This window comes from Phyllostomus discolor, chromosome 4 (assembly GCF_004126475.2).
Source record: "Phyllostomus discolor isolate MPI-MPIP mPhyDis1 chromosome 4, mPhyDis1.pri.v3, whole genome shotgun sequence".
NCBI lineage: Eukaryota > Metazoa > Chordata > Mammalia > Chiroptera > Phyllostomidae > Phyllostomus > Phyllostomus discolor.
The window spans coordinates 102,792,336-102,864,424 of NC_040906.2; the positions used below are offsets into that span (position 1 = coordinate 102,792,336).

Sequence of the window (72,089 nt, forward strand, 5' to 3'; positions counted from 1 at the left end):
CTGTCAAAAATGGATATATCTTCCAAACAAAATATCAACAAAGACATTGTGGCACTGAGCAATGTCCTAGATCAAATGGATTTAACAGATATATATAGAGCCTTTCATCCCAAAGAAGCAAAATACACATTCTTTTCAAATGCACATGGAACATTTTCAAAGATAGACCACATGATAGGATACAAAACAAGCCTCAACAAATTCAAGAAAATTGAAATTATATCAAGCATTTTCTCTGATCACAAGGGACTGAAACTAGAAGCCAACCTCAAGGAAAAAATTACAAAACACTGAAATTCATGGAGATGAATACCATTGTATTAAACAATGAGTGGATTATTAATGAGATCAAGGAAGAAATCAAAAAGTTTCTGGAAACAAGAGAAAATGAACACAAAACAGTCCAAATGTTATGGGATGCAGTAATGGCAGTCCTGAGAGGAAAGTTCACAGTGACACTGGCCTACCTAAAAAAAGATAGAAATATTTCAAATAAACAAACTAAATCTATACCTTCTTGAACTGGAGGAACAACAGCAAAGATAGCCCAGAAAACTAGAATGAAGGAAATAACCAAGATCAGAGCAGAATTAAATGACATAGAAACTAAAAGCACATTTCTAAGGATCAATAAATCCAGGAGCATGTTCTTTGAAAAGGTAAATAAAATTCACAAGCCTTTAAGCAGACTCATTAAGAAAAAAAGAGAATCCCCTGCTGGTGTAGCTCAGTGAATTGAGTGCAGGCCTGCAAACCAAAGAGTCGGTGGTTTGATTTCCAGTCATTACACATGGGTGGGTTGTGGGCCAGGTCCCCAGTAAGGAGCATTGAAGAGGCAAGCATACATTGATCCTGCTGTATGTGTCATTCTTCCTCCCTTCCCCTCTTGCTAAAAATAAAATAAATAAAATCTTAAAGTGAGAGAACACCAAATAAACCCAATCACAAATAAAAGAGGAAAGATTACAACTGATACTGTTACAGAACAAACAAGGGGGGCCTGAGATGATATACTATTACTGAAAGAAGCCCCCAGGTCCGTTATGTCCGCCGCCAGAGGAAAGACATCTCTCAATGCCAGAGATTTGTGAAAAGGAAAGGAAATGTTTATTTAATGCTATACAAACTTAAAGTAGGGACCTAATGTCTTCATCAAAAATCCTAAAGTCCCTTAAAGCACCCACAAACACAGTCCTTCCTTCCTTCCCCCTTTGCCCAGAGTATTGAAAATTTTGATTCCTCCTTTCCAACTTGGATTTCACTTTATTTACTTTTGGTGTCTGATTGCTGTGCCCATATCTCCTAAAGCTGCAGGGGTCCCTACTCTGGCAAAGGCACGTGGTCCTCTCTCCCTGGACCACGGGAGTCTCCACTCCGTCAAGGCCACGTGGTTCTCTCCCTCAGGGCCGCAAGATCTTCACTCTGCTAAAGCTGTGTGGTTCTCTCTTGCAGGGCTGAACAAGGTTCTCCTCCTCCAGGACCGCGGATAACTCTCCCCCCTCAGTGGCTGCCGAGTCTCAGTTTAAATCCCAGCGCCAATCTTCCTCTGAAGCCCCATTTCCGGCTCCTCTCACAATTGGCTACAGCTGCCAGATTCTGGGCAGGTGTGGCCCTGTGGTGTGGAGCCAATTATCTCCAGGCTCTTCTGGATCTTATTACAGATTCCTATTTGAGGCTCCCCTCTTGGCTGCACCCTGTTACAATACCACAGAAATACAAGGAATTATAAGAAATTGCTATGAACAATTATATGCCAAGAAACCTGAAAATGTAAGTGAAATGGACAAATTTCTAGAAAAATATGATCTTCCAAAACTCAGTGAGGAAGAAGCAGAAAGCCTGGACAGATCTATAGCAGCTGGGAAAATTGAAGCAGTAGTCAGAAATCTCCCAACACACAAAAGCCCTGGATTAGGCAGTTTCACAGGAGAATTCTACAAAGCACTTAAGGAAGAGCTAACCCCTATCCTTCACAGATTATTTCAAAAAATCCAAGAAGATGGAAGATTCCTAAACTCTTTTTATGAGGCCAACATCATCCTAATCCAAAATCCTGATAAAGACATAACAAAGAAAGAAAGTTTCAGTTCAATATCATTCATGAACATAGATGCCAAAATCTTCAACAAAATATTGGCAAACCACAACCAGCAATACATTAAAAAGATCATACATCATGACCAAGTGGGATTCATCCCAGGGATACAAGGATGACACAATATTTGCAAATCAATAAAGGTAATACATTGCATAAACAAAAGGAAAGACAAAAAACACACGATCATACCAATAAATGTGTAAAACATATTTAATAAGATACAGCACCAATTTATGATAAAAACACATAACAAACTGGGAATACGGGGAGCATTCCTCAACATAAAAAAGACCATATATGAGAGATGTACAGCCAACATCATACTCAATGGGCAAAAACTAAAAGCTTCCCCACTAAGATCAGGAATAAGACAAGGATGTCTGCTTTCACCACTCCTGTTCAACATAGTATTGGAAGTCCTAGCCACAGCAATCAGACACCAAAAGTAAATAAAATGAAATCCAAGTTGGAAAGGAGGAATCAAAATTTTCATTGTTTGCAGAAGACATGATACTGTACATAGAAAATACTATAGACTCCACCAAAAAATTTCTTGACCTAATAAGTGAATTTTGCAAAACAGAGGGATACAAAGTCAATATTCAGAAATCAAACGCAATTTTCTACACCAAAAGTCAAATCTCAGAGAGAAATCATGGAAAAATACCATTTGATATAGCAGCAATAAAAATAAAGTACTTAGTAATAAACCTAACCAAGGAGGTAAAAGACCTGCACTCAGAAAATGACACAACATTGAAGAAATTAAGGAAGACACAAATAAATTGAAGCATGTACCATGCTCTTGGATTGGAAGAATTAACATCATCAAAATGTCCATACTATCAAAAGCAATTTATAGATTCAATGGAATCCATATTAAAATACCAATGACATATTTCACAGATATAGAACAAACATTTAGGACGTTTATATGAAACCACAAACAACCCCAAATAGCTCAGCAATTTTGTGAAAGAAGAACAAAGTAGGAGGGATCACATACCTGATATCAAACAGTATTACAAGGGCACTGTAATCAAAACAGCCTGGTACTGGCATAAAAACAGGTGCATAGACCAATGGAACAGAACAGAGAGCCTCGAAATAAATCCAAGTCTCTATGGTCAATTAATATTTGACAAAGGGGGCAGAAGCACCAAATGGAGTAAAAATAGCCTCTTCAACAAATGGTGTTGGGACAGCTGGATAGCTACATGCAAAAAATGAAACTCGATCACCAACTTAAACCATAAGCAAAAATAAAGTCAAAGTGAATAAAAGACTTAAATATAAGTCATGACACTACAAAAGTCCTAGGGGAAAACAAAGGCAGGAAAATTTCAGATATTACACGAAGCATTGTTTTCACTGATGTGTCTCCTAGAGCAAGGGACATATAAGAAAGAACAAACAAATGGGGCCTCATCAAATTAAAAAGCTTGTGCATGGCTAAATAAAACAGCATTAAAATGAAAAAAAATCAACCCTATGGGAAAACAATTTTGCCAATGATACTTCAGATGAGGGTTTGTTCTCCAGAATACATAGAGAACTCACATGACTCCACTCCAGGAAGACAAAAAAAAAAAAAAACAATTAAAAAATGAGCAAAAGATTTGAACAGGCACTTCTCCAAGGTGGACATACAGAGGGCCTGGAGACATATGAAAAGATGCTCTGCATCACTAGCCATCAGAGAAATGCAAATTAAAACCACAATGAGATACCACTTCACACTGGTCAGAATGGCCATCATAACCAAATCAACAAACAAGTGTTGGAGAGGATGTTTAGAAAAGAGAAACCTAGTGCACTGTTGGTGGGAATGCAGACTGGTGCAGCCACTGTGGAAAACAGTAAGGAATGTCCTAAGAAAACTAAAAATGAAACTGCCTTTTGATTGGGCAATTCCACTACTGGAATTATATCCTAAGAACTGTGAAACACCAATTCAAAAGAACCTATGTACACCAGTGTTCATAGCAGTACAATTTACAACTGCTAAATGATGGCAACAACTAAGTGTCCATCAATAAATGAGTGGATGAAAAAGCCATTTTTCACAATGGCTTTTACACACATTTTTCACAAGGTACATTTACACAATTGAATACTATGCAGCACAAAGTAAGAATGAGCTCCTACCCTTTGTGACAACATGAATGGAACTGGAGAGCATTATGCTGAGTGAAATAAGCCAGGAAGTGGAAAACAAATACCATATGATCTCTCTTATAAGTGGAACCTAACCAACAAGACAAATAAGCAAGCAAAATATAATCAGAGACATTGAAATTAAAAACAAACTGACAGTAACCAGAGGGGAGTTGGGAGGAGATAATTGGGGAAAAAGTGAAAAATGTTTTCAGGAACATGTATAAAGAATACATGGACAACACCAAAGGGTGGTAGGATCAAGGATGGGAAGTGGGGTTGGTTGGGGTGTGGGGAGAGTAGGGGAGGAAAATGGAGACAACTGTAGTTGAACAATAATAAAAAACATTTTAAAAAGAATTTTAAAAGAATCTGGCCTTAAATAATCTTAAAAGCAAAAAAGCCAGAGATCTAAGATGGCATCGGAGTAGGAAGGAGCAGATTTGGCTTTCCTCTGCTCAGGGGAGAAAATCCTGACCGATCTATGGAGTAGAAAGGCAAGCAACCAACATATTTCAGCATTTTTGAAAACAGAGGACCAAGGATTGTGGCAGAGCCGAAAGAACAGAATGGATCCTAAGGGAAGTGCTGCAACAAGGTAGGGTCCCAGGACAAGCGTGTGGTCCCAGGGCTGCAGCCCCAGGCCCAGGGGCCGTGGCTGGGTTTACCATAGGGTTATTGGGAGAGAGCCAGGTCAACTGCTCCCTCCCCAGCCGAGCAAGGTCTGAGCGGCTCTCGGAGGAATCCAGGTGCTGGCAAACACACCGGGGTGGTGAGCAGCTTTGGAGGCGGTGGACACCAGAGCCGAGTCGCGCAGGGGACCCGGACTCCCACGGTCACCGTTCTGGCTGGAGCTTTGGCAGTGAGAGAAGCCAGGCCACTGTGGGGAGCAGCGGGCTCGAACGGGAGGAATTTCTCAAGAGGAAGGAGTGAATAGACACAGACACTGTTTGGGGAATTCTCCTAAAGTGATCAGTGGCTCTAGCCTGTCTGCTCCCCAGCTGTGAGAGTGCAGGCAAGGGCGTGCCCGCGGCGGACGGGCCGCGCCCGACACGGGAGCACCAGCACCTGCAAGGAGAGCATCCCCGCACACCAGCCCACAGCAGTAACCCTGGGGAAAGACCTGATTCCCACACCCAGGGCCCAAAGCTGAGGAGCCAGTGCGAACTCCACGGGCCAAGGAAGAAAAGCCAAACAAATCATCCTTCAGCCTGCCTCAACCAGCAAGAGCCGAAAAACCGGTCTGGCCACTTTGAAATCAAGAGACTTTTTAATTTGATTCTATTTTTTTAACAATTTTTAATTTTTTAAATTTTATTTTTTAATTCTCTTTTGATTTCTTTTTCCTCTCTTACCTGATTTCTTGTTTTATTCCTTCCTCCTTCCTGTCCTCCAATTTTATCTCTTCTTCTTTCCTTCGTCTGCCTTTTCTATTTTTTACTTTTTAAAATTTTTTTCCTAAATACCTACAAGTGAGACAAAATCCTGGATCGGTGAAAAGACCAAAGTTGAACCCAAAGAAGGGACATCACAACAGCTGGGACAGTGAGATAAATGTCACTCTGCTACTACAGAGAACCTGCAAGTTATTGCATATTTGTATTATTATTATTTTTCCAGTGTTCCTACATCTTTTTTTTTAACAGTATTTTTATATCCCTCTTATTTTTGTGTAGCCTGCTTTGCTAGGCTGGTTTTATTGTATGACCTGACAGCTTTCCCCTGATATCTCTTTCTATACTGTATTACTAATCTACTGTCCATTAACTCACCTGTGTCCCATCAGCATACTACTCGATGTTCTGTACTCCCTATTCTTGTTACCTAGATCTCATAGACTCTGCCATATGAATGTTGCCATAATATTATTGTAAATAACTGCTGTTCCGTGCAATTGTAATTACTCCACAACACCCCACCCCCCCCAGATCTTAGCCCATTTCAAAGTTTCCTGAACTCTATTACTGTAGTGGTTAACTCTATTCTCTCACATACTACACCTATTTACTATCCTTTACTCTCACCTTACCCCAGAATCTGACCGCCCACAACCTCTCTACTTTATAGATCCAACTCACAATCCTTCCTCCCCCAACAAGAGTCTTATCTTCTTTCCATCCTTTCTAAAAATCAGCTAGCTGGGTGGAAGACCACGGTTAACACTATACATAGTGAAAGGATCTCCTATATCTTCCCTACTTGCTACCACTGTAAATAGCATAGAATTCTCTGTTGCTGTCTTAAACCATTTTGCCTTCCCCTCCAACTGATGACAAAAAAGAATAGGTGGAGGAGGTGAACACCAGGATACCCACTGGAAGAGGAAACCCAACAACAAAGGAACCACTAACAGATAACAGCAGAAGAAGGTGAAGGAGGGAGTAGTAACCACACAAACCTCAATCCAGGACTTATGTGGAAATACAACTAAACAGTAGAGACAGTACCCAATACAAACAACTGAACAAGATTTCTTTAAACCTTGTACACACAGAAGAACCAGTTTCAACACAACCTGCCCTCACCAGTACAACAAAATACAGAAGGTGGTGGACAGAGTGACCCACATTTAACCAGCTGGCGGGAAGGAACCACCAAAGAAAGACTCAACAACAATCAAAACCCAAAGGCAAACACAAAGCCAACTTAAACGACAGCCCAAGACCAGCGAGCTTGGGGGGTCAAGGAAACAGCACCACTGAAACTCACTGCTACTCTACTAAAGAAGTTCACATCATAAACCCAGGGAGCCAGAACAGATCAATATAAGAAGCTGAGGTGAACAAGAAGAGTCTCACAAACAATGGGAAGACAAAGAAATAACCCCCAAATGAAAGGAAAGGAGGAAGCCTCAAAAAGAATGCTAAATGAAACAGAGGCAATTCAACTATCAGATATTGAATTCAAAGCAGTGATTGTCAGGACTCAATGAGCTCACAATGAGCTACAAGAAACTACAGGGAAGCTACAATGAACTCAATGAAAACTACATCAGCATAACAAAGGAAATAGAAACTCTCAACAAGGGCCAAGAGGAAATGAAGAATACAATTTCTGAACTGAAGAACACAGTAGAAGGAATGAAAAGCAGGATCGATGAAGCAGAAGATCGGATCAGCGAGCTAGAGGACAAAATAGAAGAAAACACCCAGAAAGAGCAAGAAAAGGAAAAGAGGCTCAGAAAAAATGAAGAGGGATTAAGAGAAATGCAAGACAATATGAAACGTAATAATATCCGTATAATAGGGATACCAGAAGGAGAAGAAGAAGAACAAGGGATAGAAAACCTAGTTGAACAAGTGATGATGGAAAACTTCCCTAATTTGATGAGACAAAAAGTCACACAAATACAGGAAACACGGAGAGTCCCAATCAAGAGGAACCCAAAGAGGCCCACCTCAAGACACATCATAATTAAAATGGCAAAATGTCAAGACAAAGAGAGAATCTTAAAGGCAGCAAGGGAGAAAAAGGAAGTAACATACAAGGGGGCCCCAATAAGGCTAACAGCTGACTTCTCAATGGAAACACTCCAAGCCATAAGAGAATGGCAAGAAATAATCCAAGTAATGAGAACCAGAGGCCTGCAACCACGACTACTTTACCCAGCAAGGCTCTCAATTAAGATAGAAGGCTAAATAAGAAGCTTCTCAGACAAAAGAAGTCTAAAAGAATACACCTCCACTAAACCAGCTCTGCAAGAGATGCTGAAGGGACTGCTTTAAGGAAAGAAAGGAAAAGAGAGAGTGAGAGAGGATCACACGTACATAAAAGGCAATGAATAAGTACCTATCAATAATAACCTTAAACGTAAATGGATTAAACGCTCCAATCAAAAGACATAGAATAGCTGATTGGATAAGAAAACATGACCCACACATATGCTGTCTACAAGAGACCCACCTCAGGATAAAAGATCTGCACAGGTTGAAAGTGAAGGGCTGGAAACAAATTTTCCAAGCAAATGGACAGGAAAAAATATATCTGACAAAATAGACTTCCAAAGAAGATCCATAAAGAGAGACCCAGAAGGTCATTTCATAATACTCAAGGGAAGAATTCACCAAGAAGACATAAATATTGTAAATATATATGCACCCAACATAGGAGCACCCAAATACATAAAGAAAATCTTAGAGGACTTCAAGAAAGATATGGACAGCAACACAATTATTGGGGGGGATTTTAACACCCCTCTATCAAAAATGGACAGATCTTCCAAACAAAATATCAGCAAAGATATTCTGGCATTGAACAATACCCTAGACGAACTGGGCTTTACTGATATTTACAGAACTCTCCATCCCAAAGAAGCTAAATACACATTTTTTTCAAATGTACATGGAACATTTTCAAAGATTGACCACATGATAGGACACAAAACAAGCCTCAACAATTTCAAAAAAATTGAAATCATACCAAGCAATTTCTCGGATCACAAGGGACTGAAACTAGAAACCAACCCCAAGGAAAAAAACCCAAAACACTCAAATTCATGGAGATTAAACAGCATGCTATTAAACAATGAATGGGTCAAGAATGATATTAGGGAAGAAATCAAACGGTTTTTGGAAACAAATGAAAACAAACTCACAACAACCCAAAACTTATGGGACACAGTCAAGGCAGTCCTGAGAGGGAAGATCATAGCGATACAGGCCCACCTAAAAAAGTTAGAAACATTTCAAATAAACAACCTAACCCTACAAGAACTCGAGGAACAACAACAAAGACAGCCCAGAGCAAGCAGAAGGAAGGAAATAACCAAGATCAGAGCAGAATTAAATGACATAGAGACTAAAAGCACAATTCTAAAGATCAATGAATCCAAGAGTTGGTTCTTTGAAAAGATAAACAAAATCGGCAAGCCTTTAAGCAGACTTATCAAGAAAAGAAGAGAGAAAACCCAAACAAACACAATCAGAAAAGAAAGAGGCGAGATTACAACAGATACCAAAGAAATACAAAGGATTGTAACAAATTACTACAAAGAGCTGTATGCCAAGAAATTTGAAAACCTAGATGAAATGGACAAATTTCTAGAAAAATATAACCTTCCAAAACTCAATAAAATGGAAGCAGAAAGTCTGAACAAACCAATAACAGCAAAAGAAATTGAAGCAGTCATCAAAAAACTCCCAACACACAAAAGCCCTGGACCAGATGGTTTCACGGGAGAATTCTGCAAAGCATTTAAGGAAGAACTAACACCTACCCTTCACAGACTATTTCAAAAAATCCAAAAAGATGGAAGACTCCCAAACTCTTTTTATGAGGCCAACATCATCTTAATTCCAAAACCAGATAAAGACACAACAAAGAAAGAAAACTACAGGCCAATATCGCTGATGAACATTGACGCTAAAATCCTCAACAAGATACTGGCAAACCCCATCCAACAGTATATTAAGAAGATCATACACCATGACCAAGTGGGATTCATTCCAGGTATGCAAGGATGGTACAATATTCGCAAATCAGTAAATGTAATACATCACATAAACAAAAGCAAAGACAAAAACCACATGATCATATCAATAGATGCAGAAAAAGCATTTGATAAGGTACAGCACCCATTTATGATAAAAACACTCAGTAAAGTGGGAATAGAAGGAGCATTCCTCAACATAATAAAAACCATATATGAGAAACCTACAGCCAACATTATACTCAATGGGCAAAAATTAAAATCTTTCCCATTAAGAACAGGAACAAGACAAGGATGTCCACTTTCACCACTTCTATTCAATATAGTCCTGGAAGTCCTAGCCACAGCAATCAGACAAGAAAAAGAAATAAAAGGAATCCAAATCGGAAAGGAGGAAACAAAACTGTCACTGTTTGCAGATGACATGATAGTGTACATAGAAAATCCTATAGACTCCACCAATAAACTGCTTGACCTAATAAATGAATTTGGTAAAACAGCGGGATACAAAGTCAATATCCAGAAATCAAAGGCATTTCTGTACACCAACAATGAAACAGCAGAAGCAGAAATCAAGAAAAAAATCCCATTTGAAATAACAAAAAGAAAAATAAAATACCTAGGAATAAACCTAACCAAAGAGGTAAAAGACCTGTATTCAGAAAACTACATAACACTGAGGAGAGAAATCAAGGAAGACACAAACAAATGGAAACATATACCGTGTTCATGGATTGGAAGAATTAATATCATTAAAATGTCCATACTACCAAAAGCAATTTACACATTCAATGCAATACTTATTAAAGTACCAATGGCATATTTCACAGACATAGAACAAACACTTCAACAATTTATATGGAACCATAAACGACCCCGAATAGCTGCTGCAATTTTGAGAAAGAAGAGTAAAGTAGGAGGAATCACAATACCTGACACTAAACTATACTACAAGGCCACTGTAATCATAACAGCCTGGTACTGGCATAAAAACAGGCACATGGACCAATGGAACAGAACAGAGAGCCCAGAAATAAACCCAAGCCTCTACGGTCAATTAATATTTGACAAAGAAAGCAGCAACATAAAATGGAATAAAAATAGCCTCTTCAACAAATGGTGTTGGGAGAACTGGACAGCTACGTGCAAAAAAATGAAACTCGAGCACCAACTTACACCTTATACAAAAATAAATTCAAGGTGGATAAAAGACTTAAATATAAAGCGTGACACCATTAAAGTCCTAGAAGAGAACGTAGGTAGGAAAATCTCAGATATTTCACGCAGAAACTTTTTTACTGACTTGTCTCCTAGAGCAAGGGACATAAAGGAAAGAATAAACAAATGGGACCTCATCAAAATTAAAAGCTTTTGCACAGCTAAGGAAAACAGTATCAAAATAAAAAGAGAACCAACTGTATGGGAAAACATATTTGCCAATGATACCTCAGACAAGGGTTTAATCTCCAAAATATATAAAGAACTTACATGACTCCACTCTAAGAAGACAAGTAACCCAATTAAAAAATGGGCAAAGGACTTGGACAGACACTTCCCCAAGGAGGACATACAGAAAATCCAAAGACACATGAAGCGATGCTCAATATCGCTAGCCATCAGAGAGATGCAGATTAAAACCACAATGAGATACCACTTCACACCAGTCAGAATGGCCATCATAAACAAAGCAACAAACAACAAGTGTTGGAGAGGCTGTGGAGAAAGGCAGTCCCTAGTGCACTGTTTGTGGGACTGTAGACTGGTACAACCACTATGGAAAGCAGTTTGGAACTTCCTCAGAAAACTAAAAATGGATCTGCCTTTTGACCCAGCAATTCCATTGCTGGGACTCTATCCTAAGCACACTAAAACACCAATACAAAAGAACCTTTGCACCCCGATGTTCATAGCAGCACAATTTACAATAGCTAGGTGCTGGAAGCAACCTAGATGCCCATCAGTAAATGAATGGATCAAAAAAGTATGGTACATTTACACACTGGAATTCTATGCAGCAGAAAGAAAGAAGGAGCTCATACCCTTTGCAACAGCATGGATGGAGCTGGAAAGCATTATGCTAAGTGAAACAAGCCAGGCAGTGAAAGACAAATACCACATGATATCACCTTTAACAGGAATCTAAACAACAAAACAAAACAAAACAAAAAAAAGTAGCAAAATATAACCAAAGACACTGAAATAGGGGATAGTCTGACAGTGGCCAGAGGGGAGAGAAGAGGGAATTTCAGGGGAGAATGGGTAGGGATTACAGGAACAAATTTGGAGGACACATGGACAAAAACTAGGGGTGGGGGGTAATGGGGGGAAGGGGGGAGGGTTGGGTGGGTGGGCTGGAACGGGAGTAGGGGGGAGAAAACTGTACTTGAACAATGATTAAAATTAAAAAAAAAAAAGAAGGCAAGAAAAGAATCTTAAAAGCAGCAAGGGAGAGATAGGAAGTAACATACGAGGGAGCTGTAGTAAGACCAGCAGCAGATTTCTCAACAGAAACAGTACAAACCAGAAGGGAATGGCAAGAAATATTGCAAGAAATGGAAAGCAAAGGTTTGTGACCAAGACTACTCTACCCAGTGAGGCTCTCAATTAGAATAGAAGGCTAAATGAGTTTCCAAGACAAAAGTAGACTGAAAGAATACACCTCCACCAAGCCAGCACTGCAAGATATGTTAATGGGTTTGCTTTAAGAAAAAGAAAAAAAAAGTGAGAGAGAGAGAGAAACACAGGTACAAAGGGGGAAAAAGAAATAAGTACTTATCAATAATAACCTTAAGTATTAATGAGTTAAATGCTGCAATCAGAAGACATAGGGTAGCTGAATGGATAAGAAAACATGACTCTCACATATGCTACCTTCAAGAGACCTACCTCAAAACAATAGAGCTACACAGACTGAAAGTGAAGGGATGGAAAAAAAATATTCCAAGCAAATGGGCAGGAAAAAAAGCTAGATTAGCAATATCTATATCAGACAAAATAGACTTCAAAACAAGGGTCATAAAAAGAGACCCAGAAGGACACTTCATAATACTCAAGGGAAGAATCCAGCAAGAAGATGTAAACATTATAAACATATGTACACCCAACATAGGAGCACCCAAACATGTAAGAAGAATCTTGGGGTACTTCAAGAAAGATAAAGACAGAGACTCACTTATACTAGAGGATTTTAACATGCTACTTGAAAAAAAAAAGAGGATAGATCTTTCAAACAAAATATCAAAAGGATATTGTGGCACTGAATGATGTCCTAGATGAAATAGACTTAACTGATATATGTAGAATTTTTTTATCCCAAAGAAGTAAAATGCACATTTTTTCCAAATGCACTTGGAACATTTTCAAAGACAGACCACATGATAGGACACAAAATAAGCATCAACAAATTCAAGAAAGTTGAAATCATATCAAGCATTTTCTCAGACCTCAAGGGCCTCAAACTACAAGCAAACCCAAGAAAAAAACCCTCAAAAACACTCAGACTCGTGGAGATTGAATAGCATGCTATTAAACATTCCTTGCCTTCTCACAAGCAATGTTTTCTGCCTAGAATGTCCTCCTTCTGCCCATCTGACAAACTCTCAATCAGGCTGCAAGGCCGGACTTCACTGTCTCCTATCCTGGGAAGCCTTCATATCCTGCTCAGCCAACTCTCCTGCCTACTGAAAGCTCTATCAGCATCTGGTGCTCACTGCATGGAGACATCCATAAGCTGAAATGCTGGTGTCTCCCACTGGCCCGGAGATCCCTGCAGGCACATGGCACTTATCCCAGGGAGGGCCTGGCTTACAGAAGATGGACCACCAGCCCTGGCACAGTGAGAGCCTTCTCCCAGTGAATTCATTTGTGGGATAGAACTGCTAACCTCTTCCCCCTTCCCCTTATTCTCTCTTTGATTTCCATTTTCTCTGTTTGCCTCTCCTATTTGGAGGGTCAATCTATCTTATGAAAAACAAGTTGTCATCTTAGTGGGTTTTCTATTTCATTCCCCAACAGCTGCTGTTTCCAGATGTTCATTACAGCTCATTAATAGAAGTTGTTAATGACAGACTGAGAGAATAAAAATTGATTTTCAAAAGTTATGCTGATTGCTTAGGCATTTTTCTCATGTTAGCTAAGCAAAGTGGAGGAAAAACCCATGCCACATGGCACATGTGATCTTTGATCCAAAAGGCTTGGACACATGTAAACCAAATGCTAAAAACATTACACTGAATGGAGGTGTGGAGAGAGATAGGTTTCCAGGGAGCTTAAGTGAAATAAACCCACAGGGAGACAATATCTGGAAGCAACATGGCCCTGAGATGCTTCATAGTTTTTACCTTCTGCTGCGGGTAGAACAAGGCTTTTTGGCATGCAGGAATATAAGCTCTGGAGTCAGACAGGCCTGCTTTGAATTCCTAGTATTGCTACTTATTTAGGTATATGATTTTGGGAAACTCATTAATCTCTGAACACCCTACCCTCATCAGCAAAATTCAGACAACAGTATGGGTATGTGCTCCCTATGTACCCATGAGCGTTAAACAAGATATTTATTCCAATACTAGAATGGCCTCTTATTAGCCTGGTAGAGACAGGGAGATGTGGTTACATGGCAATGAGCTACTAGAGTCTTCACCAGCTTTCACTACTAAGAAGGGTCGAAACTCCCTGGTCTTTCTTTCAAATACAAGGAGAGAGTGGAGAATCAGTGAAGCCAGAGGCCCTGCTGTTTCTGTTGCTGCCTGATCGTGTCATTGTTGTGCACAAGCCCTGCACAGACCAGTGAATGCTGGTCAGCTGCTGAGGTGAGGGCCTTTTTCTAGGTCCCTACCAAGGCTGTGCTACAACCACCCCTGGGCTGCAGGGTTGTGATGCTGTATTCCTTTACCCACAGGAAGGCCCTGGGGCCCTTTGCTGAAGATTGTACAACAAAGAAAATTAAAAGTTTTTTCTGTAGCCTTTCCTGGAGCAAAGGTGCTTTACTGATGTTATAACTAAAGAAGGACTACACCTGTGATTTCCCCTGAAAACAAAAATGGCCTGTGAGATTACGTGCTTCTTCTAGACACAGAAGAAGTATCTTGGTTTTTATAGTTTCAGCTCATCGACACCATCCACATATGTAGAACACCAGGCTGAAGTGATTGGTACATGGTGGTTTGTTAGCTAATAGGAGCTCACTCCCTTTTCTTTCTACTTAGGTGAGTCAGCAGGTCACAGGTTGTGTCAGGCCCTGGCAGGATGTCTCTGTACAGGATATATATCTGTTGATTATCCTGTAGCCTTTCCTCCTGTGAGTGTGCATGAGTAGCAGAAGGAAGAGACCAGGTTTGGACATGATGGCTTTTTCCCCTCTGCTGGAAACATGCCCTATTTAGCTAAGACAAAAGGGGACTGGAAGCTGAAGATAGGACACAGGGGGATCTCTGTGACCTCGTATGGGGAAACCCAACTTGGCATTGGCAGAGCTCTGAGGTCAATCCTGACCAGTTACTGGGAAGGTTGGACAGTGATACTAGAGCATGAATCCACACCAGATTTCTTGTGCTGCCATGGGTTAGCCAGAGGATCTTCTAACATAAGTTGATCTTCTAACAGTCATGCACTACCTGGCAAGTCATTGTCCCTGTGATTGGTGTTGTGGGTATGGCATCTGGAGCTCTGAAGCAGGAGGAACACATAGCACATGTGGTGACAGGTTTGGGGGAGGCTGGGATCCTAGAGCAGGGCATGGAATGTTGGGTGAAAGACAACTGTACTTGAACAACAATACAAATAAATAAACGAAAATTTGCAAAAAAATAATCAGACAGGAGAATGGACCTACCTAAGCCCTGGGCTGGGGAAAGCAGTGACTGTACTGTGCATAGAGGCCAGAAATGTGCTCAGCTGATTTGAATGAACAGTTTGCTTAGAGGAAGAGAAAAAGATAAGAAGGGGGCAGGGAGGGAAGAAGAGAGGAAGGGACCCTCTTTGTGGAAACTCTCTGCCCATTTTTTTCTGACTAACACTGATAGTCTCAGCTTAAATGTCACCTCCTTAGGAAGTTCTCCTCATTCCCAGTATCAGGCTAAGTTAGATTACTTGATTATAAGGTCTTTCAGCCCTACATGCATGGGGTCTTGCCCACAGATAATGCTTACTTGCACCTTCCTCTGAGTGGAAAATTAGAATTCTGACTCTGTCTGAGAGGGTGCTGGGGCAAGGGATCAGAATTCCTCTGCCAGGCTTGTCAATCAGTGAAGCAGGAAGGTCAACTCCCACTCTGATCTATTTTATCTGAGAAAACAGAACAAATTGAAGCAAACTATCTCTGAGTTTTATTCCAGCTCCAAGCTTCTGTACTTACAGAAGAGTGACATTTGTTTGAGAATTGACAAGCCTCTTGGTTTTCTATGGGTTACTTCTTTTTTTGTTTCCTCCGTCCCCTGCTTCCCTCAGTCCCTATAGGACCAGACACTGCATTGGAAATTATCTGTGGTTTCATGGGGAGGTCTATCAGCTTCTTTGCATGTGATGAGTTTTCAGTTGAGCTGACCTTGAGCTGACATTGCTTTCTGATTTGTGCTCCCCCTCACATTTTCTTTTCTATGTGGATTCCCCTGAGCACTCTGGTTCCTCTATCTGTGGAGGGATGTGGTTAGGAAGACCAGTGGATGGGCAGTCACATCATGCACAGACTGTTTCCAGGCCGTTATGAGAGATTAATGATGTGGTGTTAGAGGTGGAAGGAAATGTTTTCTTGACTGTGCACCATACACATGACATATTATTGGCTTCCTGAAAACACAGTTGATGATTGCCATTGATATTTCTGTTAGAGTGAACCAAAACTAGATTTTTCAGATTGTTTTATTTGTCTATGTGGAATGCTTTATCTGTCATGCCCATGCTGGCAAACTTCTGTCCCCAAGACACTCCCTTTGCCAGGAAGGAAAGAGTACTGGTCACCCAGGGAAAGGGCACACACATTCATAGGGGCTTGCTTTGGACTGGGCAGCAGGTATACATTAACAGAGTGTGGTGATCACTAAACTTAAAAAAGAAGCAGGAGTGGGATTATGAGGGGAACAGAAACTTGCCATGCAGTATAGGCTTTATTTTGAGTTCAGTGGGCATCTATGAAGGTTTTGGACAAATCTCTTGGTAGGTCTGGTACAGAATAAGGAGCTGATACACTGACTCAGGCTAAGAAATGCTCCAAATGCTCCTCTCTGAGGGATCCTCTCTGACCTCCTTGGGTCTTTGCTGATTCTACCACCTCCAGATGGTCCAATTCTTTTCCTGGACTTAGTTCATCCCTAGAGCCTGGTGGCCTCTCAGCTACACCTGGCAGAGCCAAGAAACTAGTGGCTGCAGAGAGACCTCTTTTGGAGTCCTCTGTGCATGTGTTGTCTCCCTGAAGGCCTATCTCCTCAAGCAGTATCCAGCATTCTGGTGAGCACAGAGCCTAGCTTCCATCTATAGGACTTCTGTTCTTTGGTGCTCCATGTAGTATTTTCTGGCCCACCACTGTTAACCTAGTCTAACCGAGGCTAACAGGGCTTCTGGAACATAGTAGACACCATTTTAAAGACATGAATAAGTTGAAAGAATAAGAATTCTACCAACCACTTCAACAGGGATAGTGGTGGGTGTTGTGCTGGCAACCAGGGCAGCTTTAGGACATCCACAGTCCCTTCCATTTTTCTGCATGGATGTTTGTCCAACACTCAAGATGAAAGCTGCATCCCCCACCCCATCCCCCACAGATTTCAATTCTCTGCTTTTGGATTGTGACAAGGGCTCTTTTCTCAGAGCTGAGGTGTCCATTTCAGGCTCTTCATCTGGGCCCTCTATGTGCTTTTGTTACTGAGCAAGAGTTCTATGCCCGATATACACAAAAGATGATACTGTGGCATTGGCATTTGAAGAAAAAAAGCTTTATTGTGAGGTCAACTGGCAAGAACAAGGGAGGTGAGCCTCAAGTCTGTTGCCTCAATTCAAGGTTCAGAGGAAGATTTAATAGACTTCAGTGACAGATCTTCCCGGACAATGAATCCTTCACTTCTGAAAGGGTCCCTGTCTTTTAGTTCCATGGAGGGGAGTAGCCAGAAGTTGTCAGTGATGGTCATTGGCACCAATTCAATGCCAATAGGAATCCCCAGTCCGGGGTGTGATGCAGAAAGAAATTTTATTCAGTGAAAAATAGCTCAATTGTGATACAGCATGGTTATGAGGAAGCATGGGAGCTAGGCCCCTCTCCAGCTAGACAGCTCTGCTCTGCTCAATGACCTGCTCTGCTCTGTTCTGAACTACTCTGTGCTGTGCTAGTTTGCTCTGCTTGGCTCTGGGGAGACATCTTTGGTGTTTCAGCTCAGCCAAGGGGACTCAACCTCCAACCTTCAATGGAAAAGCAAAGTGTGCTTCCCCAGTCAGAGAGGAGATGATTCATATAGACAGATGCCCCTACTCCTAGTGTCTGATTGGTTTGATCTCATGCAAATTAGGATTCCAAGTCCTCACAATTTGATTGGTCAAAAAGGCATTGTTGTGATTGGTCAGAATAGAACACTCTGATTAGCTGGAGCTGTGCAGCTTCAATTGGATTGGGAAAGCCTTAGTCCTATTGGTTGAAATAGAATTCCAGGAATTTCATGATAAGGGTTGGCTCAGATAGCAGAAACAGTGCAGGCAGACAGTCCAGTGCAGGCTTCTTCATGAAGTGCAGTTTGTGTGAGAAGCCCTGTGTAGAGCAGGACCTCAAGCCGTGTTTAGAGCCATGTGCAGTAGAGCAATGACTCAGAGGGATGATGCAGCCCCTTAGCATGCACAGTACAACGTGGTAGACAACATGTGCTTATCTGAAGGGTAAGATCTCCCTTTCAGAGAGTGACATAAAACAACATGTCTATTAGAGCTGACATAAAACATGTACCTGTGAGAGCTAATATATACAACATGTGCCTATTGAGACTAAGGAAAACAACATATGCTTATCTAAATCATGAAAAACATGCATATCAGAAATTATACAAAATCAACATGACTTTCAACCAAAGGAACATAAAAGCAGAGGACTTCAGACTATGGATGGCACATCTAGAGAGAGTGACTCACTTTGAGACATTTGGGACAGAAAGACCTCTGCTGCACATCCATCACTCTGACTCTGTCTTGCAAGATGTTGACTACCCTCTGTTCCTTCCTGGACCTGGACATGCTCTGGACTCTTAGAGCTTGGGTTCATTATTCCCAGTTCTCTTATGTGATGTTACTGCTGATTGTTCCTGAGTGACTATTTTTGTTATTAGGTTAGTATGAATTTGGAATGAATTTGCATTAATAAAAGCTGAGTAAATAGTGTAGTCATCTATGTTGACTCACTATTATTCCTTAGTGCCAGTATCACCTGCAGGACTGGTAGTCATATAGACAGCCCAGTGCTTTTGGTTCCAGAGGCTGGGGTCAGACAACCTGAGTGAGGACTGGGAGATGACTATATCACAAAACATACACTTGTAACAGGCCCCTGTGAAGAAATGGCTGCTAGGATCTGTTTTTTAAAATTTAAGTCTACTTAGCCACAAGAAACCCTGAGTAAGTGTTTTATTCCCCCCTCAGGGTTAACAAGGTTCACAAGTATTAGTTGCAAGTTGTTTAAGCTTTGCTTGTTCAGGGTCATATTTTTTTCTTTTTTTCTTCATGAGGCTTATTCTTTTATTGAGTATATTTTATTAATTATGCTATTACAGTTGTCTTATTTTTTCTCCTCTTTGAACCACTACACCCTGTACCCAGTGCCTCCTCCTAGTTCATGTCCATGAATATAAGTTCTTTGGCTTCTCAATTTCCCATATTATTCTTAACAGCCTCCTATTTACTTTCTACCTACCAATTATGTTTCTTATTCCCTTACTTTTATCCCCTCATTCGCTCCCCTCCACCTCCATGCTGATATGCCTCCATGTGATCTTCATTTGTTTTTTTAAATAATTTTGACTTTTATTGTTTTTTTCTGCCTCCCCCACCCCTACCCACCTCCCAAACCTTCCACACCTCCCTCCCCTGTTTCCACCCCCCTTGTTATTGTCCATGTGTCCTTTATAATTGTTCCTCTAAGCCCTTCACCCTTTTCTCCCATTATCCTCTCCCCTCTCCCTTCTGGTTACTGTCAGCCTGTTCCCAATTTCAATGTCTTTGGTTATATTTTGCTTCCTTGTTTGTTTTGTTGATTAGGTTCCACTGAAAGGTGAGATCGTATGGTATTTGTCTTTCTCTGCTTGGCTTATTTCACCTAGCATAACACAGTTTTTTTGTGGAGTCTATAGGACTTTCTACATACACTATCATGTGTTCTGCAAACAATGACAGTTTTGCTTCCTCCTTTCCAATTTGGATGCCTTTTATTTCCTTTTCTTGTCTGATTTCTGTGGCTAGGACTTCCAATACTATGTTGAATAGAAGTGATGAAACTGTACAACCTTGTCTTGTTCCTGATCTTAGTGGGGAAGTTTTTAGCTTTTGCTCACTGAGTATGATGTTGGCTATAGGTGCCTCATATATGGTCCTTATTATGTTGAGGAATGTTCCCTGTATTCCCAGTTTGCTAAGTGTTTGTATCATAAATGGGTGCTATACCTTATTAAATGCTTCTTACTCATCTATTGTACCATCCTGGCATCCCTGGGGTGAATTCTGCTTGGTCATGATGTATGATCTTTTTAACGTATTGTTGGATGCAGTTTGCCAATATTTTGTTGAGGATTTTAGCATCTATACTCATCAGCAATATTGCCCTGTAGTTGTGTTTCTTTGTTGTGTCTTACCAGGTTTTGGTATTAGGATGATGCTGGCCTCATAAAAATGGTTTGGGAGTCCCCCATCTTCTTGGATTTTTTGGAATAGTCTGTGAAGGATACGGGTTAGCTCTCCCTTGAATGCTTTGCAAAATTCTCCTGTGAAACCAGCTGGTCCTGGGCTTTTGTATGTTGGGAGATTTCTGACTAGCTGCTTCAATTTCATCTGCTGTTATTGATCTGTTCAGGCTTTCTGCTTCTTCACTGAGTTTTGGAAGATTATATTTGTCTATACATTTGTCCATTTCACCTAGGTTTTCAAATTTCTTGGCATATAGTTCTTTGTAGTAATTTCTTACAGTCCTTTGTATTTCTGTGGTATCCATTGTAATCTCTCCTCTTTCATTTCTGATTGTGTTTATTTGAGTCCTCTCTCTTTTTTCTGGAGGAGTCTGCTTACAGGCTTGTTGATTTGCTTTATCTTTTCAAAGAACCATCTCCTGGATCCATTGATCCTTAGAATTGTGCTTTTAGTGTCTATATTTTTTAATTCTGCTCTGATCTTGGTTATTTCCTTCCTTCTACTTGCTCTGGGCTGTCTTTATTGTTGTTCTTTTAGTTCTTGTAGGTGTAGGGTTAGGTTGTTTATTTGAAATGTTCTATTTTTTTTTTAGGTAGGCCTGTATTACTATGAACTTCCCTCTCAGGACTGCCTTTGCTGTGTTCCATAGGTTTTGGGTTTCTGTGAGTTCATTTTCATTTGTTTCCAGAAAGTGTTTTATTTCTTCCTTGATCTAATTCTTGACCCATTCACTGTTTAATAGCACGCTATTTAATCTCCATGAGTTTGAGTGTTTTTGAGTTTTTTCCTTGAGGTTGGTTTCTAGTTTCAGTCTCTTGTTGTCAGAGAAAATGCTTGATATGATTTCAATTTTCTTTTCTTTTTAATTTTATTTTAATCATTGTTCAAGTACAGTTTTCTCCCCCCTACTCCCATTCCAGCCCACCCACCCAACCCTCTCTCCTCCCCCGCATTAGATTTCAATTTTCTTGAATTTGTTGAGGCTTGTTTTATATCCTATCATGTGGTCTATCTTTGAAAATGTTCCATGTGCATTTGAAAAGAGTGTGTATTTTGCTTCTTTGGGATGAAAGGCTCTATATATCTGTAAAGTCCATTTGATCTAGGACATTGTTCAATGCTGAAATATCTTTGTTGATATTTTGTTTGGAAGATCTATCCATTTTTGACAGTGGGTATTGAAATCTCCTACTATAATTGTGTTGCTGTCAATGTCTTTCTTGAAGTCCTCTAATATTTTCTTTATGTGTTTGGGTGCTCCTATGTTGGGTGCATATGTATTTACAATGTTTATGTCTTCTTGATGGATTCTTCCCTTGAGTATTATTAAGTGACCATCTGAGTCTCTTTTTATGGGCCTTTTTTTGAATTCTATTTTGTCTGATAGGAGTATTGCTATCCCAGCTTTTCCCCTGCCATTTGTTTGCTTAGAAAATTTGTTTCCATCCCTTCACTTTAAGTCTGTGTAGGTCTTTTTTTTTTGAGGTGGGTCTCTTGTAGGCAGCATATGTGTGGGTCATGCTTTGTTAGCCATTCAGCTATTCTATGTCTTTTGATTGGAGCATTTAGTCCATTTACATTTAAGGTTATTATTGATAAGTACTTATTCATTGCCATCTTTTGTATGAAGTATTCTCATTCCCAAGTGATTTCAAGTTGTTCATCACTTCACTACATTTTCATTATCTCACACACAACCAGTATACATCTCCTGCAAAAAATGAGTGCATTTATATGGTATTGTAAAAACTCTGGATGTGTTTTGTTGAAAACCTTATTTATATAAAATACTCTCTTTTCTGAGTGAATTTGAGGTGCTCAAACACTTCACACCACTTTGGGATCTCAGACAGCACTAGTATTCATCACAAAATGAAAGAATACATTTACATGGTGTTATAACCCATGCAGGTGGGCTTTCTTGAAAACTGTCTTTGTGTGGAATATTATCATTCCCAAGAGATTTGGAGGTGTTCAAAAACTTCATTACCATTTTATCAGAGTGAAATGCACGTGGAGCATGACAAGTGGACTGCTATATTCATACTTACTTAGACTTTAACAAACGTGTGTATTCTGTGTCATGTAGTACACTGTACATGTGACCTGGTTGGGGTCTGATTTTCTGCTTTGAATAATACATTGCAGAAAACTGTTTTCCAGAAGGTTATTCTACTGCAAAAATGACATAGTTCTATGCATCCATTGTCTCTTTTGCACATGAAACAGTGATTTCAGCAGCTCTTTGGCTATCAAACCTACCACTGAAGTGATCATATTTCACAAAGATACTTCAAGAGATCTAAAAACAGCGTGTGTTACTTCAGACACCACTGGTATTTACCTTGTACTGAAATGAGTGCATTTGCATGGTATTATAAACACTGTAGATGGGTTTTCCTACAAGCCTGCTCATATGAAATGCCCTCATTTCTGAATGATTTCAAAGTGTTCAAAGACTTCACTGCTGTATTATCAGAGTTAAATAAACTTGGAGCATGTCAAGAGGACTGCTGTATTCATATTCATGTTGACTTTCACAAAACTGTTATAGTCCACCTCATGTAGAAGGTTCTAGATGCAGGTTGTTGTGGGGTATGCTTTTCTGCCTGGAAGAATACATTTCAGACTGTTGTGGTCCAGAAGCTTATTATACTTCAAAATTGACATAGTCCTATGCATCCACTCACCATTTTGCATATGGAACAGTGATTTCAGCATCACTTTGACTATCAAGCTTACCCCTGAACTAATCATATTTCAAAAAGGTGCTTCAACAAATCTGCTAAAAACAGCATGTATTATGTCAGATACCACTAGCATTTATCTCGTACTAAAAAAGAGTGCGTTTACCTGGTGTTATTAACACCTCAGATGGGTTTTCCTGAAAAACAGCTTGGTAGGAAATATTTTCATTCCCAATTGATTTCTATTTGTACAAACTCTTCACTACCATTTTATTATCTCAGGCATCACTAGTATTCATCTCACACTGAAATGAGTACAATTATATGGCATTATAAATGCTGTAGATAGGTTTTCATGAAAACCAGCTTCATACAAAATATTCTCATTCCAGAGTTATTTCAAGGTGTTCAAACACTTCAATACCAAATCTTATCTCTGAAAAAAACTAGTATTCATCATGGACTGAAGAGAATACATTTACATAGCATTATAAACAATGCAGATGGGTTTTCTAGAACACTCACTTCATAGGATATATACTGATCCCTGAATGAGTTCAAGGTGTTCAAACACTTCAGTACTACTTTATTATGTCATACAGCACTAGTATTCATCTTGTACTGATATGAGTACATTTATATGGTGTTATAAACACTGTAGATGAGTTTTCCTGAAAACCAGTTTAGTATAAAATATTCTCATTCCCCAGTGATTTGAAGATGTTCAAACACTTCACTACAATTTTATCCGGTCCAAAATGCACTTGGACCATGACAAGTGGACTGCTGTGTTCATATTCACTTTGACTTTCACATGCTCTATACTCTAAGACATGTAGTAGGCTATACATGCATGTATTAGTGAGTGTATGTTCTTCTGCTTGGAGGAATACTTTGCAGGTAACTATGGTCCAAGAGCTTATTCTACTTTAAAACTGACATAATCCAGGATTGGCAAGATGGCAGAGGAGTGAAAGGAAGCTGCACTAACCTCCTCCCAGGACCAATTTGGAATTTCCAAAAAATTGTGGAGAAAATACCCAAACAAACAACTGAAAAATAGCGAGAGAGAAACCTTATAACCTGGGACAGAGAGAAGAATCATCTTTAGCACAACCTGTCTGGTAAGGAGTGCCACAGAGACTTGAGAGGGCTGGCTGGGCATCCACAGGTGGCAGCACAGGAGGGATAATTAAGCAGCAGACTGGGTGCCCCAAGAAGAATGGGGTCTAAACACTAAGCTGGGATCCCCAGCCAAGAACACCAGAGCCAAAAAAGTACACAGGTAACAGCATGCTGCAAAAAGCGGCAGGGTTGCTCTCTGCCAGAGACAGATGGCTAGTGCTGAAAAGAGCTGTTTAAAGGGCCAAAACACAAATGTTCATTTTCTGTCACTTACCTGGGGTTCCGGCAAAGGTGGGAGTAGAGTGGGCTGAAGATGTCTGAAGAGAGACTGGGATTAGAAGCTTTTGGGAGAGAGTGGAGACAGTAGCCACAGGGATCCTGGTCCTGAGTCATCCCACAAGTGCCAGTGGCCAAAATGCTCAGGAAGATCACTCACCTCCAAAAGGCAGCAACTTGAGGGGAAACAACAGTCCCGCTCCCAAGAGAGACTCTGCCCCAGCTCTGTGGTGCTTAAGTCTGGTTGCTGAGTACAGAGTGACTAGATTAATAATGAAAGGAGACAGACACCAATGTAGATCAATGGCAAAGGAGGGGGAAGAGAGGACTAGAGATGTTCAAGGAGAGACTGGTGCTGGAGGCTTGGGGGAGAGAACTGAGAGATTGGTAAAGATCCTGGTGCTGAGTTGTCAGCCATACTGCAGCAGCCATCCTGCTCAGGCAGACCACTCACCTGTGAACAGCAGTAGCCTGAAGGGAAACAATAGCCCCAAACACAGTAGGACAATCTTGGAGGACTTCTAGAAATGGATAGTTCTTCCAAAGAAAATATCAACAAAGATATTGCATCATTGAAGAATGTTCTAGATCACAGGTGGAAAACACAAGGCCCGTGAACTGAATCCAGCCCTCCACCTTGTTTTATCTGGCCGAGCACCTTGTTTCTACTTGGAGGCAGCACTGAGCTCCTTGCTCATAGTTAAGGAGTAGTTACATTTATACAGTCCTAAATTTACATTTGACCCTTTGAAGGGAATTGCAAGGCTGGTGTGTCCTCTGGTGAAAATGAGTTTGACACCTCTGTCCTATATCAAATTAAAATCATATCAAGCATTTTCTTTGACCATGAGGGGCTGAAACTAGAAACCGACTTTAAGGAAAAAACTCAAAAACACTCAAATTTATGGAGATTGAATAGAGTGCTATTAAACAATGAATGGGTTTATACTGAGATGAAAAATAAATCAAAGAATTTTTAGAAACACATAAAAATGAACTCACAACAGTCCACAACTTATGGGACACAGCAAAGGCCATCCTGAGGGGGAAGTTCATAGAGATACAGGCCTACCTAAAAAAGATAGAAACATTTCAAATAAACAACCCAATCCTAAATCTACAAAAAGTGTAGGAACAACAACAAAGACAGCCCAGAGCAAGTAGGAGGAGGGAAATAACCAAGATCAGAGCAGAATTAAATGACATAGATACTAAAAGCCCAATTCTAAGGATCAATAAATCCAGGAGCTGGTTCATTGTAAAGGTAAAAAAAAAATTGACAAGCCTTTAAGCAGACTCATCAGGAAATAAGAGAGAGGACCCAAATAAACACAATCAGAAATCAAAGAGGAGAGACTACAGCTGATACAACAGAAACAGAAAGGATTGAAAAGAATTACTATGAAGAACTATATGCCAAGAAATTTGAAAATCTAGGTGAAATGAACCAATTCTAGAAAACATAATCTCACACAACTGAATGAAGAAGTAGCAGAAAGCAAGAACAGACTAATAATAGCTAATGAAGTTGAAGCAGTAATCAAAAGACTCCCAGCACAAAAAACCCCTAGGCTGGACAGTTTCACAGGAGAATTTACAAAACACTTAAGGAAGAGCTAACCCCTATCCTTCAGAGACTATTCCAAAAAGTCCAAGAAGATGGGAGACTCCCAAACCCTTTTTATGAAGCCAGAATCATCTTAATACCAAAACCTGAAAAAGACACAGTCCAATCTTGCTGATGAACATAGATGCTAAAATCTTCCACAAAATATTGGCAAGTTGTATCCAGCAATGCATTAAAAAGATCACACACCATGACCAAGTGAGATTCATCCCAGGGATGCAAGGATGGTACAATCTTCACAAATCAACAAATGTAATACATCACATAAATAAAAGGAAAGACAAAAATCACATAATCATATTAATAGATATGGATAAAGCATTTAGTAAGGTAGAGCACCCATTTATTAAATATACATTCAGTCAGTTGGGAATGGAGGAAGCATACCTCAACATAATAAAGGCCATATATGAGAAACTTACAGTCAACATAATACTCAATGGGCAAAAACTTAGAGCTTTCCCCTTTAGATTAGGAACAAGACAAGGATGTCTGCTTTCACCACTCCTATTCAACATAGTATTGGAAGTTCAGGCCTCAGCAATCAGATAAGAAAAAGAAATAAAAGGCAAAAAATTGGAAAAAAGGAAGTAAAAATACCATTGTTTGAAGATGAGATGATAGTGTACAGAGAAAACTCTGTAGACTCCACCAAAACACTACTTGACCTAGTAAATAAGTTTGCAAAACAGTGGGATGCAGAGCCATTATTCAGAAAACAAAGGCATTTTTGTATACCAACAATGAAATATCAGAAAGAGAAATCAGGAGCAAAGTCCCATTTGATATAGCAACAACAAAAAAAATAAAGTACCTAAGAATAAACCTAACCCAGGAGGTAAAATACCTGTACTCAGAAAACTACACAACACTGAAGAAGGAAATTAATGAAGACACAAACAAATGGAAACATATGCTGTGTTCATGGATTGAAAGAATTAACATCATCAAAATGTCCATATTACCCAAGGCAATTCATAGATTACATGCCTTCACTGTTAAAGTACCAATGACATATTTCACAGATATGGAACAAACATTTCAGGAATTTATATGGAACCATAAATGACCCTGAATAGCTGCAGCAATTTTGAGAAAGAAGAACAAAGTAGGAAGGATCACAATACCTGATATCAAACTGTAATACAAGGCCACCGTAATCAAAACAGACTGGTAATGGCATAAGAACATACACATAGACAATGGAACAGAGTAGAGAGCCCCCAAATAAACCTTAGACTCTATGGTCAATTAATATTTGACAAAGGGGGAGGAATCATAAAATGGAGTAAAAATAGCCTCTTCAACAAATGGCGTTGGGAGATCTGGACAGCTAAATGCAAAAGAATGAAACTTGACCTCCAACTTAAACCATATACAAAAATAAATTCAAGCTGGATAAAAGATTTAAATATAAGTCACAACACCATAACAATCATAGAAGAGAATATAGGCAGTAAAGTCTGTGGAAAACAGTATGAAATTTCCTCAGAAAAGTAAAAATGGAACTGCCTTTTGAGCTGGCAATTTCACTGCTGGGATTATATCCTAAGAACCCTGAAACACCAGTCCAAAAGAGCCTATACATCCTAATGTTCATAGCAGAGCAATTACAATAGCCAAGTGCTGGAAGTAAACTAACTGTCAATCAATAAATGAGTGGAAAAAAAAGTATGGTACATTTACACAATGGAATCCTATGCAGCAGAAAGAAAGAAGGAGCTCATAACCTTTGCCACAACATGGATGAATCTGGAGAGCATTATGCTAAGTGAAAGAAGCCAGGCAGTGAAAGACAAATACCATATGATCTTACACATAAGTGTAACCTAATCAACAAAACAAAAAAGCAAGGAAAATATAACCAGAAGCATTGAAATTAATAATAATCTGACAGGAACCAGAGGGGAGATGGGAGGAGATAATGTGGGGGAAAGGGAGAAGGTATTTCAGGAACTTGTATAAAGGGCACATGGACATAACAAAAGGAGGGTAGAATTAAGAGGGGGCAGTGGGGATTGCTGTGGTGGGAAGAAAATGGAGACAATGGTACTTGAACAGCAATTAAAAAAAGTTATGTTTGTGTAAAGTTGTTTATTTAACATTTGTTCAATGGAAGAATATAGGATTGTCATGGATTGGAAGATATAATTCTAGTTACCTTGACACCTGAGAATGTTAGTAGACAGACAAATGTGTTGGCACTGTGAGGTTTCTTGTAAGCCTTAGAACACAGCTAAAATTAATTACTGTGCTGTACTTAGTGTACTCTTATTTGTCTTCATGTTACTGGAACTTCAGGTAAACAGAAATGTATGGGTCAGTACACTGTGCAGGTAATACAGGGAAGAACATGAAGACAGACACTAAAATTTCCATAGTGATGTTTGTTAAGGTGTGTTCTTGTGTTGTTCTGTTTTGTGTGATAACTTTCTTACTTGTAGAGTTGTGAAAAGCATAGAAATAAAGGTGTCTTTAGAAGTCAGATATGGTTAACCTCACCTTTTGTTAAGTATGGTGTTGTAAAGCTGGGTAAACGCTGTTTGCTCATGGACAAGAAGTAAGTAATGGAAACTTCTCTACTGAAGTATTAAACGCAACCTGCAGAAAAACTTTGTACCTGAAAATGGACTGATACATATTTACATTTTTGTGAAAGAAGCCTTTTGTCCACTCTATTGAGCAATGTACAGTTGCAAGGGGAGAAACAAACTGTAGCGAAGCAATGTGAAAGTACTGTCTTAAATTACTTGAAATCTGGAAATTGCTTAAATTTATGAGGAAAATATATGTTGTAGAATGTACTGATCACTCTCAGCCTTCTTGTCTTGCTGGAAAGCCACAATGCAGTGTTGGAACATGCTTAAGTTGAATGCATACAAACATGAGTTTGTATTTCAGAATTGGAATATATTACTGAAGGACAGAAATAACAATTTGGGCGGTGATGTATTTTAAGGGGTGTTATGTTTTTCTAGAGTGTGTGGTAACTTTGTTACTTCTAGAGTTGTGAGAACCAGAAATAAAGATCTCTTCAAAGATCAGATATGGGTAGAGTTATGATTATGGATAGGGTTAGGGTTATGTTTAGGGTTAGGGTTATGCTTAGGGCTAAGGCTAGGTTTTGGGTTAGGGTTAGGTTTAGGTTTAGGGCTAGGGTTAGGGTTATTGACAGGGTTAAGGCTAGTGTTAAGTTTAGGGTTAAGTTTGGGCTAGCGTTATGGTTAGGATTCTGGCTAGTGCTATAGTTAGTGTTAGCATTAGGGCTATAGCTAGGTTTAGGATTAGGGTTAGGTTAAGGGTGAGGGCTAGGGATATGGATAGGGCTAGGGTTAGCGTTATTGTTAAGGTTGGGTCTAGGGTTAGGGTTAGGGGTAGCATTATGGTTAGGGCTAAGGCTAGGACTAGGGTTAGGTTAAGGGTAAGGGTTAGGGTTAAGGTTAGGGTAATGTTAGGGTTATGGTTAGCATTAAGTTTAGGGCAAGGAGGGGTCAGGCTATGGTTATGGCTATGGCTAGGGTTAGGGTTAGTGTTAGGACTACAGCTAGGGCTAGTTCTGGGGTAAGATTAGGGTTAGGGTTATGGTTAGGGTTTGGGGTTAGGGTTTTGGTTAGGTTTAGATGTAGGATGAGGGTTAGAGTTAAGGCTACTCTTAGGGTTAGTATTATGGTTATATTTAGGGCTAGGGTTAGGGCGATGGTTATGGTTAGTGTTAGGGTTAGGGCTAGGGGTAGGGCTAGGGTTATGGTTAGGGTTAGTGTTATTGGTAGCTCTAGGGTTAGGGTTAAGTTTAGAGTTAGGATTAAAGGTAGGATTATGTCTAAGTTTATGGTTAGGGTTAGACTTAAGGTGGGCTAGGACTATGGCAGTAGCTAGTGTTAGGGTTAGGGTTAGGTTAAGGATTAGTGTTTGGGCTAGGGCTTGGGTTAGGTTTAGGGATAGGGCTAGGTCTAGGATTACTGTTAGGGTTAGGATTAGGTCTAGGTTTAGGGCAAAGGTTAGGGCTAGTGTTAGGTTAATAGTTTGTTTTTTGGTTAGGATTAGATTAAGATTAGGGCTAGTGTTAGGATTAAGGGTAGGGGTTGAGTTAGGGTTCCTGTTTGGGTTAGGGTTAGGGTTCTTGTTTGAGTTATGTTTAGGTTTTGGGTTAGGGTTAGTGGTAGGGTCAGATTTTGAATTAGGGTTAAACTTAATGGTAGGCCATGGGATAGGGTTAGGATTAGGTTTAGGATTAGGGGTTGGTATTGAGTTAGGATTTGGGCTTGTTTTTGATTTGGTGTTAGGAGTAGGTTTAGGCTTAGGGTTAGGGATAGCAGTAGATTTAGGGTTAGGGTTAAGGTTAGGACTAGGGTTAGGGTTAGGTTAGGTTTGGGGCTAGGGCTAGGGCTATAGTTAGGGATAAGGTCAGGTATAGGGCTAGGGTTAGGGCTGGGTCTAGGGCTAGGGCTAAAGTTGGGTTAGGGTTAGTGTTAGGGTTTAGGGTTAGGGTTATGGTTAGGACTATGGCTAGGGTTAGGGTTAGTGTCGATGTTAGGGATGGTGCTAAGGTTTAAGATATGGTTAGGGTTATGTCTAGGGTTAAGGCAATATTTTGCATTTGACTAGGGTTTGGTCTAGGGTTAGGTCTAGGATTACAATTAGAGTTAGAGTTAGAGTTCAGGTTAGGGTTAGGTATAGGGTTAGTGTTAGGATTTAGGGTTAGTGTTAGGTTTATGGTTAGGGTTAAGGTTATGGTTATGGATAGGGCTAGGGCTAGGATTATGTTTAGGGTTAGGGTCAGGGCTAGGTCTAGGCTCAAGGTTAGATTTAGAGTTAAGGTTATGGTTAGGGTTAGAATTAGGTCTAGGTCTAGGGTTATGTTTAGGTTTAATGTTAGGGTTAGGGCTAGAGATAGAGCTATGGGTATGTTTAGGGTTAAGGTTAGAGTTAGGGTTAGGACAAGGACTAGGGCTATCACTAGGTCTAGGGTTAGGGTTAGCATTAGGGTTAGGGTAAGGATTTGGGTTAGGGTTAGATTTATGTATAGGCTAATCTAGGGTTAGAGTTTGGGCTAGTGTTAGGGCTAGGGTGGTTAGGGATAGGCTCAGGTATAGGGCTAGGTCTAGGGCTAGGGCTATGTTTAGGGTTAGGATTAGTGTTAGGGTTAGTGTTAGGGTTAGGGTTAGGGCTATGGCTAGGCCTAGGTTTTGGTTTAGGATTAGGGTTAGCTCTAGGTTTAGGGCAAGGGTTAGGATCAGGTATAGGACTACATTTAGGGCTAAGGTGAGGGTTAGGTTTAAGATTAGGTTTAGGGTTAGAATTAGGGTTAGGGTTAGGTCCAGGGTTAAGTTTTGGTGTTGGGTTTAGTGTGTTAGGTTTAGTGTTAGGGTTTGGTAAATAGTTAGGGTTTGTGTTAGGATTATGTTAGGTTCAAAGCTAGGGTTAAGTTTTATAGGGAACTGATCTGCCTGACAATGGCAATGTCGAATGCTGGTGTGCAGGTGCAGACAGGTTGTGTTGAAGCTTGTTCTTCTGTCTGTCCAAGGTTTGAGGCTCAGTATTTCTCAGTTGTTTGTTCTGGGTAATTTCACCACCATTTAGTTTTAATTCAAATTTTGTCCTGGGTGGAGGTTAGTGTGACCTCCACTCACTCTTTCACCTTCTTTCATTTTTATCTGTTCATCATTCCTTTGTTGCTGGGCTCTCTCTTCCAGCAGGTATACTGTTGTTCACAGCTCCCACCTACTTTTCTATGTGATCAGTTGTTTGGGGAAGGTAAAATAGATTAAGTTGGCAGGAGTGTATTCTATGGAACTTAAAGTACCAACCTGTAGAGAAGAGATGGGAGATCCTTTGGATATGTATAGTGTTAACCATGAAATTTCATTCTACTAGCCATTTTTTAGAAAAGGTAGAAAAGAGATAAGACTCTTGTTAGAGGGAGGAAGTATTGTGAGTTAGACCCAGAAATCACAGAGCTTGTGGGAGGTTAAATTATGAGATATAGTGAGAGTAAAAAATAGAAAATAGGTATAGTGTGCAAGAGAATAGAGTTGACCATAACATTAATAAATTTCTGTAAGACAGTGAAATAGGCTAAGATCTAGGTGCTGTGTATTATTTACAATTGTTTGGAAAAACAATTATTTTCCAATAGTTCTGGTACAACAATCATATGACAGAAGCTATGTGATCTTAATAACAAGAATAGGAAGTACACGACCTAGAGTAGTGTGGTATTGGAACACAAGTGAAGTGAAAGAAGGGAAATTAAAAATACACTATGAAAGAGAGAATAAGGAAAACCAGTCAAAGTATGTAATTAAACAAACAAGGTGAAGAAAACTAAAGAAAGAGAAAACATACTAGTAAATAAAAGAAGTAAAAATAATGAAAAATAATAATAATACATATAAACAATAACTTGCAGGTTCTCTGGAGTAGCAAAGTGAAATTTGTCTCACTTTGCTATTGCTATTGTGATGATTCCTCTTTGAGTCTGACTTTGGTCCTTTCACAGCTCCAGGTGTTATTGTCTCACATGTGGGAAAAAAGAGAAAAAGAAAGAAAGGAAAGGAAAGGAAAGGAAAGGGAAAAGAAAAAGACAAGAAAAGAAGAGAAAGCCTCCTGCTGGTTTTGAACCTGCCAAGCCAGCTCTACTTCCTGCTTTCTGTAACCTGCTTCCTGGCTGCAGCAGGCTGAGAGAGGTTGGGATTCACTTTTCTCCCTTCCTGTGGTTTTCCTGACAGGGGGCCAGGTCTGTGCCACACTTCACAGTTGTCCAGCCTCCAGCCCAGTTCCTCTCCTGTGCCAGGCCTATGCCTTCAGCCCACCAGTTGTGCTGTCTTTGAGGTGCACCAATTAGGGGCAACTCATACGCCTCCTTCTCCCTCTTTGCTGTCCTGGGTGCTAGGGCCTCTCAGTCACTTCTTGGTAGTTCGTCTCCCTCACTGAGTTAAGTCCTTCTGGGCACTGCTAACTCCCTGAGCCTTGCTGCTTTCCTCTGTGGGAAGGGTGGAGGGCACCTCCTCCTTTCTCTTAGGGAGCCAATCTGGCTGTGCATGGTGGGAGCGCCTCATTGGCTGCTGAGGCTGGGGCAGGCATGCGACTCTAGTGTGGTGGGCATGTGCCTCTGGTTGGGTGGTAGTGGGCACGTGCACCTGGGGCGGAGGTTATGGGTGTGCATAGATGAGGTGGCATTCGTGGGCCCGCAGCCTCCACTGCTCTGCAGGTCAGGCTGGGCCAGGCGCATGCCTCTGGGGAGGTGGTTGTGGGTGGGTGCAGTAGGGGTGGCTGTTGTTGGTGCACAGGGTTGGCTGCTGCTGTGGCTCAGCTGTGGGGCCCACAGGGCGGCAGCATCAGGTGTGCAATGCTGGGGTTGCAGGTGCATGTTGGTACCTTCTGTGCTGCAGCCAAGGGCAAGGGGTGGGGAGAGAGCAGTGGCACAGCAGTGGCTGTGGCATCGGAGGTGGACCGCTGTCTAGGCTAAGGTGGCTGTTGGGGCACAGCTGTGGATGTTGGGGCAGCACCTGGAAAGAGCTTCCTAAACAGCCAGGGAGAGTCTCCTTTTTTTTTTTTTTTCTTGATCAGGGTATATAGTCACTTAAAATATTATTAAATTTGGTTTGCTACTGTTTTGCTGAGAATTTTGGCATGTACATTAATCAACAATACAGGCCTGTAAGTCAGTCTCTGTCTCTGTCTGTGGCTCTGGCTCTGGCTCTGGCTCTGTCTGTCTCTCTTTTGCGGTGTCTTTGTCTAGATTTGGTATCAGAGTAATGCTGGCCTTGTAAATTAAACTTGGAGGTGTACTTCTTCAATTTATTAATTATTTTAAAATAAGTGTTAGAATTTCCCTGTAAATCTACCTGCTCCTGGGCTTTCATTTTTTTGGTGTTGTGATTACTGGTTCAAATTTTCTGCTGGTAATTGGTTTGTCCAGATTGTGTAATTCTTACTAGTTTAGTCTTCAAAGGGTGTGTTTTCTAAAGATGGTATTTCTCAAGAATTTTTGTGCTTTTGTTGTGTCAATGGTAGTTTGTCTCTTTGTCTCTTTTTCTCATTTTATCTATGTGTTCTCCATTTACTGCTTAATGAGTCTTTCTAGATGCTCTTCAAATTTATTTATCATTTCAAAGATGGAGCCATAAGTTTTTATTAGTCTTTATTTTTCTACTTTATTTATTATGGCAGTGATTTTTGTTTTATATTACTTCAATTTACTTTTTGTTTTATTGCTTCATTTTTAACATATTTAGAAATAAATTCAAATGATTTCATTGAAAATTTTCTGCTCTTTAATTAGAATTCTATAGTTATAATGTTTCTTCTTATACAGCTTTTGTTAAATCCAGGTTTTCTAAGACTGTTTGCATTTTTATTTCTTTCAGTAGAGCTGTTGTTTTCTTTTCATTTTTGATTTATTGGGTGTTTTGTAGTCTGTTGAGTAGTCTCCAAATATTGTGGTTTTTTTCTTATATTTGATTTCTAGTATCTTCCCATTGTAGGCAGAAAATATGGTTAATATAATTTTAAATATTTAAAATATATTGAGGATTGTTTTTACTCCTAGTACAACTATCTTAGAAAGTTTTACATGTAAACTAGAGAAAAATGTGCAGTTTTATTTTTTTATTTTTTATTTTTATTATTTTTATTTTAATTGTTGTTCCAGTACAGTTTTCTGTCTTTTACTCCCATCCCCGCCCACCCCCCCAGTCCTCCCCACCTCCCTCCCATTTCCACCTACCCCTAGTTTTTGTCCATGTGTCCTTTATACTTGTTCCTGTAAACCCTTCCCCTTTCCCCTAAATTCCCTCCCCTCTCCCCTCTGGTCATTGTCAGCCTATTCTCTATTTCAGTGTCTTTGGTTATATTTTGCTTATTTATTTGTTTTGTTGTTTAGGTTCCTGTTAAAGGTGAGATCATATGGTATTTGTCTTTCACTGCCTGGCTTATTTTGCTTAGCATAACGCTTTCCATTTCCATCCATGCTGTTGCAAAGTGTAGGAGCTCCTTCTTTCTGCTGCATAGAATTCCATTGTGTAAATGTACCATAGTTTTTTGATCCATTCATTTACTGATGGGCATCTAGGTTGCTTCCAGCACCTAGCTATTGTAAATTGTGCTGCTATGAACATTGGGGTGCATAGGTTTTTTTGGATTGGTGTTTCAGGGTTCTTAGGATATAATCCTAACAGTGGAATTGCTGGGTCAAAAGGCAGATCCATTTTTAGTTTTCTGAGAAAAATTCCATACTGTTTTCCATAGTGGTTGTACCAGTCTGGAGTCTCACCAACAGTGCACTAGGGTCCCCTTTTCTCCACAACCTTCCAACACTTGTTGTTTGTTGCTTTGTTTATGATGGCCATTCTGACTGGTGTGAAGTGGTATCTCATTGTGGTTTTAATTTGCATCTCTATGATAGCTAGCAATACTGAGCATCTTTTCATGTGTTTCTGGATCCTCTGTATGCCCTCCTTGGAGAAGTGTCTGTTCACGTCCTTTGCCCACTTTTTAATTGGGTTGCTTGTCTTAGAGTGGAGCTGTGTGAGTTCTTTATATATTTTTGGAGATTAAACCCTTGTGTGAAGTATCATTGGCAAATATGTTTTCCCATATGGTTGGTTCTTTTTTTATTTCAATACTGTTTTCTTTAGCTGTGCAGAAGCTTTTTATTTTGATGAGGTCCCATCTGTCTATTCTTTTCTTTATGTCCCTTGCTCTAGGGGACATATTAGTAAAAAAGTTTCTGCATGAAATATCTGAGATTTTCCTGCCTACGTTCTCCTCTAGGACTTTAATGGTGTCACAGTGTATATTTAAGTCTTTTATCCACTTTGAATTTATTTTTGTATAAGGTGTAAGTTGGTGCTCGAGTTTCATTTTTTTGCACGTGGCTGTCCAGTTCTCCCAAGACCATTTGTTGAAGAGGCTATTTTTACTCCATTTTATGTTGCTGCCTCCTTTGTCAAATATTAATTGACTGTAGAGATTTGGGTTTATTTCTGGGCTCTCTGTGCTGTTCCACTGGTCCATGTGCCTGTTTTTATGCCAGTACCAGGCTGTTTTGATTACAGTGGCCTTGTAATACAGTTTTGTATCAGGTATTGTGATCTGTCTTTCTTTGCTCTTCTTCTCAAAATTGCAGCAGCTGTTCAGGGTCGTTTATGGTTCCATATACATTTTCGAAGTGTTCTATATCTGTGAAGTATGCTGTTGGTACTTTAATAGGTATTGCATTGAATCTCTAAATTGCCTTGGGTAGTATGGACATTTTGATGATGTAAATTCTTCAGATCCATGAACACGGTATACGTTTCCATTTGTTTGTGTCTTCCTTGATTTCTTTCTTCACTGTTGTGTAGTTTTCTGAATACAGGTCTTTTACCTCCTTGGTTAGGTTTATTCCTAGGTATTTTATTTTTCTCTTTGCTATATTGAATGGGATTTTTTTCTTGATTTCTGCTTCTGCTGTTTCACTCTTGGTATACAAAAATGCTTTTGATTTCTGGATATTGACTTTGTATTCTGCTGTTTTTCCAAGTTCATTTATTAGGTCGAGCAGTTTTTTGGTGGAGTCTATAGGATTTTCTATATACAGTACCATGTCATCTGCAGACAATGACAGTTTTGTTTCCTCCTTTCTGATTTGGATGCCTTTATTTCCTTTTCTTGTCTGATTGCTGTGGCTAAAACTTCCAATACTATAGCAAATAGAAGTTGTGAACGTGTACACCCTTGTCTTGTTCCTTATCTTAGTGAAAAATATTTAAGTTTTTGCCCATTGAGTATGATGTTGGCTGTAGGTCTCTCATATATGGCCTTTATTATGTTGAGGAATGTTCCCTCTATTCCCACTTTGCTGAGTGTTTTTATCATAAATGGGTGCTGTACCTGATTAAATGCTTTTTTTCTGCATCTATTGATATGATCATGTGTTATTTGTCTTTGTTTTTTAAAAATGTGGTGTATTACGTTTACTGATTTGTGAGTGTTGAACCATCTTCGCATCCCTGGGATGAATCCCATTTGGTCATTGTGTATGATCTTTTTAATATATTGTTGGATGTAGTTTGCCAATATTTTGTTGAGGATTTTCACGTCTATGTTCACCAAAAATGTGCAGTTTTAAATGCAATGCTCTATAAATATCTATCAAATAAACCTGGTCTAATATTGAACTTGAGTCTATTTTGATATATTTTTGCCTTTTCATTATTATTTTTTGTTGTTGTTCAAGCACAGTTGTCTCCATTTTACCCCTAGCATTCCCCCCATCCCAGTCATCCCCCCTCCCTCTCCGTGATCCTGCCCCTCTTTGGATTATTAAAACACAGTGTTTTAAAATAAGATTATTATTCTTTAATCATCTCATACCACACTTAATTTTCAAAATGACCCTTTGAGATAAATGATTTTTGCTTCTCAGTATTACAGACAGGAAATTATAAGGCATTATATTTACTTTAAAGTCACAACACTTATCTGGGTCATTTCTAGTTTTTCATCCTGGACCAATCTATTTCTCCAGCCATCCCTCTAAGAGTACAGAAAGGACATTTAAAAAGATTAAGGAGAAAGATGGGAAAGAAAAGAGATCTCAGAAAGGGGGTCTCACTAGTGTCTGTCTGTACAACTGACTCTGTGGGTCTGAACTGCACAAAATCTGGCTCCATGTTCTCTGTAGCCACAAGATGAACATGGTACAGTTGATGGTGAAAATTCATTAGGAAAACACCATCAGTTAAAGGAAATCAAGGTGGAACAGTTTTAGAAAGCCTCTTCAAAAATCAGAAAATACATGCCAAAAATAAATATAGGCAAATACCTAACAACATTAACTTGAAACACATTTAACTGTCAGTCCTGCTACCTCTCCCAGAATTTCAACTGATTGAAATTCCATGCACCTTACTTTTATTTCTGATTCATTCTAGCCTTGTCCAACTTGCATTTCTTCAAACTGACAGTAGTACCATACCTCTCCCTGTCTTCCCACTGATACTGTTCCTGCCCACCTCTCTTTGCCTTCAAAGTCCACACCCCTTTTTCAGGGGTTCAAGTACTCCAGCCCTGCATAAATCTCCCTGTCTTTCAACTGAATCCAGTCTCACCCTCATCTCCCTTCCTTCCAACTTGTGACAGTACCCCCTGTGTATGCTTAACTTCCAACTAACAAGAGTCCTGTTCATTTTATTCTCACCAGCCATGTTTCTATAATTTTTTTTCACTCAACTCCATTTTCTTCAAAAGCACAGAATCTGAAAACACCATTGTGGAAGAATACCAGTATTGGCTCCCCTTTATTCTGTCTGAAGACTGAGCTTCTCAGGTGAGACATCCTGAGAAGATGCCAAAGCTAGACACATCAGAGACTTGTACACCCAGTTTATTTTTAAACTTCAGCTGGGTCTATTTTTAAACTTCAGCTCTTTCTAGCTCTCCACCCAGGACTTGTCTCTCTTTACAAGACCCAAGGCTTCCTTCTGAATGCTTCTAAGCTTCCATGCTTGACATATCCCATGCAATATTTACTATATAGAATAGGATAAAAATATAGCAAATCAAATTCTTTTCACTAAATACCTCATAAAGGACACACCATTCACACATCACAGAGGCCACATCGACAGCTTGCAGTATCTCAAAACCCACACCAATGGAAATATTTAGAAAGCTAACATACAATAAGCACAGTGCATGTATCCACACTGGGGCTCTTGATGTATGTAAAGTATTGACATTTTAGGTAAAATAATTTGTTTTTTGGTGGCTTCCTTCTACATCATATATTATTTGGCAGCACCTTGGATCCTATACAATAAATGCCTGTAGAAACTCAACCCCACAAAGAGAGAGATAAGAAAAAGACACAGATAAATCAAAAGGGTAAGAAGATAAGAGGAAGATGAAAAGAAGTAGAGCCCTGACTGATGTGGCCCAGTGGGTTGGGCATCATCCTGTGAACTTAAATTTCACTGGTTCAATTCCAGTCAAGGCTTGTGCCTGGGTTGCAGGCAAGACTACCATTTGGGAGTGTGTGAAGGGTAGCAAATTGATGTTTCTCTGCATTTTTACCCTCCATTTCTCTCTATATATAAATAAATAAAATGATTTTTAAAAAGATGAAAATATATTTTGGAGGTGAAACCCTTGTCTGAGGTGTCATTGGCAAATATGTTTTCTCATACAGTTGGTTCCATTTCTCTTTGCTGATGCTTTCTTTACCCATGCAGAAGTTCTTGTTCTGATAAAGCCCCATTTGTTTAATCTTTCCTTTATGTCCCTTGCTCTAAGGGATATATCAGTGCAAATATTGCTGCATGGAATATCTGAGATTTTCCTGCCTATGTTCTCTAGGACTCTTACGGTGTTGTGACTTATTTAAGTCTTTTTTCCACGTGGAGTGTATTTTTATGTATGGTGTAAGCTGGTTGTCAAGTTTCATTTTTTTTTTGCATGTAGTGGTGCAGATCTCCCAACACTATTTGCTGAAGAGGTTATTTTCACTCTATTTTATGCTTCTTCCCCCTTTGTCAAATATTAATTGACCATAGAGACTTGGGCTTATTTCTGGCTCTCTATTCTATTCCATTGATCTATGTGTTTGTTCTTATGCCATTACTAGACTGTTTTGATTACCATGGCCTTGTAATGTAGTTTGATGTCAGGTATTGTGATCCCTCTTCCTTTTTTCCTCTGACCCCCAATTGCTGCAAGCATTTGGGGTCATTTATGCTTCCAAATTTTTTTTGAAGTGTTTGTTCTATATCCATGAAATATGTCATTGGTACTTTAATAAAGACTGTATTCAATCTATCAATTGCTTTGGGTAATATGGACATTTTGATGGTGTTAAAAAACATGCTTCTAAAGAATTAATAGACCAGAGAGGAAAACAAATAGAAAACTAAATCTACCTTGAAACTCTCACAAATTGAAAAATGACCTAACAAAATCTAGTATGAAGATAAAGCAGTTAAACAGTATAATTACATATGACTACCAAAAGAGCAGGAAAGTAACCCAAAAATATCTGTTAAATATATCCCTAAAAACCCCAGAGAAATAAAAACACACAAACACATAAGTAGAAGAAAACTTATAACAAATATCTGAGTACAAATAAGTAAAACAAAAATATAAGATAAGGACTAATAAAGTAAAGCCTGATTTGTTGAAAAATAAGTAAAATGGACAACCCAATAGTAAAACTCATCAAAGGAGAACAAAAATGATAATGAAAATTTTATCTGATGCCACACATATAGAAAATCATTAAAACTATTTTGAACCATTACATACAAACACATTTGACAATCTAGATAAAATAGATTTTGCACAAAAAATACAGCCTCCTCAGGCTTAACTAGAAAGGAACACAGTCTCTATAGACCAATAGCAATGAAATTGAAGCAGTAATAAAAACTCCCAAAAAAGCACAAAATCCCAGGACCAGATGACTTACAGGTGAAGTCTACCAAGTATTTAAATAACAATTAGTACATTTTCTCTTCAAACTATTTTAAATACCATAGAATAACATTTCCAAATTCATATTATGAAGCCATCACTAATCTGATAATAAAATCAAACAAAGACAAAAGAAAGGAAAAGGTTACAAGCCAATATTCCTAACAAACACAGGTGCCACATTTCTTAACAGAATAATAGCAAATAGAATTTATCAATATGCCCTGGCTGGTGTGTCTCAGTTGATTGAATACTGGCCTGTGAACCAAAAGGTCGCTGGTTCTATTCCCAGTCAGGGCACATGCCTAGGTTGCAGGCCAGATCCCCGGTACAGGATGCATGAGGGCAACCATGCATTGATGTTTCTCTTCCTCTGTTTCTCCCCTCTTTCCTTCTCTAAAAACTAAATAAATAAAATATTAAAAAAGGATTTATCAGTATTTTTAAATAATGAGACATTATAATCAAGTAGGAATTATACCAAAAATACATACCTGGTTCAACATTTTAAAACATTAAGGTGATTTAGCAAATCAACAAAAGCAAGAATTATAGTCATATGATCATAAAAAGTTGCAGTAAGAGCATCTGGCAAAATTCAATGTCAATTTATGATTAAAAACACTAAAAATGAATATACAATAAAAATCCATGAACCTGATAAAGGCTATATCAAATAGCCTTTACCCACAGCTACTATCATACTCAATTGTTGAAAAATAGAAGCTTTCTTTTTAAGATCAGAAAAAAAGAAAAAAATGATCATTCTCTCTACTCTATTTCAACCTACTGCTAGAACGTCTGGCTACAGCATACTAAAAACAAACAAACAAAAAATCAATACATTTATTCAATAAGTAGAAAAGTAAAACTGTCCCTTTTTGTAGGTGATACCAGAATAGAAAAACCCAGAACATAAAAAAAATCATAGAATTAATAAAACAAATTTACCGAAGTATCAAAATACAACATTAACTTCTAGAAATGTGTCACATTTGTATACACAAATAACAAAAAATCTGAAAAAGAACCCTGACTGGTGTGACTCAGTGGATTGGGCATCATCCTCAAAACCAAAAATCAGGTCAAGGCACATGCCCAGAATGCAGGCAAGGTCCCAGGTAGGGGATGTGTGGGAGGCAAGTGATCCATGCTTCTCTCACACATTGATGATTCTTTCCCTCCCTTCCCCTGTATCTAAAAATAAATAATATCGGAACAAAATTCTGAGAAAGAATAAGAGAAAATAATCCCATTTAAAGCTGCATAAAAAAAGAATTGAATGTTGGGAAACCAATGTAATTAGATATGTGAAAGTATTCTAGAATCATACTTATAAGACAATGAATAAAGATTTGAAAAGGACAGAAAAAAAATCATGCTAATAAATAGGAAAGGTTAAATTGTTAAAAATTGCTTTCCAAAGCAATTTACAGGTATAATGCAATTTCTATCAAACCCCAATTTTAGTCTTCTCAGAACCAGAATGAATAATTCTAAAGTTTATATGGAACCAGGGGGTTCCAGCCAAGATGGAGGTATAGGTAGAAACCCTTCACTTCCTCACACAAACAAAAGGAGGATAACAACCAATCTAAAATCAATAAACAACCAGAAACACCATAAAATCAAACTGCATGGAACTCCAACAACCAAGGAATTAAAGAAACAGTCAACCAGACCAACCATACTGGTAAGATGGGTGGACAGAGAGAACCTGTGGCAAGGCAGCAGACTGTGCTGGTGGGGCAGGCTGAATGGGAAACTGAGACTCAGGGCTGACTGTGGACTATGGTGGGGGTTGCTGTGGTGGGAGAAAATCCCAGTCTCACACAAGCATTCATTGGAAAGTGGGGCTAGAGCCCAGAAAGCTAGATGCCTTCTTCCCTCTCTTGCCCCTCCCCCACAGACAGCGCCACAGCTCAGCTAGGAGGTTTGCCCTGCCCTGGTGAATTCCTAAGGTCCCACCCCCTTGCAATTTAACAGGTCCACTTAGACCTGTTAAAAAATGAACCTAAAAATGAACCCCAAAACATACCTAAAAAGAAAAAAGAAAAACAACAAAAACAAAAACTAAGCAAACAACTAGAACAGGAACATATTCAGAGAAATGGGCATCACATGGAGGGTTTTCAGGAGGGAGGGGGAGGAATGATGGGAAAAGGTACAGGGAATAAGAAGCATAGTTGGTAGACATAAAATAGATGGGGAGAGGTAAAAATGGTGTAGGAGACAGAGAATTCAAAGAACTTATATGTACAACCCATGGACATGAACTAAGGGGGGGAATGCTGGAGGGTTGGGGGGTACAGGGTGGAGTGGGTATAAAGGGGTAAAAATTGGGAAAACTGTAATAGCATAGTCAATAAAATATACTTAGAAAAGTTTATATGGAACCAAAAGGACTCAAAATTGCCAAAACATTCAAGAAAGTAGAATACAGTTGGAAATGTCACAATCCTAGATCTCAAACCATACTACAAAGAAATAATAATCACAACAGTATGTTATTGGTACAAAAAGTCTGTGAAGATTAATGGAAATAAATAGAAAGTTCAGAAATAACCCTTCGCTTATATGGACAAGTAATGTATGACAAAGGATTTAAAAATATACACTGCAGTAATGACAGTCTCGTTAAAAAATGGTCCGAGAAAACAGAACATACACATGTTCAAAACACACCTAAACAATCTCTTCAGCAAGATACAAGAATACACTTAAACTGAAGCCAGCCCTACAAAATTTCCCAGAATTCCAACTGACACCAGCCCCACTTACCTCTTTTGGTCTTTAAACTGATGACAGATTTTCCACATCTGTTTATCTTCCAGCTGACACCAGCGCTGCTCACATTTCTGCAATCCAGCTGATGATCTTCCTGTCTTCCAACTGATGCCAGCGCCAACTGTCTTATCCCAGACCTGCCTCTGTTCTTACAATGTTTTCTCATACACATCATTTTTCAAAAGCTCTACACCTGAGATTGTAAGTGTTTAAGAACACCAGTGCTGGAACACACCTATTCTGGCTGAACTGACTCATGTGAGACCTTCAGAGAAGACGCCACAGAGAAGCACATTGGAGGTTGTTTCAGTTTTCTAAGACTGGGTCTTATTTATGGCTTCAGCTCTTTCCAGATTTCCACCTGCGACAGCCACTGTCTCTCTGGTTACTGGCACCAGGCCCCTACTACTAACCTCTCTTCTCTCCTGAATCTCACAGCATTCATGCAATGTTTACTAAATTCAAAATGACAAAATGTAGCAACTCAGAAATGTTCACCAAATTCCTCATAGATGACACAGCTTTGAGCCATCACAGAGCCACATCCACAGCCTACAATGCCCTCAAATGCACACCACATATAAATATCTTTAAAGGCTAAAGAAGAGCAAGCACTTTTATGCATCTGCATTGGGCTTTTTAAGTATAGTAACTATTGACATTCTAAGTCAAGTATGCTTGTTCTGAATCAAAGAATATTCATTAGCATCCTGTCCTCTACTTCTCCCAGAATGCTTGTAGTCCCACAATCCCAATACAGATATAAAAAAGGAGAAAGAGGCAGAAAGAGAGAGAGACGAGAGACAAAATTAGAGGTTAAAACAAAATAAAAAGAGAAAACTCAAAGAGTAACTAAAGGTGACATCTTTAAATATATCTTGTGTGTGACTTCTCATCACCTTGGCTGTTGTCTATTGTGGAGGATCTGTTTGGTAACCTCTTAGTGGTGACACAAAGATGTACATATCAGGAGGCAGGGCCTACTGAGATCCAAATAGAAGGTTGCCCACCATATAGGCTTATATGATGCACAAGACCTGATGATAAGTATAACAAGATGACATAGAAGGTTGTATGAAATCAATAACATCTTTGTCTTCTTAATTTTAACCTCCTTAAGGGAAAAAGCTAAAATGTGGCCAAGTGCAACATGATTCTCTCAGGATCACTTTGCTGAAATTCAAGCCTAACCCCTTTCAATTTTGCCATCTCTGAGCTTTTGCATCAAACACATGTAACAATGGACCACAGATGTTACAGGTTTTTTTGTTATATGCACCTAACAATGTCCCTAGAAACTGATTTCTTGCATCATCTCCACTGTGCAGCTATGGTTACTCAGGAGGGTCAGTAAGCCACATGGATTATGTAGGAGATTAAATGAATTAGGAATCATAGTTCTAACTGCAGCTCTCTCTCCTGAAAGCTAGGACCCTGGCTTCACTATTGAGAAGTCCTGGGGAGGTCTGTGTTGGAAATCTTTGTATATTTATGGAGGTGTTGTAAGTGATCAGGAGAAAGCCCTGAGTAGTTTACAGGTCAGTCTTTTAAAGGAAAAGCTCCATGGAACAGAGTGTTAAAGAACTTACTTCTTTGGTGACAGAACAATACAGACATTAGACCTCTGGTAACCAGGCACCCACATTTCTGAGACTGGCCCCTATTAACTTACATAACTACACAGAGTTGAGAGAGCAGGATGTTTTTCCATTGTCTCCAGGCTTCGTTAGTCTTTGGCATTTGGAAAGCCTGTACCAAAACTGTTTCACTCACTATAGACAGTGGCTCTAACCTCTTCTTTAAGGCCTGAGGTCAGTCAGCAGTGTGGAGCCTCAGGTCAGTTATGGCAGCCCAGGACAGACCAACCCAGGTAACACTATGACTGTGATCCCATGTGGGAATCTTACCAGTCCCTGCCACTTCTCCTGCTCCTGTGTGTGTTGGAGTAGATGAAACCGCAGGTAATTGTTCACAGCATTCTTTAATGATTCTTATCAGTGGTGTCATTTAAAAACCTTTTCATGGCCCTGGGTGATAGAGCTCAGTGGATTGAGCATGGGCTGCAGCCAAACCTGAAGGATCGCTGGTTCAATTGCCAATCAGGGTACATGCCTGGGTTGTGAGCCAGGTCCCCTGTTGAGGCCACATGAGAGGCAACCAAACATTGATGTTTCTCTATCTCTCTTTCTTCCTCCCTTCCCCTCTCTCTAATAATAAAATCTTAAAAAACATTTTTATTCAGTTTTGTTTGTCTTTTCCTGCTTGACGAGTTACAAGAAGCTTGTAAATTTTAAACATTTTTCAAAGAATTAGCACTTAGCTTTATTAGCTTTTCTTTGTATCCCAATTATATTTATTTGTGCTCTGATATGTTATATTTATTATTTTACACAAATTGTTTTTTTTATTTTCTCTGCTTCAAGAATAAATTGAAATGCCTTTTTCATATTTTCTCCTGTTGAGGTAGTCCTGTATAGCTATAAATTTTCTTCTTATATATGCTTTTGTTGTGTCTCAGATTTATTTAAGTTGTTTTTCTATTTTCATGTGTTTCAAGTAGATTCTGAGTTTCTTTGTTAGTATCTTCAATTTATTGGTTGTTTAAAAAATGTTGGGTAATCTTCAATTAGTTGCATTGTTTCCATTTTAGTTTCTTGATACTTGATTTCAAGTTTCTTCCAATTGGGGTCAGATAATATGTTAGATATAATTTCATATTTTAAAAATTTATTGGGACTTGATTTGTTGCCTAATACAGGATTTGTCTTAGAAAATGTTCCATATACACAGAAATATACATAAAATGTAGTTTTCTTTAAATAGTCCATAAAGACCTTCAATAACAATCTGGTCCAATGTGGCAGGTAAGGTCATTTGTATCATTTTAAATATTTTTATCCTCAACTGAAAATATGTTTTTAATTGATTTTAGAGAGAAATGAAGGGAAACAGAGGAAGGTGGAGAGAGATGAGAGATGAGAGAGAGAGAGAGATGAGGAGAAATATTGATATGAGAGAGAAATATTGATCAGTTGTTTCCTGTGCACCTTCACTGAGGATCAAACATAGTTATGTGCAACATAGTTACCTGCAACATAGGTATGTGCCCCGACCAAAAATTGAACTCGCAATCTTTTGGTGCAACACTCAAACCAGTTGGGCCACCTGGCCAAGGGGAGTTCTTAAACGGTTAACAATATAGTGTTTTAAAAATAACAACTGTACTTGAAAAACAATAAAAATGTTTAAAAAAATTAAAAAAATAAAATAACATTACTTAAAAAAAACCAACTCATACCAAATTTAACTTTGAAGGGAAACATTAGGAGACTTGACTTTGTGTGGTGGACACAACGCAATATACATATGCCTTATTATAGAATTATACACTTGAAACCTTCATAATTTTAATAACTCATGTCACAGCAATATACTTAATCAAAAATGTTAAAATTGATCTTTTGAAGTAAGTGCTTTTAATCATGTTCTTACAAATGAGAATACAACCAAACAAGTTCTTTAAGTTCTGATGTGGCAGGTTCAAATTTGAATGTGAAACTCTCTGCCTCACCAGTGCTGCATATCTTTTAATGGTGTAGCAGTTAAGCACAGAGAGAGTAAAAAATACCCTGATAATAATAGGAAATGGGGTATTGTCATTAGGGTACTCTCAACAGTCTTTGTACAACTCACTGTGTGGAGCTCACTTCTTAAATTTTGGCCATAAGTTCTTTGTATGGAACAGGTCAGTGATGGTAAATGTGAGAGTGATGTCAATAGGGCTACACCAACTGCAGCAGTGGGAATGAAAAGAAGAGGTCACACCTTCAGAATGGCTCAGACCAAGTGCAAGGTTATGCCGGGCCCTACTCATATACACTTATATGCTCTTTCCAAAGCCATCTTCTGTAGACATAGGGAGGTTTTATTATGGACACAAAATCAATTAATTTTGTACATAGTCATGTTACCCATCTTTTGGATCAGCATTTGGAAATGCTTTCAGACACATCAGGAGCCTATTAGGATACCACCTGTGACATATAAAAAAAATCTTCAAATGATGTATAAGGTTACTGTCTGACACTTTTTGACTAAAACTAAAGCCCAGGATTATGTCCACTTGTTTCACTGAGTTATGCTAAATGAGTCACAATGTACCTGGAGGTAGCAGGCATATCATATGCATTTTTTGCAATAAGAATTAACCCAAATTTACCCCCAATGTTTGGGTTGGCTTAGAGCTTCATTGCCACTTTCAGAGATCTCTAATATGGCCACAGATAGGACAAAAAACAGGACCCTATGAATGACATCTCAGAATACATGACAGGTTGCTTTCAATGTGCATTTCCAGCCTCAGAATGTCAACAGGCCTGTGAAGAAATAGACAGATATCTTTTCAAATGTAAGGAGAAACTCATGAACTTGTATAGTGACAGCAGGTCCAAATATATCTTCTGCTTCTAGGCACCATATAAGTAACCCGTCATGGCTAATGTTATACTGGATTTATTTACTAACATCTCCTTTTCATATAAGCAAATTAAAGCCCATGGCAATGAGGGATATTCCCAACACACAATCTGGAGGTAGGTAGAGTCAGTTTCTGTTGGGAAGTTGGCCCGTGTTAACCTAGTAAAATGTTATACCAGGGTATGTTGAATGGTATTGAATGCCATATAGGTGATTAGATAGCTAGTCATGTAAACAATAGTTCCACCTGGAAACTCGGTACCATAGACAATATGGGACACTTCTGGTGGACCCTGGAAGTGAGAACCCTGCTTAGGGACAAGAGATTGTCATTTTCACAGTGAACCAGGAAGGGACCTATTGTAAGCAACATCACCATGAACCACCAAAGAATTAGCTCCTTGAGCTCATCCCAAATCTGACAGGCTTTCAGAACACATGTGGAGGGACAGATGGACACAAAGTTAAAAAAGATCAAGTTTTAAATGTATAATTTGAGTTTAGTGGGTGAAGGAGAATTATCCAGTTGTGATTCTCAAGGAATTTTTTAGGTGTATTAATAGTCTGTAATAACAGCATTGCCCCAAATCTCCACAACAAAACCAGAGTTTTCTAAGGTGTTCTTGTTTCCTTGCTTTGTCTGCATTCCTGGCAATGGCCTAGCAACATAGTCATGTTAACAGCATGAACTCATGTTTGTCATGAGAAAACTATTTGTCTTGTTATTCAGAACTTAGGGTATCTATTGTTTGGTGCTTATGATGTTATCAGAAAACCTGTGTGGCTTGGGGCTTGGCAACAATTATAGAGGAAATAAGGGGCAACATACCACATGGAGATGAAAACGTTTTGTTGAAAAAATTTTCATGTGATGGCTACACCTATCAGCTTTGGTCTTTCTTTAACACAAGTTGTGTATTCCAGGATCCTAAGCTTTAGTCACTATGGACTTGCACCCCACCCCCCCATCACACAAACTCAACTGTATTTAGGTGGAAATAATGATGCCTTCCTCATTTTAAATCTCGGGTTTTGATAACTTTACAGCATGTCCGTGAGAGCTTAGAATTTTTTCTTATTGATGGATAATATTTGTAGTGTTACAGTCTCATTTTCCTTTGTGTATTTTTTTTTTTTTTAGAAAAGCTTTTCTGTGGTCCTATAGGAAGGTGGATGAGAAGAATTTTTCTAGGATCATCACAGTTTCTGCATAATGTCCCAGTGTGGGAAGGTGGCAGAATTGTCTGTTACTCAGTCTTCACATTGACGACTCATAGGCGCTTGTAGCACCACTGCATGGAGAGTGCAGAGCCTTGTAAAACCAGAACTGAGGAGACATAGTGCTGGTTCTGTGCAAGTGTGCTTTCTTTTTCTCTGAGTGTCAGAAAAAAGTTTAAGTTAGAAGCTTCTTCAAATGCCACTGCAGTTGACAAGTGGTTCAAATGTTTTATCATCTTACTGCATAGCCTGTGTGTCCTGGACAGAATGCTTGACCACATCATTTCCTAAAGAACACCAAAAACAAGAACAATAAAGAAGAAAAAAGGAACTGTTACTGCTAAAAATGAGTGTATCCTATAGGAAAAATAAAAGGGGGTGAAATGATGAAAGCTTCTGAGAACCATTTTTTTTTTGGTTTCTTCTTTTTTTTTTAACAGAAATGACAAAAGGATTTGAAACTTGTGCCAAAAACTTCTAGGTTGCCCCTTCTCCTCTACTCTGCATTTGGGGTGCTGTCTTTCTGCAATCATATGTGAAATAAAGATGGAAAGACACAAATGTCAGAAGAAATAAGAATTCAGCTCTATATCCTTTACCCCATGTGGCCAGACAGAGGGAAATATATCAAAACTCTTATCTAGAGATTGTCTTATTTACATATTTTACATGTTTTTTTTGCAACTGGTAGCAAACTAGAGCAATTGTGATCAACTAGCTACAAGTGGATTCAACATTATTTAATTAGAATGATAGCCAGTCACACTCCCCATTCTCTCTCTTGCCTAGTTCTTCCCTCAAAATTGTTGTTTTAATGGCATTTCCTTTATTTATTCTATGGCACATAATTAAAGACACTTTTTTCTTTTCATCTCAAATATTTTAATTCAATATACAGACAGCTATCCAAACTTTTTCTCTGTCTGCTGATGGCTGTTACCTAAACACAAAAAATTAACTATTGTGGCAGAGATTTTGTTTCTAATCAGAAATTTGATATAGTGAACTTTCCACTCTATGGGTTTACTTAATTGCCTACAAGTATATTGCACATGGTGGAAGTTATACTCATAATCAGTTAAGGAGTACAGATAACCATGTAGATTAAAAATTTCCCCTCTATTTTGATGCTGAATGAGGAAAAGAGGTCTTGGTCCTGTCAATGTTGCCTTTATTTCTTAAATATGGAGAACACAAATAACAATGACAGTAGTTTACCTTCCAAACAAAGCACTGTTTAGGTTTTGGATCCAAATGAGAGGCCTAAGGGACACTGTCTCAATGTAAGAACAACCTAGCTTCATAGTAACTAAACATAAATCACAATATGTGTGTGTGTGTGTGTGTGTGCATGTATGTATATATACACACATATTAATTGATACATATATATCAGTTAAAAATAAACCATTTGCAACCTGGGGGCAGTGTGTTCCCACCACAAACACAAAATATGGCCAAAAAATGATGTAATGAGACTAACCTAAGGTACAATGTGGAGTGGTGGATTCTGGGTAGTCTCTATACTAGACCAAGGATGAGTCGTAGTTTGTTAATAAGCACATGCCCAAACATTGGACAGGTACCACTATACAGACTTCTATGCCCAAGTGGCATATAAGTGAACATTCTCAAAATACACTTGAGAAATGCATGTTTCCATTTTCCAAGGAGAAAATAAACTCTCAGGGGACTGGAAAACCTCAATGAGTCCACAATACCTGGGTTTCTGAGAGGATTGAGCTGCTCTCACTTAGGGGCGACTGTGGCTGATCAGAAATGATTAGCCTGTGAAGCCCAGTGTGGGATACAAAGGAAATACTTCCTTTTCTCAAGGGTGGCAAAGTTGTAGGAATTGACCTTGGGGATTTCTGACTTCAATTCACTGATAATGACACTTATTCTCAAGAGTTTCAGAGTTTTTTTTTTTGAAAGACAATGTATTTTGAGGGACAGCTATTTTACCCTAGGTTTTGTTTTCTTGAATTCCAGAATAAGAACCAAAGAAACATGTGGAGGAGTTTTTTTAATTTATTGTGTATTGAATTTATAGGGATCATGTTGCATAATAAAACAATAAAGGTTTCAAGTGTACAATTTTATTAGACTTAATTGGTTTACATTATTACGTTTTCATTATCCAAAGTCAATTCTTTTTCTATCAATGATTACTTTTTCCCTATTCTACCCTCTTACCTTCTTTGATCATCATATATTTATCCTTGTCTATGAGGTTTTTCTTATATTTTTCCTTATTTGTGAAGTCCTTTCAAACCCATCTCTTCTGACATCTGTCAGTCTCTATTTAGTTTCTATGACTTTGTATTTTGTTTATTTTGTTCATTATACTATACATATAAATGAATCCATATGGCCTTTTTTTCCTCTGTCTTATTTCAATTATCAGAATACACCCTATACCCACTGATATTATTACAAAAGATTTCTTTCCTTTGGTTGAGGAGTATTGAGATGTGTAAATTGTTTGTTTCATGCACTCCTTTTAAAAAAGATTTTTAGTTACTTATTTTTAGAGATAACGGCAGGGAGAGAAAAAGAGAAGGAGAGAAATATCAGTGTGTGACTGCCTCTCATGCGCCCACCACCAGGGTCCTGGTTGGCAACACAGGCATGTGCCCTGACTGGGAATTGAACCAGCCTTTTGGTTTGCACGCTGGTGCTCAATCCCTTGAGCCTCACCAGCCAGGGCCTCATGCACTATTTTTGAGAATGCAAATAACTGCAGCAACCATAGAAAACTCTAGGTAGTTTCTTCAAAATATTAAAAATTAAATTACATAATGACCCAGCATTTCCACCTCTGGAATTGTGCCTGAAGAAATGCAAAACTCTAATTAGATAAAAATAATGTACCCCTGATATGGATAGATCTGATTAAGATAACTCAGACTGTTGGGGAAGTAAAGGGGGGCTATAGGATGAGTTTGCCTAGACAATGTTGGGCAGTCTAGGATGGGATTGCCTAAGAAGCTGAAAGTTTCCAGAGCCAGTAGGGAAAAAAAGAGCGCTGGCTCTCTCTAACTGGGAGTCTCTAGGGCTCGCTAGAACTGTCTGGCTCCTGCAGTGGAGCTCCCACTCTCTCGCTTTCAGGCTGTTCTTTCTAGAGGAGGCCTGAATGATTGTGCTGCAGCTGCCTGCATTTCCCAATGGATCTCATTTCCTATCGATAAGAACTCGGGGAAAAGCTTAGGGTCAAGCAGGCAGGCAGAGAGTAGCAGGTTTATTTTTTCTGTGTTCTGCAAGGAAAGGTTCTGAGGCAGAAACCTGTTATTCTTCCAGAATTGTGTACTTTTTGTATATTATGTTGTTTTTAGTTTGTAAGCTAACTATAGAAACAAGACAATTATTGAAACTAACATGGAAAAGGTAGGACAACTCAGGTGTTAGAGTGTAGCCTTAATTGATGGGCTTAAATGACTAAAGCTGTGAATTGATAGGTTTCAGCATCTACTATAGAAAAAGAGACCTTTGCCTCTAAAATATTTGCTTCTGGAGAGTGGCAGTGGGCAGCAGAACTCAAAGTGCTGGTCAGCATCACCCATATTGATTGCAATGTGATCTACAGTAGCCAAGACTTTAGGCAGTCTTAGAGCTGATCAGTATATGAATGGAGAAAAGAAGCCCAAGGTTTCTTTTTAATTTATGCTCCTTTGCTTATTTGGTTTACAATTATGGGATTTCCAAAAAACACAGTTTGTGGTAATAGCAATTATGTGTGAATTTTCCTTTTTTTAATATAGCTGATTCTAGTTTTCTACAATTTTGGTCATTATTATGTTCATAAAATTTTTAAAACACATTACTTTAAAATAAAATTCTTGTTATTTAACCATTTTATTCTACATTGAACTCCCAAAACAGCCCTCTGAGATAAATGCTTTTTAAAATCACATTATTAGAGAAGAAAGGCAAAATGCAAGTTCTGTACTCTGGCAGTTTCAAGATTCTAATGTGAAATTTTTGACCACATTATCCCTCAGTATCTTTTTAAAACTGTAGCAGAAAAACTCAAAGAGTGCAGAAAATGTGAGGAAAATAGGAGTATGCTTCTCAGGGATCTCATGATGTTTTGAACAACTGCCTTTGTGGAGCTGAACTTCAGAGACTGTCCTCACAAATAGGTTTGAGCAGGCCAGTAATGAAGAATTTTTGTGTGAAGCGCACAAGGACAAATCCATCAGCTCCAGTGGAAAGGATAAAAACAGTCCACACCATAAGATAGGCTTGGACAGAATCCAGACTTTGGCTAGGACATCCTTAGTCACAATACAAGGCTTTTTTTTTTTTTCCAGCACACGCTCTGTGGTAATATAAGGATCTTTTCTTTTCTTTTCTTCTCTTTTCTTTTCTTCTTCCTTTTCTTTTCTTTCTTTTCTTTTTTTATGTATGATTTTTTTTATTTTAATCATTGTTCAAGTACAGTTTTCTCCCTTTTACTCCCATTCCAGCCCACCCACCCAACCCTCCCCACTTCCCTCCCATTACCACCCTCCCCCTAGTTTTTGTCCATGTGTCCTTTAAATTTGTTCCTGGAAACCCCATTCTCCCCTGAAATTCCCTCTTTTCCCTGTGGTCACTGTCAGCCTGTCCTCTATTTCAGTGTCTTTGATTATATTTTGCTTGTTTCTTTGTTTTGCTGTTTAGATTCCTGTTAAAGGTGAGATCATATGGTATTTGTCTTTCACTGCCTGGCTTATTTTGCTTAGCATAATGCTTTCTAGCTCCACCCAAGCTGTTGCAAAGGGTAGGAGCTCCTTCTTTCTTTCTGCTGCATAGAATTCCATTGTGTAAATGTACCATAGTTTTTCTATCCATTCATTTACTGATGGGCATCTAGGTTGCTTCCAACACTTGGCTATTGTAAATTGTGCTGCTATAAACACTGGGGTGCATAGGGTTTTTCTGGATTGGTGTTTCAGGGTTCTTAGGATATAATCCTAGCAGTGGAATTGCTGGGTCAAAAGGCAGATCCATTTTTAGTTTTCTGAGGAAGTTCCATACTGTTTTCCATAGTGGTTGTACCAGTCTGCAATCCCACCAACAGTGTACTAGGGTCCCCTTTTCACCACAACCTCTCCAACACTTGTTGTTTGTTGCTTTGTTTATGATGGCTATTGTGACTGGTGTAAAGTGGTATCTCATTGTGGTTTTAATTTGCATGTCTCTGATAGCTAGTGATATTGAGCATCTTTTCACGTGTCTCTGGACCTTCTGTATGCCCTCCTTGGAGAAGTGTCTGTTCAAGTCCTTTGCCCATTTTTTAATTGGGTTGCTTGTCTTCTTAGAGTGGAGGCATGTGAGTTCTTTATATATTTTGGAGATCAAACCTTTGTGTGAGGTATCATTGGCAAATTTGTTTTCCCATACAGTTGGTTATCTTTTTGTTTTAATACTGTTTTCTTTAGCTGTGCAGAAGGTTTTTATTCTGATGAGGTCCCATTTATTTATTCTTTCCTTTATGTCTCTTGCTCTAGGGGACATATCAGTGAAAATGGTGCTGCATGGAATATCTGAGATTTTCCTGCCTACATTCTCTTCTAGGGTTTTAATGGTGTCATCACTTATATTTAAATCTTTTATTCACCTTGAATTTATTTTTGTGTATGGTGTAAGTTGGTGGTCGAATTTCATTTTTTTGCATATATCTGTCCAGCTCTCTCAATACCATTTGTTGAAGAGGCTATCTTTGTTCCATTTTATGCTGCTGCACCTTGTCAAATATTAATTGACCATAGAGACTTGGGTTTATTTCTGGGCTCTCTATTTTGTTCCATTGGTCCATGTGTCTGTTTTGATTACAGTGGTCTTGTAATACATTTTGATATCAGGTATTGTGATTCCTCCTATTTTGCTCTTCTTTCTCAAAATTGCAGCAGCTATTCAGCATCATTTATGATTCCATATAAATTTTTGAAGTGTTTGTTTCATATCTGTGAAGTATGCTATTGGTACTTTAATAGGGATTGCATTGAATCTGTAAATTGCTTTGGGTAGTATGGACATTTTGATGATGTTAGTTCTTCCAATCCATGAACACAGTATATGTTTCCATTTGTTTGTGTCTTCCTTGATTTCTTTCTTCAGTGTTGTGCAGTTTTATGAATACAAGTCCTTTACCTCCTTGGTTAGGTTTATTCTTAGATGCTTTATTTTTCATGTTGCTGTATCCAATGCAATTTTTTCCTGATTTCTGTTTCTGATATTTCATTGTTTGTGTACAAAAATGCCTTTGATTTCTGGATATTGACTTTGTATCCTGATGTGTTGCCAAATTCATTTTCTAGATTGAGCAGTGTTTTGGTGGAGTCTATAGGGTTTTCTGTTTACACTATCATTTCATCTGCAAACAATGACAATTTTGTTTCCTCTTTTTCAATTTGGATGATTTCTATTTTTTTTCTTGTCTGATTTCTTGTCTGTGGCTAGGACTTCTAATACTATGTTGAATAGTAGTGGTGAAAGTGGACAACCTTGTCTTGTTCCTGATCTTAGTGAGAAAAATTTTAGTTTTTGTCCATTGAGTATGATGTTGACTATAGGTGGCTCATGTATGGTTTTTATTATGTTGAGGAATGCTTCCTCTATTCCCACTTTGCTGAGTGTTTTTATCATAAATGGGTGCTGTACCTTATCAAATGCTTTTTCCATATATATTGATATGATCACGTGATTTTGTCTTTGTTTTTGTTTGTGTGACGTGTTACATTTATTGATTTGCGAATATTGTACCATTCTTGCATCCCTGGGATGAATTCCACTTGGTCATGGTGTATGATCTTTTTGATGTATTGCTGGATGCGGTTTGCCAAAATTTTGTTGAGTATTTTAGCGTCTATGTTCATCAGCAATATTGGCCTGAAGTTTTCTTTCTTTGTTGTGTCTTTATCTGGTTTTGGGATTAGGGTGATGCTGGCTTCATAAAAAGAGTTTGGCAGTCTTCCATCTTCTTGGGTTTTTTGGAATAGTCTGTGAAGAATAGGGGTTAGATCTTCCTTAAAGGCTTTGTAGAATTCTCCTGTGAAGCCATGTGGTCCAGGCCTTTTGTGTGTCAGGAGTTTTTAAATTACTGCTTCAATTTCATCATCTCTTATTGGCTATTCAGGCTTTTTGCTTCTTCTTCATTGAGTTTTGGAAGATTATATTTTTCTAGAAATTTGTTCAATCACCTCCGTTTTCAAATTTGTTGGTACACAGTTCTTCATAGTAATTTCTTACAGTTCCTTGTATTTCTGTGGTGTCAGTTGTAATCTCTCCTCTTTCATTTCTGATTGTGTTTATTTGGGTCTTCTCTCTATTTTTCCTTGATGAGCCTGCTTAAAGGCTTGTTGATTTTGTTTATCTTTTCAAAGAACCAGCTCCTGGATTAATTGATCTTTAGAATTGTGCTTTTAGTCCCTATGTCATTTAATTCTGCTCTGATTTTGGATTATTTCTTTCCTTCTCCTTGTTCTTGGCTTGAACAACAATAAAATTTAAAAAATGGGAAGAAAGAAAATGTTCCACATACACAAAAATATTCATAAAATGCAGTTTTTACTTATAATGGTCTATAAATGTCTTCAATATTAATCTGGTCCTATGTGGCTGATAAGGTGTTTAGTATCATTTTAAATATTTTTGTCCTCAACTTGAAATATGTTTCAATTGATTTTAGAGAGAAATTAAGGAAAACAGAAGAATGTGGAGAGGAAGAGGGAGAAGATGGAGAGTTGAAGAGAAATATCAATGTGAGAAAGAAACTTAATCAGTTGTCTTTCCTGTGCACCTTGAGTGGGGATCAAACCTGCAACATAATTATGTGCCCTGACCAAAAGTTTAACTCACAATCTTTTGGTACAATGGATAACACTTATACAAACTGTGTCACCTGGCCAAGGGGGGGTGGTTCTTAAATGGGTAACAATACAGTATTTTAAAATAACATTACTTTAAAAGAACAACTCACCCCACATTTTACTTTGAAAGGAAACATTAGGAGCCTTGACTTTGGGTGGTAGACACAACACAATATACATATGCCTTATTATAGAATTATACACTTGAAACCTTTACAATTTTAATAACTAATATCACACCCAATTCATTTAATTAAAATTTTAAAAACGACCCTTTGATGTAAGTGGTTTTTAATCATGTTCTTACAAGTGAGAATACAAATCGACAAGTTCTCCACTTTAAGTTCTCATGTTTTGTCAGTGTCAGGTTCAAGTTTGAATGTGAAATTCTCTGCCTCACCAGTGCTGCATATCTTCCAATGGTGTAGCAGTTAAGCTCAGAGAAAGTAAAAAGAAAGCCCTGATAATAGGAAATGGGGTGTTCTCATTAAGGTACTGTCATCAGATTTGTACAGCTGACTTGTGGAGCTCACTTCATAAATTCTGGTCATAAGTTCTCTGTATGGCACAGGTCAGTGATGGTAAATTTGAGGGTGGAAGGCAGCAGGGCTAGGCCAACTGCTGCAGTGGGAAGGAAAAGAAGAGGTCACACCTTCAGAGTGGCTCAGACCAAGTACAGGGTTATGACAGGCCCTTCTAATATATACTTATATGCTCTTTCCAAGGCCCTTTTCTGTATACATATGAAGATTTAATTATGGATACAAAATCAATTAATTTTGAACGTAGTCTTTTGACCTATCTTTCAGGTCAGCATTTGGAAATGCATTCAGATGCCCAGGAGGCTATGAGGATACCATCTGTGACATAGAAAAAAGAGACTTCAAATGATGTCTAAGGTGACTGACACTTTGACTGAAATTAAAGCCCAAGATTGTGTCCACTTCTTTCATGAGTCAGAACATGCCTGCAGGTAGCAGGTGTATCCTATGCATACTTTCAAGAGGAATTAATCCGAAGTTATTACAAATACTAGAGTTGGCCTACAGATTCATTGTCACTTTCAGAGATCCCTAATGTGGCTACAGATAGAACAAGAAACAGGACTCCATACATAACATCTCAGAATACATAACAGGTTGCTTTCAATGTGCAATTCTAGACTCAGAATGGCAACAGGCCTATGAAAAAAAGACAGATGGCTTTTTATGTGTGAGTGGAAATTCATAACCCTACACAGCAACAGCAGGTCCAGGCATATCTTCTGCAGAACTAGGCACCAGATAAGCACCTGTCATTTCTGGTGTTATGATAGGTTTATTTACTAACATTTTCTTTTCACATAAGCAAATGAAAGCCCATGGCAATGAAGGGATGTTCCTAATAAACACCCTGGAGATGGCCAGAGTCACTTTTTGTTGAGAAGATGCCCGGTTTTCATGTAGTAAAACATTGCACCAAGGAATGTTTAATTGTATTGAGTACCATATAGGTGATTAGATAGATAGTCATGTAAACAATAGTTCCACCTGGAAACTCTGTATCATAGACAATATGGGATACTTCTGGTGGATCTGGAGGGGAGTATCCTCTTTAGAGACAAATAGCAAGTAATTGCTGTTTTCACACTCAGTGAACAAGGAAGGGGCCTATTGTAAGCAACATCACCATAAATCACCAGAGAATGATCATCTTGAGCTCACCCCCAGCCTCACAGTATTTAAGGACATCTGTGGAGGGACAGATGGACACAAGGTTAAAAAATATCATGTTTTCAATGTATAATGTGAGTTTAGTGGGTGGGGGAAAATTATCCAATTATGACTGTCAAGGAATTTTTTAGATGTAGTAATAGCTGTAATAAGAACATTGCCCCAAAAGTCCACAACAAAATCAGAGTTTTATAAGCTGTTCTTGTTTCCTTGCTTTGTCTACAGTCCTGGAAATTGCCTAGCAACACAATCTTTGTTAACAGTATGAAGAATTCAAATTTGTTGTAACAAATCTCTGTTTTGTTGTTCAGGACTTTGAGAGGGCATTTACTCTTTGGTTTATAGTGTTATCAGAAAACAAATGGGGCTTGGGTCTTGGCAATAATTATTGAAGGAATAAAGTACAACACACCTCATGGAGATGAAAAGAATTTTGCTGAAAAAAACTTTCATGTGATGGCTACAACTATTGGCTTTGGTCTTGCTTTAACACAAGATGAGTATTCCAGGATCCTAAAGATTTACCCTCACTATGGACTTGCACACCCTCCACCATCACATAAACTCAACTGCACATAGGTGGAAATAATGATGCCTTCCTCATTTTAAATCTCAGATTTTGATACTTTATAGAATGTCCATGAGAATGTAAAGTATTTTCTTATTGATGGATAATATTTGTAGTGTTAAAGTCTCATTTTCCTTTGTGTATTTTTTTAGAAATGCTTTTCTGTGGTCCTGTAGGAAGGTGGATGAGAATTTTTCTAGGATCATCAGAGTTTTTGCATAATGTCCCAGTGTGGGAAGGTGGCAGAATTATCTGTTGCCCAGTTTTCATATTGACAGCTCGTAGGCCCTTGTCACACCATTGTATGCAGAGTGCAGAGTCTTCCAAAGCCATAACTGTTGTGCCAGAGTGCTGGTTCTGTGCAAGAATGTACTTTTCCTTCTTTCTCTGAGTGTCAAAAGAAACTATAAGCTAGAAGCTTCTTCAAATGCCACTCCAGTTGACAAGTGTTTCAAATGTTTTTTCATCTTACTGCATAGCCTGTGTGTCCTGGAAAGAATTCTTGACCATGTCATTTCCTAAAGAACCCCCAAAACAAGAACAAAAAGAAGAAAGAAAGGAATGGCTTTTGCTAAAAATGAGTGTATCCTATAGAAAAATAAGAGGGAGAAAAATTATGAAAGCTGTTGATAACCATCGTTTCTTTTGTTTGACAGAAATGACAAAGGGACCTAAAATGTGCCAAAAATTTTTAGGGTGCCCCTTCTGCTTGGCTTTGCATCTTGGGTGCTGTCTTTGTGCAATCCTATGTGAAAAAGAGGCAGAAAGACACAAATATCAGAAGAAATAGGAATCCAGCTCTATATCCTTTACCCCATGCAGCCAGACAGAGGGAAATATATCAAAACTCTTATCTAGAAATTGTTCTATATAAAGCTTTTACACAGTCTTTTGCAACTGGTAGAAAACTAGAGCAACTATGATCAATTAGCTACAAGTGGATTCAACATTGTTTAATTAGAATGATAGCCAGTCACACTCTCCATTCTCTCTCTCTTCCCAAGGTCTTCCCTCATAATTGTTGTTTTAATAGAATTTCCTTTATTTATTCTATGGAATGTAATTAAAGATATTTTTCCTTTCTATCTTGAATATTTTAATTCAATATACATGCAGTCATCCAAACATTTTCTGTGTCTGCTGATGGATGTTACCTAAATACAAAAAATCAACTTCTGTGGCACAGATTTTGTTTCTAATTCAGAAATTTGATACAGTGATATTTCCACTCTATGTGTTTAGTAAATTTTGTCTACAAGCATATTGCATATGGTAGAAATTATGCTCATATTCAGTTAATGGATACAGGTAAAAATATATATAGGTAAAAACTTATCCATCTAGGTTTAAGGTTGAAATAAGAAAAGAGGCCTTGATCCTGTTGATGTTGCCTTTATTTCTTAAATATGGAGAACACAAATAACAATGACAGCAGTTCACCTTCTAATTAAAGCACTGTTTAGGTTTGGGATCCAAATGAGTGTCCTCCAGAGACATTGTCTCAGTATGTGTATAAAGTAGCTTCTTAATAATTAAACATAAATCACAAAATATGTAACAATTGAAAATAAATGGTTTGCAACTAGTGCACATTTTATTCCCACCACAAACACAAAATGTACCTAAAGATCTGAAATTATAATGTTAACCCAAGGGTGGATCTGGAGTGGTGGGTTCTGGGTAGTGTCTATGCTGGACCAAGGATGAGTCCTACTTTGTTGATAAGCACACCCCCAACAGAGAACATTGCCCACTATAACAGACTGCTATGTCCAAGTGACGTATAAGCAAACATTCTCAACACACACTAGAGAAATAGAAATGCTTGTTTCTATTTTACAAAGGTGTAAATAAATACCCAGGGGACTGGAAGACCTCCATGAGTCTAAAATACCTGGGTTTATGAGAGAATTGGTGCTGCTCTCACTTAGGTGTAGCTGTGGCTGATCAGAAGTGATTAGCCTGAGAAGCCCAGTGTGAGATTGTAGAGAAATGCCTCCTCTTCTGAAAGGCAGCAGAATTGTAGTAATAGATCTTGGAGATTTCTGACTTCAGTTCATTGATAGTGACACTTATTCAAAAGAGTTCCAGGTTTTTTTAAAGACAATGTATCTTTGAGGAGAGCTATTTTACGTCACGTTTTGGTTTTTGAATTCCAGAACAAGAACCAAAGAACCATGTGGAGGAGTTTTATTTATTTATTGTGTATTGAATTTATAGGGGTGAAACTGAAAAATAAATTAATAAAGGTTTCAAGTGTACAATTTTATTAGACATTATTGGTCTACATTATTGTGTTTTCATTATACAAAGTTAAGTCTTTTTCTATCAATAATTATTTTTCCCTATTCTTCTCCTCCCTTCTTTGATCATCATACATTTGTCTTTGTCTATGAGTTTTTTCTATTTTTTCATTACTTATGAAGAGCTTTCAAAACCATCTCTTCTGACATCTGTCAGTCTGTATTTAGTATCTATGACTCTGTTTGTATTTTGTTTGTTTAGATTGTCCATTGTATTATACATATAAATGAGTCCATGTGATATTTTTTTTTCTCTGACTGGATTATTGCACTGAACATAACATACCCTACATGTATCGAAGCTGTTACAAAAGATATTTTCTATTATTTTCTAGGGTCAGGGTGTATTGAATTGTGTAAGTTTTCATGCACTGTTGTTTTAAAAGATTGTTATTTACTTATTTTTAGAGTGAGGTGTAGGGGCCAGGAAGAGGGGAGAGAAACGTCAACGTGTGGCTGCCTCTTATATTCCCCACACCAGTGATCTATCTGGTTGGAAACCCAGGAATGTGCCTGTACTGGCAGTTGAACTGGTGACCTTTTGGTTGCATGCTGGTGCTCAATCCACTCAGCCTCACCAGCCAGGGCCTCATTCACTATTTTTGAGAATGTGAATTACTGCAGCAACCATAGAAAACTCTAGGTAGTTTCTTCAAAGATTTAAAATTAAATTGCCCAATGACCCAGTAGGGTAAACAGAGGCAATCTGTATTCCTCACTCAGATGTCTGGGTAACTAAGATAAGTATTATTCTCACAGCCTTGAAAGGGCTCACATGTCCAGAATTTCATTATGTTATTCAATCTGCTTTGGCTCTCTGCCAGTTTTGTTTCTTTTTAGTATATGAGGGTTTATGGGCTTCCAGCTACACATGCAGCGTGCAGCCTGAGTGGATCACCCACACTTGAATAAAGGCATGCCAAGCCTCCCTGTAGCTCTGTGACTTTTCTTTAGTCTTCCTGAATCTCGAGTGGCCCGCCAGGCTTTGACAGGCTGCAGGATACCCAGCATTTCCACATTTGGAGTTGTACATGAAGAAACTTGAAACACTAGTTTAAAAACTGTGTTCACCTCTGATACAGATACATCTGATTAAGATAATTCAGATTATTGGGGAAGTAGGAAGAGCTGTAGGAAGAGTTTTCTGAGACAATGGTGGGTGGTCTAGGTCAGGGTTGTTTGAGAAGCTAAAAGCCTCCAGAACCAATGGAAATAAAATGAGGGCTGGCTCTCTCTGGCTGGGATATGCTGTGCTGGCTGGAATTCTCTGGATCCTGTGCTGACTCTCTCAGGTTCACACTCTCAGACTCAGGCTCTCAGGCTTGATCTCAGGCTGTTCTTCCTTGAGGATACCTGGATGATTGTGCTGCAGCTGCCTGCATTTCCCAATGGATGGCATTTTCTATGGGTAGGAAATCTAGGCAAAGCCTAGGGTCAGGATTTCCTGGAAGAGGGTGGCAGGTTTATTTTTCAGTGTTCTCCAGAGAATAGGCTCTGGGGCATAAGCCAGCCATCCTTCCAGAATTGTGTGGTTTTTGTATATTATGTTGTTTTTAGTTTGTAAGCTCATCCTATAGAAACAAGATAACTATAGAAAGTAACATGGAAAAGATAGGACAACTCAGGTGTTAGAGTTTAGCCTTAATTGATAGGCATAAGTGATTAAAGCTGTAATTTGAAGGCTTCAGTATCTGCTTTTGAATAAAGACTCCTTTCCTTTAACATCAAAACTTTGTCTCTGGAATGTTTGCCTCTGGAGGGCAGCAGTGGGCAGCAGAACCCAAAGTGCTGTTTGGTTACATGCCTATTTATTGCAATGTGATTTACAGTAGCCAAGATTTATAGTCACACTTAGGGCCCATCAGTACATGAGTGGGGGAAAAAAGCCTGAGGGGAATTCTTTTTGAGTTGTGCTCCTTCACTTATTTTGTTCACAATTGGGGTTTCCCAGAACACACAGTGTGTGGTAATAGCAATAATATTTGAATGTTTCTTTTTTTATATATAGTTGATACTAGCTTCCTACAATTTTGGTCAGAAAATATACTTGATATAATTTTAAATTCTGTTAATTTAATGAGGGTTGCTTGTAGCCAAGCACATTATCTATTTTGATAAATGTTTCAACTACAACAGAAATAAATGTGTAAATTGGAGCTTTTAGATGAAATGCTCCATTTTTATCAAGTCAAACTCATGTGGCAGTTAAGGCCAATACTATGTTAGTAATATGTTTTTAAAAACAGTACTTTAAAATAAAACTGTTGTTATTTAACCATTTCATACCACATTTCACTCTCAAAACAACCCTTGAGATAAGTACTTTTTAAAATCACATTATTAGAGAAGAAAGAGGCAAAATGTAAGTTCTGTGCTCTGTGGCGGTTTCTAAATTTTGACATAAATTTTTGGCCACAATATCCCTCAATATCTTTTAAAATTGTAGCAGAAAACTCAGTTAATGCATAGAATGTGTGGAAAATAGGATTATTCTTCTTGGGCGACCTCCCAAACTGGCGCAGAAGGCTCTGTGCACACCCATAGCCCTGGGAATAGTGCGTACCCAAACCTGAGGGACTGGAGGCGGCCTGGCCGAGGGTGCATGCCCAACCTGGGGAGAGTGTGCTCTGCTGAAGGCCTTGAGTCCACACCCAAAGCTCTGGGGAGAGGCACCAGGCTAGCCCTGGGGAGAGTGCATGCCCAAACCTGTGGAACCTCAGAAACCAGAGGCTGCTGGGGAGCTGGGCTGGAGGTTGACTGAGTGCAGATCAGGAAGAGAGAAAAGCAAAACCAATCACCCCTCAACCTGCTGTAGTCAGGAAGACCAGCAAAACCAGTTTGGCCAGTTGGAAGCCAGCAAGAGGCTTTTTTTTTAAAAAAGTAATTCTTTATTTTTTAAATGTTTATTATTTTTTTTACCTTTCAATTCCTTTTTCCTCTCTTTGCTTCTTTCTTGTTTTATTCCATCTTTCTTTAATTCCAATTTTATCTCTTCCTTCCTTCCTTCTTTCTTTTTTTTTTAAATTCCCACAAGTGAGGCAAAAATTCTGGAACTGTGAAATGACCAGAGTTCGACCCAAAGAGGGATCATCCCAACACCCGAGACAGTGAGACAAATTTCACTTTGCTACTACACAGAACCTGTACAATTATTGAATAATTGTATTATTATTTTTTCACTATTTTTACATCTTTTATTTTATTAGTATTTTTGCATTCCTCTTCTTTCTGTCTAGTCTTCTTTGCTTGGCTGGCTAAATTGCATTATTTGACTGGTTTCCCTTATTCTCTCTTTCATAGTGTATTGTTAATTTACTGTCCTTCACTTTACTTGTGTTCCACTAACACACTACTCAAGGTCCTATACTTCTTCTTATTATTATCCACATCACATATATTCTGTCCTATGATTGCTGCTCTAATATTATTGTAAATAATAACTGTTCCATACAATTGTAAATACTACACAGCACCCCTCCCAGATCTCAGCCCACTTCATGGTTTCCTGAACTATATTATTGTTGTGGTTAACTCTATTCTCTCACATACTATACCTATTTTCTATCTTTTACTCTCACCTTACCTCAGAATCTGACATCCCACAATCTCACTGCTTTCTAGATCCAACTCACAATCCTTCCCTTCACAATGAGAATCTTATCGTCTTTTCACCCCTTCTAAAAAGTGGCTAGTTGGGTGGAATATCACAGTTAACACTATACATAGCCAAAGGATCTCCTACCTCTTCTCTATGGGCTGCTACTGTAAATATCATAGAATATACTCTTGCTGTTTTAAACCATTTTGCCTTCCCCTCCAACTGATCAAAAAAAAAAAAAAAAAAAAAAGAGTAGGTGGAAGCTGTGAACACCAGTGTACCTGCTGGAAGAGGAAACAAAATTAACAATAGGGGATAAACAGAAAACCCTATAGACTCCACCAAAACACTGCTCAATCTAATAAATGAATTTGGTGACACATCAGGATACAAAGTCAATATCCAGAAATCAAAGGCATTTTTGTACACAAACAATGAAATATCAGAAACAGAAATCAGGAAAAAAATTGCATTTGATACAGCAACATGAAAAATAAAGCATCTAAGAATAAACCTAACCAAGGAGGTAAAGGACTTGTATTCATAAAACTGCACAACACTGAAGAAAGAAATCAAGGAAGACACAAACAAATGGAAACATATACTGTGTTCATGGATTGGAAGAACTAACATCATCAAAATGTCCATACTACCCAAAGCAATTTACAGATTCAATGCAATCCCTATTAAAGTACCAATAGCATATTTCACAGACAAAGAACAAACACTTCAAAAATTTATATGGAATCATAAACGACCCTGAATAGTTGCTGCAATTTTGAGAAAGAAGAGCAAAGTAGGAGGGATTACAATACCTGATACCAAACTGTATTACAAGGCCACTGCAATCAAAACAGCCTGGTAGTGGCATAAAAACAGGCACATAGACCAATGGAACAGAACAGAGAGCCCAGAAATAAGCCCAAGTCTCTACAGTTAATTAATATTTGACAACAAGGGCAGCAACATAAAATGGAGTAAAAACAGTCTCTTCAACAAATGGTGTTGGGAAAACTGGACAGCTACATTCAAAAAAATGAAACTCAAGCACCAACTTACACCATACACAAAAATAAATTCAAGGTGGATAAAAGACTTAAATATAAGCCATGCCACCATTAAAGTCCTAGAGGAAAACATAGGCATGGAAATCTCAGTTATTTCACGCAGCAACATTTTTACTGATGTTCTCCAGAGCAAGGGACATAAAAAAAAGAATAAACAAATGGGATCTCATCAAAATAAAAAGCTTTTGCACGGCTAAAGAAAACAGTATTAAAATAAAAAGAGAACCAACTGTATGGGAAAACATATTTGCCAATGATATCTCACACAAGGGTTTAATCTCCAAAATATATAAAGAACTTACACAACTCTACTCTAAGAAGACAAGCAACCCAATTTAAAAATGGGCAAAGGACTTGAACAAACACTTCCCCAAGGAGGGCATACAGAGGATCCAGAAACACATGAAAAGATGTTCAATATCACCAGCTATCAGAGACATGCAAATTAAAACCACAATGAGATACCACTTCACACCAGTCACAATAGCCATCATAAACAAAGCAATAAACAACAAGTGTTGGAGAGGTTGTGGTGAAAAGGGGACCCTAGTACACTGTTGGTGGGATTGCAGACTGGTACAACCACTATGGAAAACAGTATGGAATTTTTCTCAGAAAACTAAAAATGGATCTGCCTTTTGACCCAGCAATTCCACTGCTAGGATTATATCCTAAGAACCCTGAAACACCAATCCAGAAAAACCCTATGCATCCCAGTGTTCATAGCAGCACAATTTACAATAGCCAAGTGTTGGAAGCAACCTAGATGCCCATCAGTAAATGAATGAATCAAAAAACTATGGTACATTTACACAATGGAATTCTGTGCAGCAGAAAGAAAGAAGGAGCTTCTACCCTTTGCAACAGCATGGATGGAGCTGGAAAGCATTATGCTAAGCAAAATAAGCCAGGCAGTGAAAGACAAATACCATATGATCTCACCTTTAACAGGAATCTAAACAACAAAACAAAGAAACAAGCAAAATATAACCAAAGACACTGAAATAAAGAACAGATTGACAGAGTTCAGAGGGGAGAGGAGAGGGAATTTTGGGGGGAATTTCAGGGAAAAAAGGGAAGGGTTTACAGGAAAGAGTATAAGGACACATGGATAAAAACTAGGGGTGGGTGGAAATGGGAGGGAGGAGGGGAGGGTTGGGTGGGTGGGTTGGGATGGGAGTAAAAGAGAAGGTTTTACTGCAAGAACAATTTAAATAAACTTTAAAAAACCAAAAAGAATGTATTTTGGTCAAAATAGAAATGTCTAAGGCATCAGGTCATTAATTAAAATAACTGGTTTCCAAATAAATGTTTCAAAATTTTAAAAAATAATAAAGATAATTAAAGAAAATTACAAGACCAAAAAAAAAAAAAAAAAAGCCTTGAGAGGAGAGAAAGACAGCTTTCACATAGGAGTGGAAATTCATAAAATTAAACAACCACAGCAGGTCCGGCAGCATATTCTGCACAATCAGGCAGCAGATAAGCACCTTTAATAGATGACCCAATTAATTTCATAAAATACATATATATGAACACTCACTTACCAGAGAAGAAAACTGAGCCTCATACAGATAAGCATATATTCCTAAGAAACAATGTAGAGTTTGCAGGGTCATTGTGTATCAGGAAGGTGGCCAGTGTTCACTTAGTATTAATCTGGCCTGAATATGTTGGATGCTGTTGAGTGCCATAGAGGTGATGTGGTACCCAGTTGTGAATGGTGCTTCCACATGGGAAGGCTAGTACCCTAAACACTTTGGAACACTTTACTATTATGATGTCTGGAATGTCCTCAAAATGAGAGCCTCCATTAGGGACCATCTGGTGTCATCTTCACACTGAGGAAAACAAGTAGAAACATATTGTAAGCACCAACACCATGAACCACCAAGTGGAACAGTATCTTGACCTTACCTAAGAACTCCTAGCATTTCAAAGTTGTATGTGAAGGGTTAGAATGCAGAAGATGAAAAAAAAATTCTGAGCTTGAAATGTAAAACTTGAGTTTAGTGAGTCGGGGAAAACTTGGCAGTTATTTTCTTCAAGGATGTTTGTTAGCTGTGTGAATAGTCTGTCATAATAGCCAAGTGACATTAGGATCAGGTGTTTGTGCCAGGAATGCAGCCTTCCACTCTTCTCTGCTCTGAGTGCTGAGCACTTCAGATCCTAAATCAGATCTAGAAAGAAAACAGAAAGACATTAACCTCAAAAGAATAAAAGGTGTAGCTTTATGTACTATCCACCCCTCTCCCCCTACTGTCAGACAGAGAAAGACTTATCTCGGGAATGTTCTCTATATAGCTTTGCTGTGATCCTTTTTAACTGGGTGCAAATTAGACCAACCTTGATCACCTAGCTACAGATGGATTCGTTATCCTTTAATTAGAATGACAGCCAGCCACACACTCCCCATTCACTCTCTTGCCTAGTTATTCCCTTGTGAATAGATAAAGCCTTCCCCTTTATCTATTCTAAATCACATAAAGTTACAGATACTCCACATACACCCAAATGACAGATAGGCAGACATTCTCATCATACACTTGAGAAATATGTATTCTTGGCTCTATTTACAAAAGAGGAAATAAAGACCCAGGGCATTGGAAGACCTCCATGAGTCCTGACAGAGTTCAGTTTCTAAGAGAATTGGTGCTGCTGTTCTCACTTAGGGGCAGCTATGGCACATCAGAAGTTATTGGCCTGAGAGTCCCTGTTTAAGATAGGAAAAAAACCCTGTATCATCTTATAGGCAGCAGAATTGTAGGACTTGACTTTGGAGATTTCTGATTTCAATTCACTGATGAGAAAACTGAGTCTGAAAAGTTTTAGGGTTTTCCTTTGAAAACGCAAAGTACAGGGTCTGCCACAAATAACACAAATAAGATGAAATGTTGAAATTAAAACTATAAATTAGTACACCCATATTATTATGATACCAACCCCACACAAGCAGGTGTTACTTCTGCCAGATGCTGTATTTTCAGGGATAGTTATTGTATCTGAGGATTTTGTTTTTGAATTCCAGATGAAGAACCAAGGAACATGTACAGGAGTATTTATTTATTTACTTATTTATTTACTTAATAGTGAATGTATATGGCTGACATTCAGTAATAATTTTATATATATTTCAAATTTACAATTATGATACATTATCTGTGTATATTATTGGGTTGACCATCCAAAGTCAAGTCTTTTTTCATCAACAATTAATTATTTTGACTCTCTTCTGCTTTGTGCCATGCTTCTTCCCTGCTTTGGTCACCGTATTCACCATATTTTTGTCTTTGTTCATGCGTTATTTTCTGCTTAATTTTACTCTCTGTTTATAAGCAGCTTTCCAAACCCAGCCCCTCTGATGTCTGTCAGTCTGTCTTCAGTATCTATGACTCTATTTGTATTTTGTTTGTTTGTTTGTTTTGCTCATTATGGTATAAATGTGAGTGAATTCATATGGTATTTTTCTTTCTCTGACTTGCTTATCTTAGTTTAATATACTCTAAGGCCATCGCCACTGTTACAAAAGTTACATTTTCTTCATATGTTTGGTCAAGGAATATTTAATTGTGTATGTACATTCATGCACTCTTGTTGAGAATACAGATTAATGCAGCAACCAAACACAATGTATTTTCTTCAAAAAATTAAAAGTAAAGCTGCTGAATGACCTAGCAATTCCACTACTGAAAAATCTATCTGAAGAAGGCTGAAACACTAGTTAGAAAACACTTATATTTATTGCAATGTTATTTACAATAGCCAATATTTGGAAGCAGCCCAAGTGCCCAGAAGTATGTGAGTGGATTAAAATATGAGCTTTTGTTTCTGATGCATTGTTATATTTGTTCCTTTTTGTGCAAATACTTCACTGTTTTGATTATGAGAACTTTGTAGCATAATTTGAGGCCATGGAAAGCAATAGCTTCAACTATTCTTTTTCTCAACATTGCTTTGAATGTTGGGGGTCTTTTTTTGTTCTATATAAATTTGAAAATTATTCATTCCAGTCCTGAGAAAAATAATATTTGCATGTTGAGAGGAATTTTACTGAATCTGTAAATTGCCTTGGGAAGGAGTTATTTTAACAATGAACTTATCAATCACTTCACACAATTTATTCTTTTATTTTGTCTTGTCTGTAAATTTTTTCAAGATCTTTTAATTTTTTTTTATTATCTTATAATTTTGGTAGTACATTTTTTTTTACCTCTGCATACATTAATTCCTAAATAGTTAATTCTTTCTCATGCAATTGTAAACGGAATTATTTCATCTTCTGATTGTTATTATTGTATCAAACTTGACAGGTAGATATAAATTTTTATTTTACTAGTTTACTGAATTCTATTTTTTAAAATATTTTATTTTGAAATGGGAAAAGACACTGGCATTTGGGCTGCCTGTCGCTACCAAACCAAATAAGCAATGAAAGCATTTGAATCTTTATGGGTGCTATATTCAGATGGCCAGTGACCTGAGAAGATGGTGGGTTCATACCCTAACAGACCATCTTGTCTTTTCTTTCCAGGTCAACGTTTTCATACCAGGGAATAAGCAAGGTGTGGGAGGGCTTTGAGATTCAGGGAGGATTAGGAGAAAGAAGTTGAAACATTCCTGTCTTGGGCAGTTAGCTGTTCCCAGGGGTGGGTGGTCATCTATCTCTCCCTGAACACAAAGGCCCAGATGCCTCCACTTGTCCCCAGGTGGTAATCTTTAGCAGTGCCCCAGGAGGTCAGCTGTTTTACCAGGAGCCAGGACTGGGCCTTATCTGTACTTTCTGAAACAAAACCTATACATTATAACCTATACATTACTTGCTAGATTTATAACTTTTTACCTTAAACTAAAATTTTCTAACTCTTGAGTCTCCTATAATTTTTTTTTATGGGGGAAGGGAGGGAGAAAGAGGGAGAAAAGCATCAATGTATGGTTGCCTCTTATGCTCCCCCTACTGGGGACCTTGCTTGCAACTCAGGTGTGTGCCTTTACTCGTAATCAAATCCGGAACAGTTTGGTTCTCAGGCTGGCATTCAATCCACTGAGCCACACCATCCAGGGCTACTGAATTCTTTCAATAATTATATTATTTTGGAGGGAATTATCTATAGGGAACCATTCTGTGTGGTGTGGCTAATGTAGTCCAGCCCCTAGCTTGGGAAATCCAGTGGGGAGCTAGTTAGCACACAGAACACATGCCCATGGATAAGTTTTCCTGTGGGAAGTCAGGCCTGCATTGTACCTAGGCTGCTATGAGGCTTGCTTTTGCCAAAGCTCTCTCACTGTGGATTGAGGCAACAAATGTTTACAGCGTATTTTAAAACAGCTTCCTAAAGTCTGTGCTAAACCTCTCAAGTATGGAGTGTAACCAGTTCAGCCACTTTTCCCCTTGATCTGCAACATCCTTCTCTTTGAAGTAATTAGCAACATTCATTCCTTTGTTATCTGTAAAAGGTAATCACCTACAGCGAACCTGTGCATAGTAAATGAGGACCATCCTTAATGTAATGTACCCAGAAAAGCAATAAAAGCCTGTCCAGGCAGGGGTTGGGACCCGCTCTCACTCAGAGAGTGGCCATGCCATCCTTTTCCTTCACAGAACTTCTGTAGTTTGTGTGAATTTGTTTGTCCCAGCCACAACACATGGACCTCACAGGCTGGGGTCCGCATCAATTATCTACTTTTTCCTATATATAGCTGAGGGATTAAAGGGACTTCAAGAATCCTCCCAGCTTATGCCTGGATGATGACCTTCATTGGAAAAGCAAAATTTAGTGCTGTTTTCAAGG

General features: G+C 38.6%; 1 long non-coding RNA gene across 1 annotated transcript; it reads left to right on the forward strand.

The window, feature by feature from the left end:
- Positions 1-24,276: 24,276 nt before the first annotated feature.
- On the forward strand, positions 24,277-47,984 carry LOC118500147. Its single transcript, XR_004902679.1, has 4 exons — positions 24,277-24,357; positions 25,290-25,295; positions 37,483-37,486; positions 47,973-47,984. It is a non-coding gene; the product is annotated as an uncharacterized LOC118500147 (long non-coding RNA).
- Positions 47,985-72,089: the final 24,105 nt, after the last annotated feature.